At 43.3% G+C, this 72,089-nt stretch overlaps 2 protein-coding genes across 5 annotated transcripts; one reads left to right on the top strand and one right to left on the bottom strand.

Moving 5' to 3' along the window:
* Positions 1–36,152: 36,152 nt before the first annotated feature.
* Positions 36,153–41,547, bottom strand: LOC143792985 (uncharacterized). Of its 3 annotated transcripts, none has more exons than XR_013220016.1 (4): positions 40,099–41,547; positions 37,696–37,744; positions 36,390–36,596; positions 36,153–36,252 (listed from the first exon to the last, which is right to left on the bottom strand). XR_013220016.1 is itself a non-coding variant. In XM_077279521.1 (4 exons), exons 2-3 carry the CDS (start codon positions 40,822–40,824, stop codon positions 37,736–37,738), a joined length of 735 nt encoding a protein of 244 aa, XP_077135636.1. In that variant the 5' UTR covers positions 40,825–41,056; positions 41,194–41,547; the 3' UTR covers positions 36,153–36,596; positions 37,696–37,735. The 3 variants fall into 3 exon arrangements, 2 of the variants coding, with proteins under 2 accessions (XP_077135636.1, XP_077135637.1); XM_077279521.1 differs by having other exon boundaries at positions 36,153–36,596; positions 40,099–41,056; positions 41,194–41,547; XM_077279522.1 differs by lacking the exon at positions 36,390–36,596.
* Positions 41,548–41,562: 15 nt separating this feature from the next.
* Positions 41,563–46,965, top strand: LOC143792984 (uncharacterized). 2 transcript variants are annotated; one of them, XM_077279518.1, is made up of 4 exons: positions 41,563–41,924; positions 42,062–43,019; positions 45,374–45,422; positions 46,522–46,965. In XM_077279518.1, the coding sequence occupies exons 2-3, from the start codon at positions 42,294–42,296 to the stop codon at positions 45,380–45,382; spliced, it is 735 nt and encodes a 244-aa protein (XP_077135633.1). In that variant the 5' UTR covers positions 41,563–41,924; positions 42,062–42,293; the 3' UTR covers positions 45,383–45,422; positions 46,522–46,965. The 2 variants fall into 2 exon arrangements, with proteins under 2 accessions (XP_077135633.1, XP_077135635.1); XM_077279520.1 differs by having other exon boundaries at positions 41,563–43,019; positions 46,866–46,965.
* Positions 46,966–72,089: the final 25,124 nt, after the last annotated feature.

Genomic DNA, 72,089 nt, shown 5'->3' with positions numbered 1-72,089 from the left:
ACTATATTTTTTAATATGGACCAAAAAACTAACAGGCAGTTAGTTTCTAACCAGGTGGAATTCTGGCTCTCACAGATCTGTTAGTTTTTCTTTAAGAAGCCCTCCTACTCTGCACTCATTACCTGTATTAAATGCACCTGATTGAACTCATTACCTGTATAAAATACACCTGTCCACACTAAATCAATCACACTTTAACTTCTTCACCATGGCCAAAACCAAAACGCTGTCTAAGGACACCATGGACAAAATGATAGATCTGCACAAGGCTGGAATGGGCAGCAGGACAATAGGCAAGCAGCTTGGTGAGAAGGCAACACCTGTTGGCACAATTATTAGGAAATGGAAGAAACAAAAGATGACTGTCTATCTTCCTCAATCTGGAGCTCCATGCAAGACCTTGCCTCATGGGGTAAGGATGATTCTGAGAAACATCAGGAATCAGCCCATAACTTCATGGGTGGATCTGGTTAATGACCTAGAAAGAGCTAGGACCATATTCTCAAACATTACCATTAGTAACACACTATGCCATCATGGAATAAAGTCCTGCAGGGCACACAATGTCCCTCTGCTCACGCAAGCACATGTCCAGGCCCATTTGGAGTTCTCCAATGAACATCTGGATGATCTAGAGGAGGCATGGGAGAAGATAATGTGGTCATATAAAAGCAAAATAGAACTTTTTGATATCCCATATACTCACCGTGTTTGGAGGAAGAAGAAGGATGAGAACAACTCCAAGAAAACTGTCCTATGCATGCAGCATGGTGGGGGAAACATCATACATTGAAGGTGTTTTTCTGCAATGTGGAAAAGGCGACTGCACCGTATTGAAGGGAGGATGGATTGGGTCATATATCACAAGATTTTATCCAACAACCTCCTTCCCTCAGTTAGGGCATTGAAGATGGGGGGAGGCTGGGTCTTCCAGCATGACAATGACATGAAACACATTGCAAGGGCAACTAAGGAGTGGCTCCTTAAGAAGCATTTCAAGACCCTAGAGTGGCCTACCTAGTGTCCAAACCTGAACCCAATAGAATATCTTTGGAGGGAGCTTAAACTCAATGTTGCCCAGCGATAGCCCCAAATCATGAAAGATCTGTAGAAGATCTGTGTTGAGGAGTGGGTGTGTGCAAACATGGTTAAGAACTACAGGAAATGTCTGACCTCTATAACTGGAAACAAAGATTTTTGTACCAAATATTAAGTTTTTCTATTTCATGTGTGAGGATCTGAAGTTGTGGGCTGTAACAATCACCTAGGCAGGTCAACAATGCAACTATTTTTATTCCATAAATCCGTGGTTGTACAACAAATCCATGTAGATGGCCAACATACAATGTCCTCAGTCCACAAGTTCTCCATCTGAGATCTCCAAAACTCCATAGTCCATCCATCCATCCAAGCTTTGATCCTCTCTTATCGACATCCCTCCAACAACTGCCTAATTCAATCCATCTGCCTTTTTCTCCCTCCCCCTTAAACAATTTTCTTTATCTCACAGATCAAAGCATATTCCATCACCTGGGGCTGATGTGAGACCCCTTGTGGTGACGGCTCCACTGGGTCTACTATCTGCATTCACACATTGGGCCTAGGATGGTAGAACAATGGATTGATAGGATGATTGCTTTATATTTACCCTTAGCAGTCTCCTGTCTGGCCTTAGGGTACTGTCTCACATAACGATTTACCAACGATCACGACCAGCGATACGACCTGGCCGTGATCGTTGGTAAGTGGTTGTGTGGTCGCTGGGGAGCTGTCACACAGACCGCTCTCCAGCGACCAACGATGCCGAAGGCCCCGGGTAACCAGGGTAAACATCGGGTTACTAAGCGCAGGGCCGCGCTTAGTAACCCGATGTTTACCGTGGTTACCAGCGTAAAAGTAAAAAAAAACAAACAGTACATACTCACATTCTGGTGTCTGTCCCCCGGCGTTCTGCTTCTCTCCACTGTGTCTGCGCCAGCCGGCGCTCACAGTGCAGAGAAGCAGAACGCCGGGGGACAGACACCGGAATGTGAGTATGTACTGTTTGTATTTTTTTACTTTTACGCTGGTAACCACGGTAAACATCGGGTTACTAAGCGCGGCCCTGCGCTTAGTAACCCGATGTTTACCCTGGTTACAAGCGAACGCATCGCTGGATCGCTGTCACACACAACGATCCAGCGATGACAGCGGGAGATCCAGCGACGAAAGAAAGTTCCAAACGATCTGCTACGACGTACGATTCTCAGCAGGGTCCCTGATCGCTGCTGTGTGTCAGACACAGCGATATCGTATGGATATCGCTGGAATGTCACGGATCGTACCGTCGTAGCGACCAAAGTGCCACTGTGTGACGGTACCCTTAGCTATACATAAGACCTAGCCTGCTCCTTCCCATTCCTCTACTTACTGTCACTGAATGTAAACATTGATTCCTGAGGATGAGCTGAGGAGCAAGCAAATCACTGATAATGCAAAGCAAGAAAATATCTAATAAAATGCAACAAAATTGGTGCTCGGTGCTGGAAAAAGTCTCTGTTCTACATCCATTTGTCTCATAGTTTTTAGTAAGCGGCCATATCCTCACACTATGCAATGAAATGCAAATTATGTAAAAATTATACAATGTGATTTTCCAGATTTGTTTTTTAACCCCTTAACGACCGCCGAAACGCCTTTTAACGGCGGCCGCTAAGGGTACTTAAACCACAGCGCCGTTAATTAACGGCACTGTGGAAAAAGTGAATAGCGCCCCCCAGAGTCGGATTTTCTCTGGGGTCTCGGTTACCGAGGGTAGCCGAGACCCCAGAGAACATGATTCGAGGGTTTTTTACCGACCCCCGAGTTGCGATCGCCGGTAATTAACCGTTTACCGGCGGTCGCAAAAAAAACAACAACGCAATTTCCCATTTAATTTCTCTGTCCTCCAATGTGATCATACATCAGAGGACAGAGAAATGGGGTCCCCGATCGCCCCGATAGCCCCCCGATACTCACCTGGCTCCCCTGGTGCTCCTCGTGGCTCCCGATGGGCGCCGTCATCTTCCGGCAAAAAAAATGGCGGGCGCATGCGCAGTGCTCCCGCCGGCCGGCACCCGGGAGATCTTTGGGGTCTCGGCTGCCGGGGGTAGCCGAGACCCCAAAGAACATGATCGGGTCGGTTTTTACCAACCCCTGTTTTGCGATCGCCGATAATTAACTGTTTACTGGCGACCGCAAAAAAAAGCGATGTGTAATTCTCTGTCCTCTGATGTGATCGCACATCAGAGGACAGAGAAATAGGGGGATTTGGGGACCCTATCATACTTACCGGTGTCCCTGGGTCCTTCTGTGTCCTCTTCTGGCCACCGGCTTCTTCCCTCTGTAAGAAAATGTCGGGCGCATGCGCAGTACACCCGCCATGATCTGCCGGCCGGCACCTAGAGGAGTTGGGGCTAAATTTAGGGTTAGGGTTAGGGCTAGGGTTAGGGCTAGGGTTAGGGTTAGGGCTAGGGTTAGGGTTAGGGCTAGGGTTAGGGTTGAGGCTAAATTTAGGGTTAGGGTTGGGGCTAAATTTAGGGCTAGGGATGGGGCTAAATTTAGGGTTAGGGCTGGGGCTAAATTTAGGGTTAGGGCTAGGGTTAGGGTTGGGGCTAAAGTTAGAGCTAGAGTTAGAGTTGGGGCTAAATTTAGGGTTGGGGCTAAATTTAGGGCTAGGGTTGGGGCTAAAGTTAGGGCTAGAGTTAGAGTTGGGGCTAAATTTAGGGTTAGGGTTGGGGCTAAAGTTAAGGTTAGGGTTGGGGCTAAAGTTAGGGCTAGGGTTGGGGCTAAAGTTAGGACTAGGGTTGCAGCTAAAGTTAGGGTTAGAGTTGGGATTAGGGTTTGGATTAGGGTTGGCATTAGGGTTATGTTTGGGATTAGGGTTAGGTTTGGGATTAGGGTTAAGGTTAGGGTTGGGATTAGGGGTGCATTGGGATTAGGGTTAGGTTTGAGGTTAGGGTTGAGATTAGGATTAGGGATGTGTTGGATTTAGGGTTCTGATTAGGGTTATGGTTGTTTTGGGGTTAGGGTTGCGATTATCCTTGGAGTTGTGATTAGGATTATGGATCGGGTTGGCATTAGGGTTATGGGTGTGTTGGGGTTAGGGTTGGAGTTAGATTTTGGGGGTTTCCACTGTTTAGGTACATCAGGGGGTCTCTAAACGCCACAGCCAATTTTGCGCTCAAAAAGTCAAATGGTGCTCCCTCCCTTCCGAGCTCTGCCGTGCACCCAAACAGTGGTTTACCCCCACATATGGGGCATCAGTGTACTCGGGATAAATTGGACAACAACTTTTGGGGTCCAATTTCTCCTGTTACCCTTGTGAAAAAAAAAAAACTTGGGGGCTAAAAAATCTTTTTTGTGGGAAAAAAATATTTTTTATTTTCACAACTCTGCATTATAAACTTCTGTGAAGCACTTTGGCATTCAAAGTTCTCACCACACATCTAGATAAGTTCCTTGGGGGCTCTAGTTTCCAAAATGGGGTCACTTGTGGGGGGTTTCTACTGTTTAGGTATATCGGGGGCTCTGCAAATGCAACATATCGCCTGCAGACCATTCTATCAAAGTCTGCATTCCAAAACGGCGCTCCTTCCCTTCCGAACTCTGCCGTGCACCCAAACAGTGGTCCCCCCCCACACATGGAGTATCAGTGTACTCAGGACAAATTGGAGAACAACTTTTGGGGTCCAATTTCTCTTGTTAACCTTGTCAAAATAAAAATTTGGGGGCTTAAAAATCTTTTTTGTGGACATTTTTTTTTATTATTTTTATTTTCCCGACTGCATTATAAACTTCTGTGAAGCACTTGGGCATTCAAAGTTCTCACCACACATCTAGATAAGTTCCTTGGGGGGTCTAGTTTCCAAAATGGGGTCACTTGTGGGGGGTTTCTACTGTTAGGTACATCGGGGGCTCTGCAAACGCAACATAACGCCCGCAGAACATTCTATCAAAGTCTGCATTCCAAAACGGCGCTCCTTCCCTTCCGAGCTCTGCCATGCGCCCAAACAGTGGTTTACCCCAACATATGGGGTATCAGCCTACTCAGCATAAATTGCACAATAAATTTTGGGGTCCAATTTCTCCTGTTACCCTTGTGAAAGCAAAAATTTGGAGGTGAAAAATCATTTTTGTGGAAAAATATGATTTTTTTTATTTTCATGGCTCTACATTATAAACTTCTGTGAAGCAGTTGGAGGTTCATAGTGCTCATCACACATCTAGATAAGCTCTTTGGGGGGTCTAGTTTCCAAAATGGGGTCACTTGTGGGGGGTTTCTACTGTTTAGGTACATCAGGAGCTCTGCAAATGCAACATGACGCCCGCAGACCATCTCATCAAAGTCTGCATTCCAAGCGGCACTCCTTCCCTTCCGAGCCCCGATGGGTGCCCAAACAGTACCCCCACCCACATATGGGGTATCAGCGTACTCAGGACAAACTGGTCAACAGATTTTGTGGTCCAATGTCTCCTGTTACCCTTGAGAAAATAAAAAATTGCAGGCTAAAAAATAATTTTTGAGGAAAAAAAAGGATTTTTTATTTTCACGGCTCTACTTTATAAATTTCTGTGAAGCACTTGGGGGTTTAAAGTGCTCACCACACATATAGATAAGTTCCCTAAGTGGTCTCATTTCCAAATGGTGTCACTTGTGGGGGGTTCTACTGTTTATGCAGATCAGGGGCTCTCCAAATTCGACATGGCTTCCGATCTCAATTCCAGCCAATTCTACATTGAAAAAGTAAAACGGCACTCCTTCACTTCCAAGCTCTGCGGTGCGCCCAAACAGTGGTTTACCCCCACATATGGGGTATAGACGTACTCAGGAGAAATTGCACAACAACTTTTGTTGTCTAATTTCTCCTGTTACCCTTGTCAAAATAAAAATTTGGGGGCAAAAAGATCATTTTTGTAGAAAAAATGCGACTTTTTATTTTCACGGCTCTACGCTATAAACTTCCGTGAAGCACCTGGGGGTTTAAAGTGCTCACCACACATCTAGATAAGTTCCATAAGGGGTCTAGTTTCCAAAATGGTGTCACTTGTGGGGGGTGTCTACTGTTTAGGCACATCAGGGGCTCTCCCAATGCGACATGGCTTCCGATCTCAATTCCAGCCAATTCTACATCGAAAAAGTAAAACGGCACTCCTTCTCTTCCAAGCTCTGCAGTGCGCCCAAACAGTGGTTTACCCCCACATATGGGGTATCAATGTACTCAGGAGAAATTGCACAACAACTTTTGTGGTCTAATTTCTCCTGTTACTCTTGTCAAAATAAAAATTTGGGGGCAAAAAGATCATTTTCGTAGAAAAAATGCGACTTTTTATTTTCACGGCTCTACGCTATAAACTTCCGTGAAGCACCTGGGGGTTTAAAGTGCTCACCACACATCTAGATAAGTTCCTTAAGGGGTCTAGTTTCCAAAATGGTGTCACTTGTGGGCGGATTCCACTGTTTAGGCACATCAGGGGCTCTCCAAACGCGACATGGCGTCCGATCTCAATTCCAGCCAATTCTTAATAATCAACCTTATTAATTATTATTAGGTTATCCAATTGAATTGCACATAGAAACTTTGTTCCGCAGTGCAAGCATTTATTATACAGGTCCTTCTCAAAAAATTAGCATATAGTGTTAAATTTCATTATTTACCATAATGTAATGATTACAATTAAACTTTCATATATTATAGATTCATTATCCACCAACTGAAATTTGTCAGGTCTTTTATTGTTTTAATACTGATGATTTTGGCCTACAACTCCTGATAACCCAAAAAACCTGTCTCAATAAATTAGCATATTTCAACCGTCCAATCAAATAAAAGTGTTTTTTAATAACAAACAAAAAAACCATCAAATAATAATGTTCAGTTATGCACTCAATACTTGGTCGGGAATCCTTTGGCAGAAATGACTGCTTCAATGCGGCGTGGCATGGAGGCAATCAGCCTGTGACACTGCTGAGATGTTATGGAGGCCCAGGATGCTTCAATAGCGGCCTTAAGCTCATCCAGAGTGTTGGGTCTTGCGTCTCTCAACTTTCTCTTCACAATATCCCACAGATTCTCTATGGGGTTCAGGTCAGGAGAGTTGGCAGGCCAATTGAGCACAGTAATACCATGGTCAGTAAACCATTTACCAGTGGTTTTGGCACTGTGAGCAGGTGCCAGGTCGTGCTGAAAAATGAAATCTTCATCTCCATAAAGCATTTCAGCCGATGGAAGCATGAAGTGCTCCAAAATCTCCTGATAGCTAGCTGCATTGACCCTGCCCTTGATGAAACACAGTGGACCAACACCAGCAGCTGACATGGCACCCCACACCATCACTGACTGTGGGTACTTGACACTGGACTTCAGGCATTTTGGCATTTCCTTCTCCCCAGTCTTCCTCCAGACTCTGGCACCTTGATTTCCGAATGACATGCAAAATTTGCTTTCATCAGAAAAAAGTACTTGGGACCACTTAGCAACAGTCCAGTGCTGCTTCTCTGTAGCCCAGGTCAGGCGCTTCTGCCGCTGTTTATGGTTCAAAAGTGGCTTTACCTGGGGAATGCGGCACCTGTAGCCCATTTCCTGCACACGCCTGTGCACAGTGGCTCTGGATGTTTCCACACCAGACTCAGTCCACTGCTTCCTCAGGTTCCCCAAGGTCTGGAATCGGTCCTTCTCCACAATCTTCCTCAGGGTCCGGTCACCTCTTCTCGTTGTACAGCGTTTTCTGCCACATTGTTTCCTTCCAACAGACTTACCATTGAGGTGCCTTGATACAGCACTCTGGGAACAGCCTATTTGTTGAGAAATTTCTTTCTGGGTCTTACCCTCTTGCTTGAGGGTGTCAATGATGGCCTTCTTGACATCTGTCAGGTCGCTAGTCTTACCCATGATGGGGGTTTTGAGTAATGAATCAGGCAGGGAGTTTTTAAAAGCCTCAGGTATCTTTTGCATGTGTTTAGAGTTAATTAGTTGATTCAGAAGATTAGGGTAATAGGTCGTTTAGAGAACCTTTTCTTGATATGCTAATTTATTGAGACAGGTTTTTTGGGTTATCAGGAGTTGTAGGCCAAAATCATCAGTATTAAAACAATAAAAGACCTGACAAATTTCAGTTGGTGGATAATGAATCTATAATATATGAAAGTTTAATTGTAATCATTACATTATGGTAAATAATGAAATTTAACACTATATGCTAATTTTTTGAGAAGGACCTGTATTTATCAAGTTTACTTTTATGAGTAGTCTTTTTTTAAAAACTTTTTTTTTTTTGAATTTTTGCAAATTTTTACTGTGCAAAAAACAGCATCTTATAGCTGTAGCAAAGTGAATGGGATTTTTAGAAATCTCATGCCCACTGTGCTTTTTTTACGCAGTGTAAACTGATTTGCAGCTTGTGTTTCAAATCTGCAGAATGTAAATTTCTCTTGCAGGTGGGCTGTTTTCAAGTGCAGATTTTTCCCTTAGACTTGCATTAGATGCAAAAAATATGCACTTAAAAACACACGAAGAACGTACAGTATGTGATCCACACATAACTGCAGCAATAAATTTTTGTCAGAGAAAAATTCCAGGAAGTTTCAAAAACAAATAATGACATAAAAATAGAGATCAAAGCTGCAGCATAAAAAACACGATTGCAAGTTAATTAAAAGAAAACACTCAAAAACGCAGTGAAAAAAATTCTTAAAGTAACCTAAGTTAATTAAGTTAATAGGTGTAGAAATGCTGCAGAAAATCTGCAAACTCAAAATCTCACCAAACGCTCATCATGGAAACATTGCTTTACGATATGCTCATACTGCTTCTTTTTACACCATTTTTTTTCACAGAAAATACTGCAAAATGCACTATCAAAATGCTCAAAAGAATTTACCTATTCATTTTCAAGTAAGGACTACTTGCTATTCAGGCTTTGAACTGCTTGTAGACAGTTCAGACTCTCAAAAGAGTTTTAAAGTCAAGCATATACGTAAAAGAAGGGACATCTTTTGCTTGGAAGACTCTCAATAATTTACAGTATAAATCAATGGGAAGGCTAGAATAATACGTGGAAAACACCCAGGCATCTCATTTAGTACTTTGCCAGTGTTTTTGCTTAAAATAATGTAAGCATTTTTGTGATGGCACAGCATTTAATTTTAATTTTCCAGAAGTCTATTTCAATAAGCCAGGAGGCACAAACTGTTATCTATATAGTAAAATAGTTATTAAGGTTGAAGGAAGACTTTAAGTCCATCTAGTTCAACCCATAGCCTAACCTAACATGCCCTAACGTGTTGATCCAGAGGAAGGCAAAAAAAAAACCCATGTGGCAAAGAGTAAGCTCCACATTGGGGAAAAAAATTCTTTCCCGACTCCACATACGGCAATCAGACTAGTTCCATGGATCAACGCCCTATCAAGGAATCTAGTATATTTGGTACTGTAAAAGTCAGAAGGACGGTAAAACCTAGGATTTACCGGTCAATCTGGACATTCACCGAGGCCGTCGGTAAAAGCTCAAAATGAAAAGTAAAATTGGACTTTTACCGGTGAAGTCTTGGTAAATGTTAACATTTCTCAACAGAGTTGGTAAAAGTCAGATGTATTCCATATAAACGAATGATTTTGGACTTTTACCTGGGCGATTTGGTAAATCTTTACATTTACCAGCATGTGTTGGTAAAAGTAACTTTGAGTCACAGAATTCTGACTCTGACCAGCAGATGATGGTGGTAAAAGTTAACTAAACGCACTTTGAGTCACAGAATTCTGACTCTGACCAGCAGATGATTGTGGTAAAAGTTAACTAAATGCAATTTCCGACGCTGATGAAGGCCTTAATCGTTAGAAATATTTTTATTCTTTAAAATGCAAATGCAAACGAACAAAGACAAATAGGAAAATGAAAATAGAAAACATTTATGTTGCAAAATACTTCTCAAAAATGATAAATTAAAGCAAATACAAGAATAACGCAACTTCAAAACTACAGACACCTTTCCCACTGTGTCCTCCATTTCCTCGCCCACGGTGGCTTACACTTTTTATTACACCCTTCTCAGCTACATTTACCAAAAAGCCATGGTAAATGTGCACATTTACCAACTGCGCTTGGTTAAAGTCAGATGTTCCATCTTCACACCAGATATTTCTGACTTTTACCAAGACTTCACCGGTAAAAGTCCAATTTTACTTTTCATTTTGAGCTTTTACCGACGGCCTCGGTGAATGTCCAGATTGACCGGTAAATCCTGGGTTTTACCATCCTTCTGACTTTTACAGTAACATATATAACCTGTAACATTATACTTTTCAAGAAAGGCATCCAGTCCCCTCTTAAGTTTAAGCAATGAATCACTCATTACAGCATCATACGGCAGAGAGTTCCATAGTCTCACTGCTCTTACAGTAAAGAATCCATGTCTGTTATTATGCTTAAACCTTCTTTCCTCCAAACGTAGAGGAAGCCCCCTAGTCCCTGTCTCAGGTCTATGATTAAAAAGATCATCAGAAAGGTCTTTGTACTGTCCCCTCATATATTTATACATTAAAATAAAATCACCCTTTAGCCTTCGTTTTTCCAAACTAAATAGCCCCAAGTGTAATAACCTATCTTGGTATTGCAGACCCCCCAGTCCTCTAATAACCTTGGTCGCTCTTCTCTGCACCCACTCTAGTTCAGCTATATTTTTCTTATACACCGGAGACTAAGACTGTACACACAGTGTGGTCAAACTAGTGACTTGTATAGAGGTAAAATTATGTTCTCCTCATGAGCATCTATGCCTTTTTTAATGCATCCCATTATTTTATTTGCCTTTTTAGCAGCTGCCTGACTCTGGCCACTAAACGTGAGTTTGCCATCCACCCATACACCCAGGTCTTTTTCATTGATGGTTTTGCCCAGAGTTTTAGAATTAAGCACATAGTTATACATCTTATTACTTCTACCCAAGTGCATGACCTTACATTTATCACCATTAAAGCTCATTTGCCATTTATCAGCCCAAGCTTCTAGTTTGCATAAATCCTCCTGTAATATAAAATTTTCCTCCTCTGTATTGATTACCCTGCAGAGTTTAGTGTCATCTGCAAATATTGAAATTCTACTCTGTATGCCCCCTACAAGGTCATTAATAAATATGTTAAAAAGAAGAGGGCCCAATATTGACCCCTGTGGTACTCCACTGCTAACCGCGACCCAGTCCGAATGTGCTCCATAATAACCACCCTTTGTTTGCTATCCCTGAACCAGCTCTTAACCCACTTACACATATTTTCCCCTATCCCCATTATTCTCATTTTATGTATCAACCTTTTGTGTGGCACCGTATCAAAAGCTTTTGAAAAGTCCATATACACTACTTTCACTGGGTTCCCTTGGTCCAGTCCGGAACTTACCTCTTCATAGAAATTGATCAGATTAGTCTGACAGGAGCGGTCCCTAGTAAACCCATGTTGATATTGTGTCATGAGGTTATTCCTCTTCAGATACTCCAGCATAGCATCTCTTAGAATACCCTCCAGGATTTTACCCACAGTAGAGGTTAAGCTTACTGGCCTATAATTTCCGAGTTCAGCTTTTGTCCCCTTTTTGAATATTGGCACCACATTTGCTATACGCCAGTCCTGTGGTACAAATATAATAATATAACCCGGCACTCAACTTAGCGGTGGAAAGTAGCGGTAAATTTATTGATCCCAAAGTATAACAACAAAAGACGTTTCGGTCCCATATCAGGACCTTCATCAATCACTGTAAAATGTATAGTATATAAAAAATTAACATACATGGGATAACAACAGCAAAAAAACAAAACAAAAAACAAAACAAAAGAAAACCAAAGTATATACAAGAAATAGTCACAGACAAGTTCATGCAATGGTGGCTAGGTATACGAAAAATGCAGACAAATTATTAACCAGGAAGAGTACTACTCGAGGTACAATGCAACATATCTTAAATGAGATGAAAGGAACATACCGTTTATAAAGGGATGTGAGGTGTGAAAAAACGGCTGTGTGAGCCTACGGAAAAAGAGGAAAAATAGTGGCGATGATCCTAAAGAGCCTACAAGTGAGGCCAGATGATAGTGAATATTATGGCTAATCTTACCAGCAATGATAGCTATATGTTTTTTAGGTGAGGAGTCTACTGGAGAAAGGGACGTAGCCTATTAAAATGTATGGAGAAAAGGTCTTAATGTAAGACCATGTATCAGATTATAAAGGCAGGGAGTGCTAGCGTGGATGGTGTATGTGGCCGAAAAATTACCTGAGGACCATGTGTTGCCGCGGCGTCCACCGCTGGAGAGTAGGCACGAGATATTGTGCTATAGTTTATATAAGGCATGGCCGGCGTGTAGTTCCGGTGACCAGTAAAAGGCCCGGAACCTACTGCGCATGAGAGGAGATGACGCGTATAATGGGCGTGTCTGCTTGCGTTCCACCGCTAGGAGGAAACAACATGGAAGTGCGTTCCATGGTTGTTAAGTGTATTGCGCCCGTGACCTGGAGGGGGCGAGTGTGTGGGCGTGTAACATGACGCACGCTGTAAGCGTGTGTTTAATAGTGTGCGGCTGCTGGCAAGAAAAGCGTGTCACAGAACAGGAACGTATGGAGCGCCCATGATGTGGAGAGGGCGAGAATGTGGACATAAAATATAAAGGTGGTAGTATTATAGTGAGTCAAAGTGAAAATAAAGAGGATGGGTAGAGCAGACACTGAAGAGGTATGAGAGGATGGTAACGGGATGGAACAGAAAAAGTGCCAGATGGAATTAGAGAGATAGTACGGTTAGGAGGTACCATGGTGCCCATGTAAGATGAGGAAGTGACGTAGACTAATCCATGGAGGGTACTGTCAGGCAAAGTAGAGAGGTGATAGACATGTAGATCAATATTCGTGCTCAGCCGAGTGTCCGGAATTCAATACAGGCGACTCTGGAGGGATAGAGAAAAAATGTTAATATTTACAGCAAATAACTTGCAAATAAGTTTATACAAATGCCAGCAAATCATACTCTCTCTTGAGACCCTTCAGGGAAAGGGTCTCTAATGTGTGGATCCAAAAGGCCTCACGTTTTTTTTAAAGTATTGACCTATTACCACCTCGTCTGGGTGGTGGGACCGAGTCAATCACCTGGTACCTGAGTTGCGATACAGAGTGTCCTTGGGTGTGAAAATGATTAGGAATTGGTAACAACAAGTTTTTGCAGCGGATTGTAGATTTATGTTTCGAGATTCGATCTCGCACCGACTGCGTAGTTTCCCCGATGTAAAGTAGACCGCACGGGCATTTAATCATATAAACAACAAAAGATGATTCGCATGTATAGAAATCCCTAATATGGAATGTCTTGCCAGACCTAGGGTGTTGGAATGTGCTATCCTTTTGTATGTTGTTACACTGGGCGCAGTGTAGACAGGGGAATGTGCCAGTTTTGGGCTTGGATAAAAATCGTTGTCTTGGTCGGGTGCTAGGGCCTATATCAGCCCTAACCAAATTATCTCTGAGGTTAGGTGGTCTTTTAAAACAGGGTAAAAAGGGTACCCTAAACTCTGGCACGTTGGGGTGTGCAGTGGCTAACAAGTGCCAATGTTTCCTTATGGACCTATGCAGTATATATGAAGCCAGATAATATAAGTGGACAAACGGAATACGTTTGCCTGTATCATTCATAGGGGTAGGGGAAGGAGGGTTCATAGAGTGTTAAAGGACACTAGGAGGATAACCTCTTTTTTCAAATTTATTAGTCATGTCCTGAAGTCGTTTGGTTCTCAGAGGACCATCGGGGACAATGCGTTTGACCCGTCGGTACTGAGACTTAGGGATAGAATGTTTGACAGGTGGGGGTGGAAACTCTGGTAATGTAGTATGCTATTTCTGTCTGTGGGTTTGGTATAAAGATCGGTTAACAGTAGGCCATCAGAGTCCTTCAGGACCATTGTGTCCAAAAAATTGATGGCATGAAGGTCATAGTTCATGGTGAACTTGATCCCTGGCCAGGTCTCATTGAGGAATTCCAGGAACTCATGTAGGGACTCCAATGAGCCCCCCCAAAAGCAGAATATGTCATCAATGTAACGTTTCAAGAGGGAAACATTACGATGAATAGTGGGTGTTTATAGATGACAGAGGATTCAAAATCAGACATATAGGTGTTAGTATAGAGGGGCGCTACATTGGAGCCCATAGCGGTCCCCCGCGTCTGTAGGTAAACGGTATACTGAAACAAAAAGAAGTTGTTATGTAGAACAATGGATAGGAGGTCCACACAAAGATTAATTTGGTCAGAGTCAAAACCAGCGATGGTCAGTGATCGATGAACGGAGTTGATGCCATTAACATGAGGGATGGAGGTATACAGGTCCTTGACATCAAAGGTGACCAATAAGGTGTTGACTGGTACCTGTTTAATAGATGAAATACATTGTAAGAAGGCCCCTGTGTCAAGAAGAAATGAACGGGAAGTATGGGTGATGGGAGTTAAAATTTTTTCCAAGTAGATGGACAGGGGGGACAGGATGGAGTCGGTAGAGGCGACTATAGGCCTACCAGGGGGGTTGTGCAGATTCTTGTGTATCTTCGGTAAAGTATAGAATACCGGTATGATGGGGTTGTCTTTTTTAAGGTATTCGTGGGTTTTGGCATCAAGGATACCAGACAAGGAGTATTTTGTAAGAACGGATTCAATTTTCAGGCGGATCTATGAGGTGGGGTCTTTGGTTAGTTTATTATAAACTGAAGTATCATCCAATTGCCTGTTGATCTCTGCTATATATGATGTTTTGTCCATAACTACAAGGGCACCACCCTTGTCCACCGGTTTAATGATCAAGCTATCGTCCTTCTGTAGAGAGGACAATGCTTGATGTTCGGTAGGAGACAGATTGGGAGGAAAAAATAATCGATTTTTATCAATGTCGTCTCGTATGGTATGAAAAGAGTCCTGGATGAAATTGATAAAAGTTTCCACTGCATGAGAACCTAGAGGTGGTCGGAAGGAACTCTTATTACGAAGACCTAAGTTAGAGATTGACATACAATCGGAAGAAGTTGGGAGAACAATGTTAGAAGTGGGTAGGGAGGAGAAGTGCGCCTTGAGTCTGAGAAGGTGGAAGAAACGCTGGAGATCCATTTCAAGTTCAAAGGTTTTACATTGGTATGCAGGACAAAAAGATAGACCCCTTTGAAGAACATTCAGTTCGGCAATGCCCAGGGATCTAGAGGAAATATTGACCACTATGGACTCTGTACCTTGGATCTCGTGATTCTGATCTGATCTGGAGCCTTTCTTCTTTCCGTGGCCCCTTCTGGTTTTCTTTTTGGGTAGCGTCGACGTTGACCTAAAAAAGGGGCAGAAGTAGAGGGGATAGAGATTCTGTCTGGCTCCGAACCCGAAGTGGAGTAGTCCGTAGAGGATCTTGGGTTGCGAGAAGATTGATGTCTTGATATGAAGCTGTCCTGCCATCAGTAAACTTGGTTGGTTTCGTAGTCAATCGTGTCTCTGGCAAACTTGATACGCTTGCGGTTCTCAGTATCCCTTTTATGCAGATTGATACGATCTTGAATCTGGGTCTTTAGGGTTTGGAGTTCGTCGGGAGTTTCTGCAGATGCAAGTTGCGATTCGATGTTCTTGATCTGTGCTTTGTTGGTCTCGATGGCTTTGTGGAGATGCTCTAGGGTGAGTGTTATCAAATCGAAGGAACACTTATTAAGTATTTGTTCAAATTTAGTGCGAAAATCAAGACAGTCGTGAAAGAGAGTGGGACGTAGAGGGACCCTAAGTCCCCTCGGTATTCTCTTCACCCTAAGATATTCAGAGAGTGTAGCGCAGTGAAGTTCGATATTGACCTGGTGTCTCAGTGCCCGCTCCAGATCCCGTCCCTGAGTTTCACTGGGGGGGACTTTAAGAAAATCACTTGAATATGTAGATTGTGCCAAGATAGTAGAGCTTTCTTCCGTATTGTAAGAGAAGGTAACAGAAGACATCGCCAACCGGTGCATGCTCCACGTATGGGAAATGCATATGACACGTATAATGGGCGTGTCTGCTTGTGTTCCACTGCTAGGAGAAAACAACATGGAAGTGCGTTCCATGGTTGTTAAGTGTATTGTGCCCGTGACCTGGAGGGGGCGAGTGTGTGGGCGTGTAACATGACGCACGCTGTAAGCGTGTGTTTAATAGTGTGCGGCTGCTGGCAAGAAAAGCGTGTCACAGAACAGGAACGTATGGAGCGCCCATGATGTGGAGAGGGCGAGAATGTGGACATAAAATATAAAGGTGGTAGTATTATAGTGAGTCAAAGTGAAAATAAAGAGGACGGGTAGAGCAGACACTGAAGAGGTATGAGAGGATGGTAACGGGATGAATCAATAAATTTACCGCTACTTTCCACTGCTAAGTTGAGGGCCGGGTTATATTATATTTGTCACTAACGGTTTGGGAAACTACCCGGGCACCGCAGGGTCACAGTGCACATGTTTCTCTCATTACTTGCATTTTTAGTCCTGTGGTACAGACCCTGTTATTATGGAGTCTTTAAAGATTAAAAATAACGGTCTATCAACGACTGTACTTAATTCCTGTAGTACTCGGGGGTGTATACCATCCGGGCCCGGAGATTTGTCAATTTTAGTGATTTTTAGATGCCTCCGTATTTTCGGCTGGGTTAAGCAGGTGACATTTAATGGGGATTTTTTGTAATCACTGTTCATATTGTCTGCCATGGAATTTTCTTGTGTAAATACTGATGAAAAAAAGTCATTTAGCATGTTGGCTTTTTCTTCATCCTCATCCACCATTTCACCCAGACTATTTTTAAGGGGGCCAACACTATCATTTTTTAGTTTCTTACTATTTACGTAGTTAAAGAATATTTGGGGATTATTTTTACTCTCTCTGGCAATGGGTCTCTGTCTCAATCTTTGCTGCCTTGATTTGCTTTTTGCAGAATTTATTTAATTTTCTGGATTTATTTAATGCCTCATCACTACCTACTTCCTTTAATTCTCTAAATGCTTTCTTTTGTCACTTATCGCACCCCTTACAGCTCTATTTAGCCATATTGGTTTCCTTCTATTTCTAGTATGTTTATTCCCATACGGTATATACTGTGCACAGGTGCTATCCAGGATGCTCATAAACATCTCCCATTTTCTTTGTGTATTTTTATGTCTCAGGATATTGTCCCAGTTAATTGCACCAAGATCATCTCTCATCTGTTGGAAATTTGCCCTCCTGAAGATTAGTGTCCTGTAACCCCTCTACTGCACATCTTATTAAAGGGTACATGAAAACTTATTATTTTGTGATCACTATTCCCCAAGTGGCCCCCAACCCTTATATTTGATATGCGGTCTGGCCTGTTGGTCAATATTAGGTCTAGCAGTGCTCACCCTTTTTGTTGGGTCCTGAACCAGTTGTGAAAGGTAATTGTCTCTCATAGTTGTCAAAAACCGATTACCTTTGCTGGAACTGCAGGTTTCCGTTCCCCAATCTATTTGAGGGTAGTTGAAGTCCCCCATAATAATGACTTCTCCTTGAGTCGCAGCTTCATCTAATTGCTTTATGAGGATATTCTCCATTGCTTCCATTATTTTTCGAGACTTATAACAAACCCCTATCAGTAATTTATTATTTTTCCCCCTCCCCTTATCTCCACCCACAGGGACTCTACATTTTCATTAGATTCACCTATATTATCACGCAGGATGGGTTTTAAGGATGATTTTACATATAGACACACACCTCACCCTCGCTTATCCGTTCGATCATTTCTGAACTTTTGAATTTATGTGTTTGTTCTTTGGCTGGTCAAGAAAACACAGACTTTTGATTACACATTGTCCAGGCCATCTAGTTTGTTGACCTTCAAAACAGAGAATGACAATCTATACAAATTGATTTAACACTCAAACAATGCAAGATAATTTCATCAAACCACCGCCTCTCTGTGCATGCCACAGGTGGAGGTAGTTGGCCTTGGAAGCTCTGGTCACAGTTGCTCTGATCCTGGTGAGTCAGCAGGCTTGTGAGACTGTAATTTTGCACCATCTTAGATATTTTGTTGGGACTGTTCTGTGTGTTGTTTGCCTGTTTTGTGGTTCAATAAAGTATTGGCACACTGTTTTACCCTCACCCTGTGTAGTCTGAGTAGTATTATGCCCATGGTAAAAGGAGAGCGGGCATTTTGTGGGATGATCCCTGGTCTTGAGCCAAGGGACTAGAGCACCTACAGACTCCAATGTCTGCATAATTTTGTTTATTTTTTAATGGAGAGTATGAAGACACACAAAAAAATGATGAAAAATGCCATCAGAAAAAATAGCCTAAAAAATTCAGCAAACAGCAAAAAAAGAGGAATTTCTGATGTGTCTTCTGCTTGAAAAACAGAACATACTGTAAATATTAGTTTGTTAAGCCATCCTTTTATATTAACAATATGGTTTTCTCACTAGTACTTAAGGATCAATTTTTTGGCCACTTTGAGAATATTTATGATATGTGCAAAATGTATTTGTGAGGTGTGTCAAATGGTAAAGATGTGCAAATTTACCAAAATTTTAATTTGTATGTCTTCAAAATTGATCAGAAAATTTGCTATGTAAGGAATTTATCTGACACTAATCAGATGAATCCCTATTGCTAATAAAAAAAGCCTTTCATTATGATCTGAAGACTTCTAACTCCAAAGTATAATAAAATGATGGACTAGGAAGGGGTTTAAACAGTTAAAAAATTATACTCTGCCCTATTGCTGGTCTCGTTTTTACCTTCATCTGTACTTACAGCGCTAGCTGGGTTTAGATACACGTTCTGACATGCATGAAGATGTCAAGGCTTAGTTGTCATCAGAAACATGGATAAAGAGGGACGGGGAGACCGGTGGCGGAATGTAAATGGGATCTAGGAAGCCAGGGAAGCACTTGTGAAAAGCTGTGATAGAAGTGACAGGTGAACAGTAGTGTTGAGCGATACCTTCCGATATTTGAAAGTATCGGTATCGGATGGTATTGGCCGATATCCGAAAAATATCGGATATCGCCGATACCGATACCCGATACCAATACAAGTCAATGGGACACAAGTATCGGAAGGTATCCTGGATGGTTCCCAGGGTCTGAAGGAGAGGAAACTCTCCTTCAGGCCCTGGGATCCATATTCATGTGTAAAATAAAGAATAAAAATAAAAAATATGGATATATTCACCCTCTGACGCGCCCTGGTAGTAACCGCTGTAACCGGCAGCCTCAGTTCCTAAGAATGAGCGAGTGAAAGACCTGCGATGACGTCGCGGCTTGTGATTGGTCGCGTGACCGCTCATGTGACCGCTCATGCGACCAATCACAAGCCGCGACGTCATCGCAGGTCCTTCACTCGCTCATTCTTAGGAACGGAGGCTGCCGGTTGCATGTCTGAGGTCCAGGCTCCGTCGGAGGGGTGAGTATATCCATATTTTTTATTTTTATTCTTTATTTTTTACATGAATATGGATCCCAGGGCCTGAAGGAGAGTCTCCTGTCCTCCAGACCCTGGGAACCATACACTGGGAACTTCCGATTCCGATTTCCGATATCACAAAAATATCGGAACTCGGTATCGGAATTCCGATACCGCAAATATCGGCCGATACCCGATACTTGCGGTATCGGAATGCTCAACACTAGTGAACAGCTTCAGTGAGTATGAGTTTTTATTGTTTTTTTTTTTACTACTTCTTGGCCCATATGAACTCAGAAAAATGGTGAATGACTGAAACAAATAAATCTTCAAAAATTCTCATTTTCCAGAATACATTAATTTTGGGAAATTTTCAACAAATTAAATTAATTTACAATCGATTCACTAGTCCTAGTTATAGAGAATTATAAAAACTAAGCAATATGAATTTGCTTTGATAAGTATCAGTCTTATATATGTGATTTGTAACTTGATTTTAGGGCAGTTTATTCAAGTGTATAAGAGATTTCTAATTTATTTTCCTCATCTTCAACACAGCGATGCTACAGTAGGATTTATTCAATGCTGTGATTCTGATGACATACCGTGTAGTGAAGTTAATTTCTTCAATTTTAGTGCTCATGGAAATAGAGTGGATACATTTTAAAGTATATTGGATTTGTGTATCATTACATTTGGCATTGATTCTTCTGCTCATTTACTAATATAAGAAGAATTTGAAATGTCCATTGTCAACAATTTGTTAGTAGAGGAGATTGATTTTATGAGTAGTGACTCCTTATTGATTATAGATAATGTGTTTTGTTTCTTCTTATTGAATAAGAAATCATGGAGTAGATTATTTATTCTTACTAATGGCATTTATCTTTGGTGGAGATGATATGAATCAATGATTTGCTACTAATGATTGGATACTGTTTTACTTTACATTTTAGTTTCCAGAACTTGTTAGATTTAAGTTTTAATAAAATAAATTCAGTATAGATTTGTGGATGTATGTTGTGTTTTTTTATTTGCTGTAGATCTTAATTTTAATTATCATGTAAAGATTTGTTATCTTTTCAAGAGACGTTATATTATTTTGTATGTCTACGTGCTATTTGTAAGATCTCTTTCAAATGTTTGTTTCTCAAAGTCCTCCCAATATTTCCTGTCTGGAAAGAAATACCATTCCAGGATCATATATAGATATTCTCCTTGTTGATATTTTATATGTTTGGCAAACCAATGGGTCCTTTTATTTTATTTCTAATTAAATATTGATGTTTAAGATATTAGTACCTTGTATGGCTAAATAATTTAAAAACATTTGCATTACTTATGTACTGTTATAAGCTATATAATATTTTGACTGTGACTTAGGAAAGACAATAAGCTAAAGTCATGTTGGTAATTAATACTTCTGAACAAATAAAACATATTTCCATTTTTTATCTCAAAAAATGACATGTGAGAAGTTGCTTATGTGCTAATTGTTTTAAACAATTGTTCATGCCTGGCTGTTTCATAAGAACCCCATACTCAGACTTATGTAGAACGAACCCGACAATATTGATGGGTTCAACCAATACTCTAATGTGCATGGGGGTGCCGGACGATGCTACCATTTCTGACTGGTTTACTCTCATGGAGAAAAGATGTCACCAGATATGTCTGTGATTGGCTCATATACAGTGGGTACGGAAAGTATTCAGACCCTTTAAAATTTTTCACTCTTTGTTTCGTTGCAGCCATTTGGTAAATTCAAAAAGGTTCATTTTTTTCTCATTATTGTACACTCTGCACCCCATCTTTACTGAAAAAAAAACAGAAATGTAGAAATTTTTGCAATTTTATTAAAAAAGAAAAACTGAAATATCACATGGTCATAAGTATTCAGACCCTTTGCTCAGTATTGAGTAGAAGCACACTTTTGAACTAGTACAGCCATGAGTCTTCTTGGGAATGATGCAACAAGTTTTTCACACCTGGATTTGGGGATCCTCTGCCATTCTTCCTTTCAGATCCTCTCCAGTTCCGTCAGGCTGGATGGTGATCCTTGGTGGACAGCCAATTTCAGGTCTCTCCAGAGATGCTCAATTGGGTTTAGGTCAGGGCTCTGGCTAGGCCAGTCAAGAATGGTCACAGAATTGTTCTGAAGCCACTCCTTTGTTATTTTAGCTGTGCGCTTAGGGTCATTGTCTTGTTGGAAGGTAAACCTTTGGCCAAGTCTGAGGTCCAGAGCACTCTGGAAGATGTTTTCATCCCGGATATCTCTGTACTTGGCCGCCTTCATATTTCCTTTCATGGCAACCAGTCACCCTGTCCCTGCAGCTAAAAAACACCCCAATAGCATGATGCTGCCACCACCATGTTTCACTGTTGGGATTGTATTGGGCAGGTGATGAGCAGTGCCTGGTTTTCTCCACACACACCACTTAGAATTATCACCACAAAGATCTATCTTCGTCTCATCAGACCAGAGAATCTTATTTCCCATGGTCTGGGAGTCATTCATGTGTTTTTTTAGCAAACATTATGCAGGCATTCATATGTCTTGCACTGAAGAGAGGCTTCTGTCGGGCCACTCTGCCATAAAGGCCCGACTGGTGGAGGGCTACAGTGATAGTTGACTTTATGGAACTTTCTACCATCTCCCTACTGCATCTCTGGAGCTCAGTCACAGTGATTTTGGGGTTCTTCTTTACCTCTCTCACCAAGGCTCTTCTCCCACGATTACTCAGTTTGGCTGGACAGCCAGGTCTAGGAAGACTTCTGGTGGTCCCAAACTTCTTCCATTTAAGGATCATGGAGGCCACTCTGCTCTTAAGAACCTTGAGTACTGGAGAAATTCTTTTGAAGCTTTGGCTGTTCCTTTGACCTCATGATTCTCATTTGGTCTGACATGCTCTGTGAACTGTGAGGTCTTATATAGAAAGGTGTGTGCCTTTCCATATCAAGTCCTATCAGTTTAATTAAAAACAGCTGGACTCCAATGAATGAGTAGAACCATCTCAAGGAGGATCACAAGGTAATGGACAGCATGTGACTTAAATATGAGTGTCTGAGCAAAGGGTCTGAATACTTATGACCATGTGATATTTCCGTTTTTCTTTTTTAATAAATAAGCACAAATTTCTACATTTCAATTTTTTTCAGTCAAGATGGAGTGCATACTTTTTGAATTTACCAAATGGCTGCAATGAAACAAAGAATGAAAATTTTAAAGGGGTCTGTTAGGGCTAGCGGAACGCACCGAGTAAATATAGAGGTTTTATTATAATTGATGCGTTAGCAGCCCGGGGTCCACCGTGCAGGAGAACCTGCTGCTAGCAAATGGCAGAACTATATGGCAGTATGAGCTAACCCTGTTACTTCACAGAGTAGCCAAAACTCAAAGCACTGCACCCTGTTTGACTTCACAGTGGCACAGGCCAACTACTCAACTGAGAGCAGTCAGTGGTCATACATGCACCCAAACTCCTCGCCGGAGGTGCCAGCATTCTAGGGGCTTATTTCAGCCGGGTCCCTGAACACAAACTCACATGACCACACTGGCGCAAAGCACATAACATAGAACAATACTAGCACATGGCCGTGCGGCCATGCGAGCCTTAAATAGTTGCAGCACGTGCAGGACCTTCCTAGAAGGACCAATGAGAGGCTGCCACAGAGCGTGAGCACCTACAGGACCTTCCTGAAGGACCAATGGCCTTAGCTGCAGTATCTGATCATGTGACCCTCGATCTCCACTGAGAGATCTTTACTCTGGGCATGCTCAGTATGAGAAAAGCAGGACTTAGTCCCAGAAGCATCTGCTCGCCGCTGCCAAGCACTGACTTCAATGGCAGAAGCAGAAAAAGCAGCAGTAACTCTTTGTACAGAGTCAGACTGAGCGAGACGCTGGGACCAACGTCTCCGCTGAGCAGGCTCCACTGCGGCAGAAGAAGAATGGGAGACCGCAGCGGAGATGGCCCGAGATTCCCCCTGTGCAGAGGTGGGAACTCGACCCCTAACATTACCCCCCCTCCTTGGGCCTCACTACGTTTGAAGGCAGCAATGAGCTGCGGAGCCCGAATGAGCTCAGCAGGCTCCCAGGACCTATCCTCAGGACCGTAACCCTTCCAGTCCACCAAATAAAATTTTTTGCCACGAACCACTCTGCACCCTAAAATAGCGTTCACCTCGTAATCGTCCATAGACGAACCCGATGTCCCGGCAGACGACTCAGAAAACCGGGACATGTATATGGGCTTAAGGAGGGACACATGAAAGGTGTCGGTGATACCTAGACGTGGAGGAAGGGCTAGACGGTAGACTACAGGATTAACCTGTTCGAGGACCTTGAAGGGACCCAAGTAGCGAGGTGCAAGCTTAGTGGACTCAACACGCAGCCTGTTGTTACGAGCAAAGAGCCACACTAAGGTCGGGGCAGGGTGTTATGATCCCAATGGCAGAGGATCTCTGATATTCCGGCAAGATAGCAAAATATAAATACTGCTCTAGGGAGGTGGAAACTGGGCTAACCGCATACCTGATCCTAACACAAACAACTAAAAGTAGCCGGTGAACGTGCCTACGTTGGTTCTAGACGTCTCGAGCCAGCCGGAGAACTGACTACCCCTAGAGAGAAAAAATAAGACCTCGCTTGCCTCCAGAGAAATTGAACCCCAAAGATATAGAAAGCCCCCAACAAATAATAACGGTGAGGCAAGAGGAAAACACAAACGTAGAGATGAACTAGATTCAGCAAAGTGAGGCCCAATAGTCTAGATAGCAGAAAATAGATAGTGGACTATGCGGTTAGCAGAAAACCCTACAAAACATCCACGCTGAACATTCAAGAACCCCCACACCGACTGACAGTGTGGAGGGAGAATATCAGCCCCCTAGAGCTTCCAGCGAGTCAAAAAATCAAATGTAAAGCAAGCTGGACAAATACACTGAATAATGCAAACGATCCAAATTGTACAAAACAGACTTAGCTTTTCTTGCATGAGGCAGACTGAAAGGAATCCGGAGGAGACCAAATAGGTCTGGATACAACGATGCCAGGCAAGAGACTGAGTCCAGAGGAGACTCAAATAGGAAACACCCGCTGCTTAACGACACAGCTGGAGCTCAGGCCTGCAACAAGACATACCTAACACAATACCGTTAGTGACCACCAGAGGGAGCCCAGAAACACAGTTCACAACAGTACCCCCCCCTTGAGGAGGGGTCACCGAACCCTCACCAAGACCCCCAGGGCGATCAGGATGAGCAGCGTGAAAGGCATGAACCAAATCAGCCGCATGAACATCAGAGGCGACAACCCAGGAATTATCCTCCTGACCATAGCCTTTCCACTTAACTAAATACTGGAGTTTCCGTCTAGAGATACGAGAATCCAGAATCTTCTCCACCACGTACTCCAACTCGCCCTCAACCAAAACCGGGGCAGGAGGCTCAACAGCAGGAACCATAGGCACCACGTACCACCGCAACAAGGACCTATGGAACACATTATGAATAGCAAAAGACGCTGGAAGGTCCAAGCGAAAAGACACCGGGTTAAGGATTTCCAAAATCTTATAAGGACCGATAAAGCGAGGCTTGAACTTAGGAGAGGAGACTTTCAAAGGAACATGCCGAGAAGACAACCAAACCAAATCCCCAACACGAAGTCGGGGACCCACACCGCGGCGGCGGTTGGCAAACCGCTGGGCCTTGTCTTGTGACAATTTCAAATTGTCCACCACATGGTTCCAAATCCGCTGCAACCTATCCACCACAGAATCAACCCCAGGACAGTCAGAAGGTTCAACCTGACCCGAGGAGAAACGAGGATGAAAACCAGAGTTGCAGAAAAAGGGAGAAACCAAGGTGGCAGAACTAGCCCGATTATTAAGGGCAAACTCGGCCAGTGGCAAAAAGGTAACCCAGTCGTCCTGATCAGCAGAAACAAAACATCTCAAATAAGTCTCTAACGTCTGATTAGTTCGCTCGGTCTGGCCATTAGTCTGAGGATGAAAAGCCGACGAAAAAGACAAATCAATACCCATCTTAGCACAAAAGGATCGCCAGAATCTGGACACAAACTGAGATCCTCTGTCAGATACAATATTCTCAGGGATGCCATGCAAACGAACCACATTCTGAAAGAACAAAGGAACCAAATCAGAGGAGGAAGGCAACTTAGGCAAGGGCACCAAATGGACCATTTTAGAAAAACGATCGCACACCACCCAGATGACAGACATCTTCCGAGACACCGGAAGATCCGAAATGAAATCCATGGAAATGTGCGTCCAAGGCCTCTTTGGGATAGGCAAGGGCAAAAGCAACCCGCTGGCACGAGAACAGCAAGGCTTAGCCCGAGCACAAATCCCACAGGACTGCACAAAAGAACGCACATCCCGCGACAAGGAAGGCCACCAAAAGGACCTGGCCACCAAATCTCTGGTACCGAAAATCCCAGGATGTCCCGCCAACACCGAAGAATGAACCTCAGAAATAACTCTGTTGGTCCATCCATCAGGGACAAACAATCTCTCTGGTGGACAACGATCAGGCCTATCAGCCTGAAATTTTTGCAGCCCTCGTCGCAAATCTGGGGAAATGGCAGACAAAATTACTCCCTCTCTGAGATTACCAGCCGGCTCAGAGACTCCCAAAGAATCAGGCACAAAACTCCTAGAAAGTGCATCAGCCTTCACGTTCTTCGAACCAGGCAGGTACGAGACCACAAAGTCAAAACGGGAGAAAAACAACGACCAACGGGCCTGTCTAGGATTCAGGCGCTTGGCAGACTTGAGGTAAATCAGATTTTTATGATCAGTCAAGACCACCACACGATGTCTAGCTCCCTCGAGCCAATGTCGCCACTCCTCAAATGCCCACTTCATGGCCAACAACTCCCGATTACCAACATCATAGTTCCGCTCAGCAGGCGAAAATTTCCTTGAAAAGAAGGCACATGGCTTCATCACGGAGCCATCAAAACAGCCCCTGCACCAATCTCAGAAGCATCAACTTCAACCTGGAAGGGAAGAGAGACATCCGGCTGGCACAAAACTGGCGCTGAAGTAAACCGACGCTTCAGCTCCCGAAAGGCCTCCACGGCCGCAGGAAACCAATTCGCAACATCAGAACCCTTCTTGGTCATATCCGTCAAAGGTTTAACCATGCTGGAGAAATTAGCGATAAAACGACGGTAAAAATTAGCAAAGCCCAAGAACTTCTGCAGGCTCTTAACAGACGTGGGCTGAGTCCAGTCATGAATGGCACGGACCTTAACTGGGTCCATCTCCACAGTAGAAGGGGAAAAAATAAAACCCAAAAAAGAAACCTTCTGTACCCCAAAGATACATTTTGAGCCCTTCACAAATAGAGCATTCTCCCGCAAAACCTGAAACACCATCCTGACCTGGTTCACATGGGACTCCCAATCATCAGAAAAAAACAAAATATCATCCAGATAAATAATCATAAATTTATCCAGATATTTCCAGAAGATGTCATGCATGAAGGACTGAAACACAGAAGGAGCATTAGATAATCCGAAAGGCATCACCAGGTACTCAAAATGACCCTCGGGCGTATTAAATGCCGTTTTCCATTCATCTCCCTGCTTTATGCGCACAAGGTTATACGCACCACGAAGATCTATCTTGGTGAACCAACTGGATCCCTTAATCCGAGCAAACAAATCAGACAACAATGGCAAAGGATACTGAAATTTCCGGCAAGATAGCAAAATATAAATACTGCTCTAGGGAGGTGGAAACTGGGCTAACCGCATACCTGATCCTAACACAAACAACTAAAAGTAGCCGGTGAACGTGCCTACGTTGGTTCTAGACGTCTCGAGCCAGCCGGAGAACTGACTACCCCTAGAGAGAAAAAATAAGACCTCGCTTGCCTCCAGAGAAATTGAACCCCAAAGATATAGAAAGCCCCCAACAAATAATAACGGTGAGGCAAGAGGAAAACACAAACGTAGAGATGAACTAGATTCAGCAAAGTGAGGCCCAATAGTCTAGATAGCAGAAAATAGATAGTGGACTATGCGGTTAGCAGAAAACCCTACAAAACATCCACACTGAACATTCAAGAACCCCCACACCGACTGACGGTGTGGAGGGAGAATATCAGCCCCCTAGAGCTTCCAGCGAGTCAAAAAATCAAATGTAAAGCAAGCTGGACAAAAACACTGAATAATGCAAACGATCCAAATTGTACAAAACAGACTTCGCTTTTCTTGCATGAGGCAGACTGAAAGGAATTCGGAGGAGACCAAATAGGTCTGGATACAACGATGCCAGGCAAGAGACTGAGTCCAGAGGAGACTCAAATAGGAAACACCCGCTGCTTAATGACACAGCTGGAGCTCAGGCCTGCAACAAGACATACCTAACACAATACCGTTAGTGACCACCAGAGGAAGCCCAGAAACACAGTTCACAACAGCAGGGCGCCGATGTGCATCGGCGGAGGACCTCATTCTCTCCTCGGAGGCCCGGATGGCATCCTGAGTGCGGTCCCAAATGTCTCGTGCCTCCACTGCCCAGTCTGCCACCCTGGAATCAGCAGAGGACATGGGCATAGGCACAGGAACCCGCGGATGTTGGCCGTAATTAAGGAGGAAAGGAGTCTGACCGGTGGAGTCGGCTACAGCGTTGTTAAGGGCAAACTCAGCCCACGGTAACAAGGATGCCCAGTCATCCTGCCGGGCAGAAACAAAATGTCGTAAATAAGTGACCAGAGTCTGATTGGCCCTCTCAACCAACCCATTCGTCTCGGGATGATAAGCCGAGGAGACATTTAACTCAATACTGAGTAGACGACAAAGCTCCCTCCAGAATCGAGACGCAAATTGGGGACCCCGGTCACTGACAATCTTGTCCGGCATACCGTGTAAGCGAAAGATATGCTTGATGAACAAGGCTGCCAGAGCCCGTGCAGAAGGTAGCCGTGGAAGAGGAACCAAATTAACCATTTTGTAAAAATGGTCAGTGATCACCCAGATAATGGTGCAGTTACGAGACTTGGGTAAACCCACCACAAAGTCCATCCCGACCATCTCCCAGGGCCTGTCCACCACTGGCAGAGGGTAAAGCAACCCAGCTGGCCATTGTCGAGGGGACTTGTTCTTGGCGCAAGAGACACACGCCCGAACATAGTCTGCGACATCACGAGCCATATGCGGCCACCAGTATGTCCTGACCAAGCGCTACATGGATAGGGTATCGGCCCGGTGGTGCAGCTATCTGAATTGCTGACATGCTGAATATGTATACAAGCTAAGTAACCCTTTATTATTTGGATGTACTCCTGATGAACCTCTTTGAACTAGAAGGGGAGAAACGCGTTGAGTCTAAAGGGATATGATTTTTTGCATAAGAGTCTAAAGTGATTTTTTTGTAAGACACAATGTGGTTTAATATTTTGGTCTGCATTTGGGCCAGAGAAAATAAATATGTAATTGGCTAATGAATTAACATATGGTTGTTTTAGGAATTTATTGTAAATTGTAACACTGCAGTGTGATATCAAAGTTGGTATGGGATATGTTCGACATCACAGCATATACATCTCCCTACTAGCATAATGGCATTTTGAGACCCTATTGTATGGGAGCAAATGGACCAAAATCGCATATGTGTTTAATGCTATCTCTGATAAAGCATCCCTATCTGCCATTATTTGTTGTTTTCTAGCTAGAGGTATTATGGAGTAAAGGGACACAGATCACCAAGTGAGTTGAGTATTTTAGGTCTAGCTAGATATCTTTACTGACACATTTATGTCCCTCCAAGTTGTTTACATTCATACATTGTATATGTGGGTTTTTCCTCCCCTATCCTGTTAGGGTGCGACAGGGGTAGTAGGGAAAGCCGACGAGGAGCGGGGGCACCACGGCGTAGGACAATAGGGTGCCAACCTCCGCAGGCAGGTAGGGGGCACTTAGAGAGCATAGGGCTTGACACTGTTCCAGCCTTTCCTGTAGTACGCTTGCATCTATTGGTGATGGTTTTTGTCAAGTGCACATATGTTTTTAATATATAAAAAATAAAAGTGAAATTTTATGATAATCTGGCAATTACGTCTTGGGGATTTTTCTGTGAGAATATGTCCTGACCAGTAACTCAGATGTCCTTTTGGAACCAAAATGTCTACCCACCCCAGATGAGTGGGCCCAAGAGAGAACCTCCGGTCGCAAACTGGATGGTACAAAAGTCTTGCCTGGAGGCACAGACTCTAGCAAAACCGGGGACACAGTTCTCAGGCTCTCAGTGGGGACAATAAGCCGAGGCTCCTCTTCCTCCTCCACGGATGACACAACGGAGCGAGAGAGAGCACCGGCACGAATGTTCTTTTCCCCAGAAAGAAAATGGAGGGTGAAATGAAACCAGGAGAAGAACAAGGACCATCTGGCCTGGCGAGAATTTAACCGCTGGGCTGTCTGCAGGTACACCAAATTTTTATGATCTGTGAAGACTTGGAAGGGAAAACGAGCTCCCTCCAAGAGATGTCTCCACTTCGAGAAAGCCAACTGCATGGCTAGCAGCTCCCTGTCCCCGATGGAATAATTCCTCTCTGCTGGTGAGAAGGTCTTAGAAAAAAAGAAGCAAGGATGCTTCCGACCTTGAGCATCCTTTTGGAAGAGGACTGCTCCAGCACCAACAGATGAGGCATCCACCTCCATGATAAAAGGCTTATCTACATTGGGGCGATGTAGGATGGGAGCGCTAGCAAAGTGTGACTTTATAGAGCTATAGGCCTTGGAGACCTCCTCAGACCACAATTTGGGATTTGCTCCCTTCTTGGTGAGGGCAACCAAGGGAGCTACCAAAATTGAGAAGTGCACAATGAACTGGCGATAATTATTAATGAACCCCATAAAGCGCTGCACCGCTTTAAGAGAATGGGGTTCCTGCCAGTCCATCACAGCCTGTAGTTTGGCAGGATCCATAGCCAATACCTGGGTGGAGATGATATAGCCTAGGAAAGGTAAGGACTCCTGCTCGAACATACACTTCTCCAACTTGGCATAGAGGGAGTTTGCCCATAGGAGGTCGAAGACTTTGCAAACATCTCTCTGGTGGGAGTCAATATCTGGAGAGTAGATGAGAATATCATCCAGATAGACTACGACCGAGGTGGAGAGCATATCCCGGAAGATGTTGTTCACAATGTCTTTTAAAACGGCTGGGGCATTACAGAGCCCAAAGGGCATTACCAGATATTCATAGTGCCCATCCCTGGTGTTAAAAGCCGTCTTCCATTCGTCCCCCTCACGGATGCGAATCAGGTTGTAAGCACCCCGCAGATCTAATTTAGTAAATACTAGTGTTGAGCATTCCGATACTGCAAATATCGGGTATCGGTCGATATTCGCTGTATCGGAATTCCGATACCGAGTTCCGATATTTTTGTGATATCGGAAATCGGAATCGGAAGTTCCCAGTGTATGGTTCCCAGGGTCTGGAGGAGAGGGGACTCTCCTTCAGGCCCTGGGATCCATATTCATGTAAAAAATAAAGAATACAAATAAAAAATATGGATATACTCACCCCTCCGACGGACCCTGGACCTTAGCGGTGCAACCGGCAGCCTCCGTTCCTAAGAATGCAGTGAGTGTACAGGACCTGGGATGACGTCGCGGTCTTGTGATTGGTCGTGTGACCGCTCATGTGACCGCGACATCATCGAAGGTCCTTCACTCACTGCATTCTTAGGTACAGAGGCTGCCGGTTGCACCGCTAAGGTCCTGGGCCCATCCGAGGGTGAGTATATCCATATTTTTTATTTTTATTCTTTATTTTTTACATGAATATGGATCCCAGGGCCTGAAGGAGAGTTTCCTCTCCTTCAGACCCGGGGAACCATCCAGGATACCTTCCGATATTTGTGTCCCATTGACTTGTATTGGTATCGGGTATCGGTATTGGCGATATCCGATATTTTTTGGATATCGGCCGATCCAATCCGATACCAATACTTTTGAATATCGGAAGGTATCGCTCAACACTATTAAATACCCTTGCTCCCCGAAGCCTATTGAAGAGCTCAGATATCAAGGGCAAAGGATACTTATTCTTAATGGTGATGGCGTTAAGACCCCTGTAATCTATGCATGGACGCAGTTCCCCATTCTTCTTCTGCACGAAGAAGAACCCAGCCCCAGCAGGTGACACTGACTTACTGATGAACCCTCTTGCCAGATTCTCTTGAATGTACTAAGACATTGCCTCCGTCTCCAGGAGAGATAACGGATAGACTCAACCCCGGGGAGGCTCAGCACCAGGCAAGAGGTCAATAGGACAGTCATAGGGGCGATGGGGCGGAAGGGTCTCCGCTGCCTTTTTGGAGAACACATCCGCATAAGACCAATATTGCTTGGGGAGAAAGGATAGATCTGTGGGTACCTCTGTAGTAGCAACCTGAAAGCACTTCCTCTGACACCTACCCCCACAAGATTCACCCCATCCCAAAATTCTGCCTGAGGACCACTCAGTATGAGGAGAGTGGTACCGTAGCCAAGGTATCTCCAACAGGACCTCATCAATTCCCTCAGGAATGACGAGCAGAGATATAATCTCCTGATGGGATGGCGACATGGACAGAGTAAAAGGGATGGTCTGGTGTGTTATCTGTGTGGGCAGTGTCAACCCATTCACCACTCGTACAGTTACTGGTTGAGCTAGCATTACCAGGGGTATTGCGTGACGTTGGGCAAAGGCAGAAGACATAAAATTGCCCTCCGCCCCAGAATCCATGCAGAGCTCTACCGAGTGGGAGGATGAGCCTATAATAATTGTCCCCTTAGAGGACAATTTGGAGGCAAACGTCGCCGTGCCTAGTGTACCTCCACCTACTACCACTAGACACTGACGTTTCCTCGACCGCTGGGGACATCTGGTGGCAAGATGTCCTGACTGCTGGCAAACATGACAGACCTTGAGTGCACAAGCAGTCCGGGACTTAGATCCTGCTCGTGACACTTCCATGGCCTCATGTGACTCAAGAACCAGGACCAGAGATTCCAGAGGTTTGGCGAAGGTGGGAGCCAGCCGAAACCTCTGCCTACACTGGGCTCGCTCTAACTTCCGCTCATTAAAATGGAGGTCAATACGAGTAGAGACAGTTACTGACTCCTCCAGTGTGGCAGGAATCTCCCTAGTGGCCAGAGCGTCCTTCACATGATCAGCCAGCCCCCTCCAAAATATGGGGATAAGGGCTTTATCCGACCACTCCAGCTCAGAAGCTAAAGTACGGAAGTGGACAGCAAAATGGCTGACCAAGGAAACACCCTGAGTTAATGCCAGCAGTTGGAGCGCCGTGTCATGGGTGACTCGAGGTCCTAAAATGACCTGTTTCAGAGTGCTCAGGAACAGCGGAGCACTCTGCACCACATGATCACCACACTCCCACAGCGGTTTAGCCCATTCCAACGCCCTGTCCGACAAGAGAGACACAATAAATCCCACCTTAGCCCGCTCTGTGGGAAAACGTGCAGCCAGGAGCTCGAGGTAAATAGAGCACTGACTCACGAATCCCCTACAAGATTTGCTATCTCCAGAAATTTTTTCTGGCAGCGGGAGGCGAGATAATGTCGGAACAGGGGTGGCAGTGGAAAAGGTTGCTGCAGCCACGCTAGCAGCCTGTACAGCTACTGCGGTAACATCCACAGCTGAGGTTGAGCTCTCGAGAGGCGCCATCCTACCCTCCAGCTGCTGGATATACGGCAAGGATTGCTGATTGTCCGCAATTTACTAGCCAGACCCTGGCGCTAGTATTATGTTAGGGCTAGCGGAACGCACCAAGTAAATATAGAGGTTTTATTATAATTGATGCGTTTGCAGCCCGGGGTCCACCGTGCAGGAGAACCTGCTGCTAGCAAATGGCAGAACTATATGGTGGTATGAGCTAACCCTGTTACTTCACAGAGTAGCCGAAACTCAAAGCACTGCGCCCTGTTTGATTTCACAGTGGTACAGGCTAACTACTTAACTGAGAGCAGTCAGTGGTCATGCATGCACACAAACTCCTCGCCGGAGGTGCCAGCATTCTAGGGGCTTATTTCAGCCAGGTCCCTGAATACATTCACACAAAATCTCCTCGCCGGAGGTGCCAGCATTCTAGGGGCTTATTTCAGCCGGGTCCCTGAACACAAACTCACATGACCACACTGGCACATAACATAGAACAATACTAGCGCATGGACATGCAGCCATGCGAGCCTTAAATAGTTGCAGCACATACAGGACCTTCCTAGAAGGACCAATGAGAGGCTGCCACAGAGCGTGAGCACCTACAGGACCTTCCTGAAGGACCAATGGCCTTAGCTGCAGTATCTGATCATGTGACCCTCGATCTCCACTGAGAGATCTTTACTCTGGGCATGCTCAGAACGAGAAAAGCAGGACTTAGTCCCAGAATCATCTGCTCGCCGCTGCCCAGCACTGACTTCAATGGCAGAAGCAGGAAAAGCAGCAGTAACTCTTTGTACAGAGTCAGACTGAGCAAGACGCTGGGACCGATGTCTCCGCTGAGCAGGCTCCACTGTGGCAGAAGAAGAATGGGAGACCGCAGCGGAGACGGCCCAAGATTCCCCCTGTGCAGAGGTGGGAACTTGACCCCTAACAGGCACTGATTACTTTCCGTACCCACTGTAGTACGCGGAAGTGACTGGCTGAACAAGTTATTTTTGTTTAAGGAACAGTCGGCAAAGAAGGCTGTTGATAAATGATTGGCCAAAGTTTTGATTGGCTGACAGCCATCTAATGTGTATGGCCTGATTTTAGAATTTGTAAGCAGGTTACATCTATGATCACAAGAGATGTTCCAATCAGTTCAATGTGAAACAAATTTTTACAGAATTTATATGAACTAGTTGGCCTGTGCAAAATATTCGCGCATTCGTTGTCGGGGACACAGGCAATTTCAGGAAAATCAAGCTGATCAAATGTAAATGCATTTAATGAGATGATGAACACAGAGAGGTATGTGTCTCACTGACACACATATATATATATATATATATATATATATATATATATGTAGACTGTATATATGTTTTCACAAATATTTGAGCCCAGGGAACCATTATATGTCCGTTTTGCAAGCTGGCGAGAAAATCTCGCCATACGGATGTCACACAGATGCTTACATGCGAGAAAATCGCATCCTCGCACTTCCCTCGGATAACATACGGATGACTGTTCAAGGAATATTTCTACGATTCTCGTCCGTGTAAAACAGACCAATTTTTTATACGTTGTGTGTGACTCCAGCCTAACTGATCAGAAAGGGTCTGATGAGCAAGAGCAACAGCATTGTTTCCCCTCCACAGCAGCACTGCCATCTATCTTCAGTGTAGTGAAGTGCAACACAGCCCTATGTATGTGAATGGAGCAGCTCCCTGTACAGCAGTGCCACTTTGACAGTAAAAGTGAAGGAGAATTGACTCCATAACTGAGCGTATTTACACTATTGTATAATAATTGGGAGTATCCCTTTTTTAAAAAAAGTAATATCTGCAGATTATTTTACCTTTATTTCCCTACGGTTGGATTTTGTTTTTCAATTTTTGCAAGGTTGTTTCCACCAATCTCTCCCATCGGGAAACAATGTACAGTCTGAGTTATGTCAAAGCTGCAGTTTTTTACTTGGAGCCAGAGGTGACTCCAGGTCACCAATAAGCTGCAACCTTAGAAGGAAGATAGACTTTTCAATGACTGTCCAATAATAAGGAAAATCTGATGGTTCAGAACCTGTCTGGTCCCTTTTAGGCTGCATTCATTTATATCTTCAGTTTTAAAGCTGAAGTCTTAAACAGGTAAAAATTTACTTTTATTCTACTTCCACATATGTAGCAAATATTTTATATGTACCTGCCTGAAATCGGCTGGGCAAGGAGTTCAGCCATCTGGAAAGCCAAATGTTAGGCAAATGTTAGGATTTGTTTCAGCTTTGTGGTATTGTGCTTTGGAGTAGTGTGGTGCCACCTGCATGTGATTTTTCCTTATTGCAGCTTTATAAAAATTAATTTTTAAAATGTATTTTGTGATCACATCGTGGAAGTGTGGTTTGTTTGACTATTTTCTTGCTGAAGAGGCAAGTTTACCTTTCAAATGGTGTATCATTTGTGTGGGGGTGCAGTATGAACGGTGATACAAAGGAATCACCGAAAAAGAGTGTTTGAAATAATTTAGAAGGATTCGCTAAACCTAGCAACTTCAAACAATTTGCTATTTGATTCACACAACTTTGCCTAAGTTTGCCACCACTATTTTACGCATTACAGAAGATTGCATCAGACAGAGAAGGGTCACTTATCTTCAGGGTGGACCAGGAATGCTTCTCTAATTGGTTGTGCTGTAACATGTAAATCACATGTTATAGCACAACCAATTAGGAGGAATCAGGGTTGCTAACTTGACTTTTTACGTTTTCCGAACAGCTTATCAAAAAATCATGGAACGCCAATATTTTTTACGGACACATTGAAAAACCATAATAAATCATTATGTTTAGAACTGATCTTTTTTTACAGTGCATAATTCTGATATGACAACATTATCTACCCTCACTGTAAACTAAAAAATGATGATAGTGTAGTAAAGCACGGCACTCTGGGTATCTGGGAGGTGCTCAAGTTAGGTATCCAACCCGTGGTACATAGGCAATAATATACTTGGCACTCAGGAGAATTTTGTGGTGAAGTAAAACATGATTTATTCAGTGCATCCAGTTCAACATGAACGTTTTCGGTCCCAACATAGGACCTTCATCAGACAGGATTTTTGAACACTGCAATATACATATACAAAAATAACAAGAGATTTTTTAGAGACAAATTGCAGAAAGCATGATGCACATTGAGGTTACAAATGCATTCCCATTAGAAATATATGGCACAAAAAACTAAACATCACTGGTAGATTTACCAAAACACAACAACAATGGTGACGGACTTGGTGAATCCTGATTTGGTGAGCCGTGAGTAGTGAGTTTCATAGTGGGGATACAGCGGGCTGTGAATGTGTTGATGAACGGATAAACGACAAGATCATCATGCTTAGGCCTGGGTGGAGGCCCGCCAGAGTAGGGAATTAATTGGTGACAATGCCCCAGGATCATGCGGGGTGAGCTGCCTAAAACACAAGAACACAGATGCATAACGTATGTGACGAAACATCAGATAGTACGTGAAGGTATGTACAGATATCAAGCTGCCAAAATTGAGAATAAGTGCTGGAATACAGCATAAGGTCACCATGATGAGTGGTGACTTTGAAGTGTGACCATCTGAGCTGCCTAAGGGTTGTAGTGAGCGGTGTGGCTATCGAACCCCTGATGATGTGAGGAGGGTAGGCGAGAGATGTCCCCCCACACATATATATAGTGTGGTATAAGTACCTGGACTACACAACGTGTCTGAATGGGCCCACACGTGGTTCTAATATCAGACCGGGTCCAGGAGGTATAGTACGGCCTATAACAATAAGGAGAATCACACATGACCAGTGAGGGTAATTGCCAGGAAGTATAAATGAGGGTAAATACCAGGAGGTATTAATGATGACCCATGGCGTGTGCTAGATGCAAGGACACATTACCTTTAGCAGAAAAAATGAGGAAGCGCTGTGGACAGGCGAGATACTCGCTGATGTGGGGAGCGCTGCAGGGAAAAAGGTAGTATCAAATAAATGAGGAGTCCTGGATGTATAAACCAGAAGACAGGGGGACCGACGAGATAGCCTAGCGTCGCCATACCTGGTGCTGCTGCGATTCGGAAGTGCCGTGCTGCAGGGAGCCCTCCCGGAGAAGCTGGCTTACCAGCGGTACTTCCGGGTTAAATGCTCGTCGGCAGGGGGTCAGCTGACCCGCTGCGTCATCGGCGTCACGTGACAGGTGCCGGGCGCGCATGCGCCGGACCAGTGGCTGTCACAAGGGGCATACAGGGCGCAAATGCAGAGCCAATTTGTTCTATGTGTTGCGACTATAGGATGTTACAATATAGGAGAGCCGGAGTATTAATAAAGCTACCGTATGAGAGAGTTTTGCGTCCAAAAGGGGGATTGTTAGTCACAGGTTGATAACATAATGGGACCCCATGTAGACTTAAGGAGTTTTTAGGGGTTTTAAACCGTCTGAACCCCAGGGGGATCCAGAACGGGCGGTCACATAATTTTAATATAGAGACAATATTAATACTCTATATTACTATGGCATGACTTAGATATACTGTACCATGTGAAGAATGGATGGTGCTCGGTGCCTAGAAGTGCAGCTAACGGTTCTGTGAGGATATAAAACAAGGAAAATAAAATCAGTACAGCATGATAAACATAGCCGAATTTACAGTACAATCTTCACAGTAATTTTACAAAAAAGCTGAGACGTCGTAGTCCCTATTCAGTCCCTTGGGTTCTAAAGTCTGCAACGTGTAGATCCAGAATGCTTCTCTTTTCTGGAGCATTTTAATACGGTTCTGGCCCCTTCTAGGGACAGCAATTTGTTCCAGAACCTGGAAACGTAGTTGAGCAATGCTGTGATTTTTCTCGGAAAAATGATGTGGGAGGGGAAGGTGAGTCTTATTGCAACGGATCGTGGACTTGTGTTGAGCCACTCTATCCCTCACCATTTGGGTGGTCTCCCCCACATATGCCAAACCACATGGGCACTTTATGAGGTATACCACAAACGTGGATTCACAGGTGTAGAACCCTCTTATGGGAATCGCCTTCCCAGTTTGTGGGTGAAAGACACAGGGGCCCTTCTGTATGTTACTGCATTGAAGACAATTCAAGCAGGGGAACGTGCCCTGTCTTTGGGTTTGAAGAAAAGTTTGTCTGGGGACCACTGTGCTTGAACCGATGTCTGCCTTCACCAGTTTGTCTTTAAGATTCCTTGCCCGTTTGAAACATGAGAGAAAGGGCTTACTGAATTCCGGGATATTGGGGTAACTACTTTTTAGGATATTCCAATGTCTTCTAATGGTTGACTGCACTAAACCGGAAAACGGATGGAAGGTGGAGACAAAAGGAATCCTTTTCTGATCGTCTATTGGTCTAGTGTTGGAAAGGTTTCTTTTAGCCTCTGTTAGAACTCCCCGAGGGTACCCCCTCTTGATGAACTTCTGTTCCATTTCGGTGAGTCTGATTTTTTTGATTTCCCTGTCAGAGACAATTCTCTCTATCCTATGAAACTGTGATTTCGGAATGGAGTTCTTAACTGAGGGTGGGTGGCAGCTCGTGAAGTGAAGGAGGCCATTGCGATCAGTTGGTTTGGTGAACAAGTCAATTGCTAGGGTGCCGTCTCTTTCCTTATATACCAGGGTGTCCAGAAAGCTAATTCTGTGTGTGTCATGATGTCTAGAGAATTTAAGTTCGGGCCAGATGTTATTGATGTGTTGGTCAAAGGAAAGGAGTGACTCAATGGGGCCATCCCAGATACAGAATATGTCGTCGATGTATCTCCGCCACACCCTACAGTGGTCTTTAAAGAGGGTATGATCGTACACGTAATCGTTCTCAAAGGCTGCCATGTAGGCCACGGCATAGGGGGGCGCTACGTTCGTGCCCATTGCAGTGCCTTGTTGTTGGGCATAGAAAGTGTCCTGCCACATGAAGTAATTTTCTTTAAGTACTAAACCTAGAAGGTCAGCACAGAGATGACGTATTTTGATGTCTACTTTATTCTCACGCAAGAGTCTGTCCGTGGCTGCCAGGCCTTTCTCATGTACTATTGACGTGTACAGACTGTTAACGTCCCAGGTGATTAGTAGGGAGGACGGGGTTATGGGGCCTAAGGACCTAATGACCTGTATGAAGTCATTGGTGTCCAACACAAAGGAACGTGTGGTTTTGATTAGCGGTGTCAAAATCTTTTCAAGCACCATGGATAGAGGTGACAAGACAGAGTCGGTCAAGGACACAATGGGCCTGCCCGGTGGTTTGTTTAATCGTTTATGAATTTTAGGCAAAATGTAAAAAATAGGAGTGATGGGATCTTTTTTGATAAAGAATTCCCTCATTTTGCTGTCGATAGTACCAGTTTGAAAATGAAAGTCTATAATCGGTGCAATTTGTTGGATCAGTCGGTTCAGGGGATTATGGGGTATAACTTTATAAACCGTGGTGTCATTTAATTGTCTAGTGACCTCCTCAAGGTAGTCAGTCCTGTCCATGATAACTGTCGCCCCACCTTTGTCAGCTGGTTTGATTATGAGAGACTTATCTGACGCTAGTTGCTCCAACGAGAGTTTCTCTGAAAGTGAAAGATTAGTCTGGAACCGGAACTTCCCCCGGTCCATATCGCGAGTCAGGTTATGAATGTCTCTTTCAACGAGGGAAACGAAAGTTTCCACTGGTGGGTTGGATCGTGGAGGCATGTACTCACTGCGGGTTCGTAGCCCCAGATCGTGAAGTTCAAGTGAGGTCTTGTCCTGCCTTGAAAGATTCAATGCAGGAGGCAATTCCGAAAAGTGGACATGCAATCTGAGGTTCCGGAAAAACCTCTGTAGGTCCATATTGAGTTCGAACGAGTTGAACTTGTACATTGGGCAGAAGGATAAACCTTTCTGGAGTACAGCCAACTGATGTGTGTCCAGGATTTTTGAAGAGATGTTAACTACCAGCGGGAGGTCCTTACCTGCGAGCGTGTCGCCATCTGGTTTCTGGTTTCCCCGGCGGCATTGGCCCCCCCGCCTCGTTTTCCCCTTTGGCGGCCACGATTGTGCCCTAAAAAAGAAGAAGAGTGGAAAGTGGAAGAGTTTGAAGTGCCAGGTCTGCTGTCGATAGAACCAGATGAACTTAAAGAGCTGTGTCGTCTGGAAGAATGGCGAGTATCTCGCCACTGATAGACCCGGTTCTGTAGGTAGTCCTCGGTGTCCCGTAAAAATTTTGACCTTTTCCTCTTTTCTACTTCCATTCTGTGTGACTTCAAGAGATCTTGATTCTTCAGTTTGAGTTCCTGGAACTCTTCCTGGGGCATGGTACTGATCAGTTGGTTTTCTATGGCACTTATTTGATTGTTCACCGTTTCCAGGTTCTTTTGGAGGTAGGACAGAGTTAGAGTCATTAGATCTGCTGAACATTTGTTCAGGATATGTTCAAACTTGGTGCAGTAATCTTTATCTTCCCTGAAGAAGGTCGGTTGAAGCGAGACCCGTAGGCCCCGTGGGATCCTTTGGACTCGGAGGTACTCAGCTATAGTGACGATATGCAGTTCTAAGTTGACTGCTCTTCTGGACTCACGTTCCAGATCACGATTCTTTAACTCTTTCGTAGGGATTTGTAGGAAGTCGCTTGGAGCGGTTACTTTGGAGAGAATGTCCGCCGCTTCTGTTGCGTTAAAGGAGAAGGTTTCACTTGACATCGTCCTAGGTGCTCGTGAACGGATTCAATATGTAGTGTAGTAAAGCACGGCACTCTGGGTATCTGGGAGGTGCTCAAGTTAGGTATCCAACCCGTGGTACATAGGCAATAATATACTTGGCACTCAGGAGAATTTTGTGGTGAAGTAAAACATGATTTATTCAGTGCATCCAGTTCAACATGAACGTTTTCGGTCCCAACATAGGACCTTCATCAGACAGGATTTTTGAACACTGCAATATACATATACAAAAATAACAAGAGATTTTTTAGAGACAAATTGCAGAAAGCATGATGCACATTGAGGTTACAAATGCATTCCCATTAGAAATATATGGCACAAAAAACTAAACATCACTGGTAGATTTACCAAAACACAACAACAATGGTGACGGACTTGGTGAATCCTGATTTGGTGAGCCGTGAGTAGTGAGTTTCATAGTGGGGATACAGCGGGCTGTGAATGTGTTGATGAACGGATAAACGACAAGATCATCATGCTTAGGCCTGGGTGGAGGCCCGCCAGAGTAGGGAATTAATTGGTGACAATGCCCCAGGATCATGCGGGGTGAGCTGCCTAAAACACAAGAACACAGATGCATAACGTATGTGACGAAACATCAGATAGTACGTGAAGGTATGTACAGATATCAAGCTGCCAAAATTGAGAATAAGTGCTGGAATACAGCATAAGGTCACCATGATGAGTGGTGACTTTGAAGTGTGACCAGGCAGCTCAGATGGTCACACTTCAAAGTCACCACTCATCATGGTGACCTTATGCTGTATTCCAGCACTTATTCTCAATTTTGGCAGCTTGATATCTGTACATACCTTCACGTACTATCTGATGTTTCGTCACATACGTTATGCATCTGTGTTCTTGTGTTTTAGGCAGCTCACCCCGCATGATCCTGGGGCATTGTCACCAATTAATTCCCTACTCTGGCGGGCCTCCACCCAGGCCTAAGCATGATGATCTTGTCGTTTATCCGTTCATCAACACATTCACAGCCCGCTGTATCCCCACTATGAAACTCACTACTCACGGCTCACCAAATCAGGATTCACCAAGTCCGTCACCATTGTTGTTGTGTTTTGGTAAATCTACCAGTGATGTTTAGTTTTTTGTGCCATATATTTCTAATGGGAATGCATTTGTAACCTCAATGTGCATCATGCTTTCTGCAATTTGTCTCTAAAAAATCTCTTGTTATTTTTGTATATGTATATTGCAGTGTTCAAAAATCCTGTCTGATGAAGGTCCTATGTTGGGACCGAAAACGTTCATGTTGAACTGGATGCACTGAATAAATCATGTTTTACTTCACCACAAAATTCTCCTGAGTGCCAAGTATATTATTGCCTATGTACCACGGGTTGGATACCTAACTTGAGCACCTCCCAGATACCCAGAGTGCCGTGCTTTACTACACTACATATTGAATCCGTTCACGAGCACCTAGGACGATGTCAAGTGAAACCTTCTCCTTTAACGCAACAGAAGCGGCGGACATTCTCTCCAAAGTAACCGCTCCAAGCGACTTCCTACAAATCCCTACGAAAGAGTTAAAGAATCGTGATCTGGAACGTGAGTCCAGAAGAGCAGTCAACTTAGAACTGCATATCGTCACTATAGCTGAGTACCTCCGAGTCCAAAGGATCCCACGGGGCCTACGGGTCTCGCTTCAACCGACCTTCTTCAGGGAAGATAAAGATTACTGCACCAAGTTTGAACATATCCTGAACAAATGTTCAGCAGATCTAATGACTCTAACTCTGTCCTACCTCCAAAAGAACCTGGAAACGGTGAACAATCAAATAAGTGCCATAGAAAACCAACTGATCAGTACCATGCCCCAGGAAGAGTTCCAGGAACTCAAACTGAAGAATCAAGATCTCTTGAAGTCACACAGAATGGAAGTAGAAAAGAGGAAAAGGTCAAAATTTTTACGGGACACCGAGGACTACCTACAGAACCGGGTCTATCAGTGGCGAGATACTCGCCATTCTTCCAGACGACACAGCTCTTTAAGTTCATCTGGTTCTATCGACAGCAGACCTGGCACTTCAAACTCTTCCACTTTCCACTCTTCTTCTTTTTTAGGGCACAATCGTGGCCGCCAAAGGGGAAAACGAGGCGGGGGGGCCAATGCCGCCGGGGAAACCAGAAACCAGATGGCGACACGCTCGCAGGTAAGGACCTCCCGCTGGTAGTTAACATCTCTTCAAAAATCCTGGACACACATCAGTTGGCTGTACTCCAGAAAGGTTTATCCTTCTGCCCAATGTACAAGTTCAACTCGTTCGAACTCAATATGGACCTACAGAGGTTTTTCCGGAACCTCAGATTGCGTGTCCACTTTTCGGAATTGCCTCCTGCATTGAATCTTTCAAGGCAGGACAAGACCTCACTTGAACTTCACGATCTGGGGCTACGAACCCGCAGTGAGTACATGCCTCCACGATCCAACCCACCAGTGGAAACTTTCGTTTCCCTCGTTGAAAGAGACATTCATAACCTGACTCGCGATATGGACCGGGGGAAGTTCCGGTTCCAGACTAATCTTTCACTTTCAGAGAAACTCTCGTTGGAGCAACTAGCGTCAGATAAGTCTCTCATAATCAAACCAGCTGACAAGGGTGGGGCGACAGTTATCATGGACAGGACTGACTACCTTGAGGAGGTCACTAGACAATTAAATGACACCACGGTTTATAAAGTTATACCCCATAATCCCCTGAACCGACTGATCCAACAAATTGCACCGATTATAGACTTTCATTTTCAAACTGGTACTATCGACAGCAAAATGAGGGAATTCCTTATCAAAAAAGATCCCATCACTCCTATTTTTTACATTTTGCCTAAAATTCATAAACGATTAAACAAACCACCGGGCAGGCCCATTGTGTCCTTGACCGACTCTGTCTTGTCACCTCTATCCATGGTGCTTGAAAAGATTTTGACACCGCTAATCAAAACCACACGTTCCTTTGTGTTGGACACCAATGACTTCATACAGGTCATTAGGTCCTTAGGCCCCATAACCCCGTCCTCCCTACTAATCACCTGGGACGTTAACAGTCTGTACACGTCAATAGTACATGAGAAAGGCCTGGCAGCCACGGACAGACTCTTGCGTGAGAATAAAGTAGACATCAAAATACGTCATCTCTGTGCTGACCTTCTAGGTTTAGTACTTAAAGAAAATTACTTCATGTGGCAGGACACTTTCTATGCCCAACAACAAGGCACTGCAATGGGCGCGAACGTAGCGCCCCCCTATGCCGTGGCCTACATGGCAGCCTTTGAGAACGATTACGTGTACGATCATACCCTCTTTAAAGACCACTGTAGGGTGTGGCGGAGATACATCGACGACATATTCTGTATCTGGGATGGCCCCATTGAGTCACTCCTTTCCTTTGACCAACACATCAATAACATCTGGCCCGAACTTAAATTCTCTAGACATCATGACACACACAGAATTAGCTTTCTGGACACCCTGGTATATAAGGAAAGAGACGGCACCCTAGCAATTGACTTGTTCACCAAACCAACTGATCGCAATGGCCTCCTTCACTTCACGAGCTGCCACCCACCCTCAGTTAAGAACTCCATTCCGAAATCACAGTTTCATAGGATAGAGAGAATTGTCTCTGACAGGGAAATCAAAAAAATCAGACTCACCGAAATGGAACAGAAGTTCATCAAGAGGGGGTACCCTCGGGGAGTTCTAACAGAGGCTAAAAGAAACCTTTCCAACACTAGACCAATAGACGATCAGAAAAGGATTCCTTTTGTCTCCACCTTCCATCCGTTTTCCGGTTTAGTGCAGTCAACCATTAGAAGACATTGGAATATCCTAAAAAGTAGTTACCCCAATATCCCGGAATTCAGTAAGCCCTTTCTCTCATGTTTCAAACGGGCAAGGAATCTTAAAGACAAACTGGTGAAGGCAGACATCGGTTCAAGCACAGTGGTCCCCAGACAAACTTTTCTTCAAACCCAAAGACAGGGCACGTTCCCCTGCTTGAATTGTCTTCAATGCAGTAACATACAGAAGGGCCCCTGTGTCTTTCACCCACAAACTGGGAAGGCGATTCCCATAAGAGGGTTCTACACCTGTGAATCCACGTTTGTGGTATACCTCATAAAGTGCCCATGTGGTTTGGCATATGTGGGGGAGACCACCCAAATGGTGAGGGATAGAGTGGCTCAACACAAGTCCACGATCCGTTGCAATAAGACTCACCTTCCCCTCCCACATCATTTTTCCGAGAAAAATCACAGCATTGCTCAACTACGTTTCCAGGTTCTGGAACAAATTGCTGTCCCTAGAAGGGGCCAGAACCGTATTAAAATGCTCCAGAAAAGAGAAGCATTCTGGATCTACACGTTGCAGACTTTAGAACCCAAGGGACTGAATAGGGACTACGACGTCTCAGCTTTTTTGTAAAATTACTGTGAAGATTGTACTGTAAATTCGGCTATGTTTATCATGCTGTACTGATTTTATTTTCCTTGTTTTATATCCTCACAGAACCGTTAGCTGCACTTCTAGGCACCGAGCACCATCCATTCTTCACATGGTACAGTATATCTAAGTCATGCCATAGTAATATAGAGTATTAATATTGTCTCTATATTAAAATTATGTGACCGCCCGTTCTGGATCCCCCTGGGGTTCAGACGGTTTAAAACCCCTAAAAACTCCTTAAGTCTACATGGGGTCCCATTATGTTATCAACCTGTGACTAACAATCCCCCTTTTGGACGCAAAACTCTCTCATACGGTAGCTTTATTAATACTCCGGCTCTCCTATATTGTAACATCCTATAGTCGCAACACATAGAACAAATTGGCTCTGCATTTGCGCCCTGTATGCCCCTTGTGACAGCCACTGGTCCGGCGCATGCGCGCCCGGCACCTGTCACGTGACGCCGATGACGCAGCGGGTCAGCTGACCCCCTGCCGACGAGCATTTAACCCGGAAGTACCGCTGGTAAGCCAGCTTCTCCGGGAGGGCTCCCTGCAGCACGGCACTTCCGAATCGCAGCAGCACCAGGTATGGCGACGCTAGGCTATCTCGTCGGTCCCCCTGTCTTCTGGTTTATACATCCAGGACTCCTCATTTATTTGATACTACCTTTTTCCCTGCAGCGCTCCCCACATCAGCGAGTATCTCGCCTGTCCACAGCGCTTCCTCATTTTTTCTGCTAAAGGTAATGTGTCCTTGCATCTAGCACACGCCATGGGTCATCATTAATACCTCCTGGTATTTACCCTCATTTATACTTCCTGGCAATTACCCTCACTGGTCATGTGTGATTCTCCTTATTGTTATAGGCCGTACTATACCTCCTGGACCCGGTCTGATATTAGAACCACGTGTGGGCCCATTCAGACACGTTGTGTAGTCCAGGTACTTATACCACACTATATATATGTGTGGGGGGACATCTCTCGCCTACCCTCCTCACATCATCAGGGGTTCGATAGCCACACCGCTCACTACAACCCTTAGGCAGCTCAGATGGTCACACTTCAAAGTCACCACTCATCATGGTGACCTTATGCTGTATTCCAGCACTTATTCTCAATTTTGGCAGCTTGATATCTGTACATACCTTCACGTACTATCTGATGTTTCGTCACATACGTTATGCATCTGTGTTCTTGTGTTTTAGGCAGCTCACCCCGCATGATCCTGGGGCATTGTCACCAATTAATTCCCTACTCTGGCGGGCCTCCACCCAGGCCTAAGCATGATGATCTTGTCGTTTATCCGTTCATCAACACATTCACAGCCCGCTGTATCCCCACTATGAAACTCACTACTCACGGCTCACCAAATCAGGATTCACCAAGTCCGTCACCATTGTTGTTGTGTTTTGGTAAATCTACCAGTGATGTTTAGTTTTTTGTGCCATATATTTCTAATGGGAATGCATTTGTAACCTCAATGTGCATCATGCTTTCTGCAATTTGTCTCTAAAAAATCTCTTGTTATTTTTGTATATGTATATTGCAGTGTTCAAAAATCCTGTCTGATGAAGGTCCTATGTTGGGACCGAAAACGTTCATGTTGAACTGGATGCACTGAATAAATCATGTTTTACTTCACCACAAAATTCTCCTGAGTGCCAAGTATATTATTGCCTAAAAAATGATGATAATTACAATAAAAATGAATCTGTCTAAGTTTATTCAGCTTTAAAAAATTCATGGACAACTTAATTTTGTTTTTACGAATAGAACAAAAGGGTGCCCTATTTATTTATTTATACCCAAGCAAGGACTACAATAGTTTAAATAAATTCAAAGGCAAGGAACGCAACAGCCATTTTGTAGCGGATATGGATAGTACATGAGGCCATAACAACCTTTGTCTTAGCAATTGGGATAGTGAAAGACCACTAAAAAACATTAAAGGGAACTTGTCACCAGAACTAATGCTATTAACCTGCAGATATGTGGTTAATCTGCAGGTTAATAGCGTTATTAACCTGCCCGGCACCTGCATACACTGACTCAATGCAGAGCCAGTGTCAGTCAGGGCCGGGAGCAGGGTTACAGTGGCCACTCTGTATTTTCAGAGCGGTGATTGAACCAGCAGCGCCCCCGCCTCCATGACTGAAACCATATGCTGGCTGGTAGAATAAAGTTCAGGCACTGGATAGCATAATAATGCTATAAACCTGTAGATTAACCCCATATCTGCAGGATAATAGTGTTATTTCTGGTGACAGGTCCCCTTTAAACATTATAGTGTGTGACAGCACACCAGTGAAATACAGTTACCACCTGCCTACCTATAGCTATGAATGTTGCAATCGCTTTGACATTAATACAGTTGTGTTTGAGCTAAAAAAATTTTAATGAGTTGGATACAGTCATAAGAGAAATCCATAAGTATTATACAGGGTATTTGAATGTGATTAACTCCTATATGAAAATGTATTATACATCTGTTTTCAGGGCACAATTTAGTGCCTCTGAAATTCAGCTGTGCAGAGGTGGTGTAGAGTAAAAAATACAATTTTTAGTTGCTAATACTGTGCTCATAGTGCACCATCTGAGCAACATGACTGGAAAAAGCAAGGTAGTGGTGGAAGGGGAATTAGGCTCGATGTTCACAGTCTAAATCGGGTAGGTGGTGAAATTGATGCCACTTTATTGGTGTCTGCCACTAATTTTTTGAAATGTGTACATTCTTGGTTGGGTGTCCATTTGATGGGTTAGCTGTAGTGGAAGATGCGTTGGTCCCTATTATACTATTTCTGCTGTTTTGAAATTGGTGTCTACTATTGTTTGTTGGTGTCTACAACAAATTTTTGGAAACATGTGCATTCGTGGTTGGGTGTACATCTGCTGGATTGGCTGTAGTGGAAGAGATGTCGCTCCCCATTATACTATTTACTCTTGTGAAATTGATGACACTTTGGTGATGTCTGCCACTAATTGTTTGAAATGTGAGCATTCATGGTTGGGTGTCCAACTGTCCATCTGCTGAGTTGGCTGTAGTGAAAGACCTGTTGGTCCCTGTTATACTATTTCTACTGTGGCTAAATTGATGCCACTTTGTTGGTGTCTGCCACTAATATTTGGAAATGTGAACAATCCTGGTTGGATGTCCATCTGCTGGGTTGGCTGTAGTAGAAGATTTGTCGGTCCCTATTATACTATTTCTACTGTGGTGAAATTGATGTCACTTTGTCTGCCAATACATTTTTGGAAATGTGTAGACTCCTGGTTGAGTCTCCTTCATGTGTGTTGCCTGTAGCAGTTGGCTTCCGAGACCGGCAGTCCTCCACTCTTATAGAGTCAACTACCCGTGTTACCATTCTTACATTTTTCTGATAATCGTAATCTATGAAACTGATATTTGTGCCATCTGAGTGTGGCTGAGCATCAACTTCAAACATTATTTTATAACTTATATAGCGCCAATAATTCAACATTTGCTTTACAGACATTTACAGACATTACTGCTGCTGTCACTCTTGAAACTCACAATTGAAATTTAATATCTGTATGTCTTTGGAGTGTGGGTACAACAATAAGTACTGGGAAGAAACCCTTGCATACATGGTTAGAACATACAAATTGTTTGCAGATGCTGTCCTTGGTGGGGTGGGAATATAGGACTCCAGCGCTGCAAGGCTGCTAATGATTTTGTGTTAACAACTCAACGTTTCTGTGGTTGGAAGTATATTACTGTGATGCAAACTGTGTGCGTCACTGCTGTCTTGGTGAAAACCACTGTCAAGATTTTCTTCAAGCATATTTCTGATACTGCAGAATGGGAGCATTCCTTTCTCAGGGGAGGAGGCAACTGGCAAAATGTACATTTGTATCATGGATAGAACACATTGGCACCCAGAAGTCAGCACTATTTCAAATAATAACTATACAGGTAACAATCATGTTGCAGATAGTGCTGAAAGAAGGCACACATGGGTCAGTCTCTTTCATGAGGTCTAACTCCACAGTGTGCTGGTGGTGGGAAAACATAACAGATAACATGTTTTTTTAGATTCTTGCCAATCTGAAAAAAAGACCCAAGCTAGACAACTGCAGAACCGCAAACGTTGCTGTCCACTGCCAGAGTTGAGCCTCAGGATGCATTGGTTCTCGTGGTTGCATAACTCTGTGTCTATGTAACCTCCTCATTTTCCACCTCCTCCTCTGCTGAGCTACTAAGCTGCATGCCTCTGTGTTTACACCAAGTGTGATCTACTACCTCATCATCACTCTCTCTGTTCTCCCACTCCTTGCCCTGAGAGTCACCCTCCTCCTCTTCCTGCCTAGACAGCACAGTACAGTCTGCAGGCACCTCAAATATCTGAATCTCATCACAAATGGATCACCTTCACCCAACAGGGTTAATGTCTGTTGAAGAGGGTTTAGTTTATGTTCGTCCAGCCCTAGATCAAATTCAGAAAAAATTTGGCCATCGGTGCAGATGATTTCCTCCTCTTGACTCTGTGAATCTTTAGAGCAGACCTCTGATGCCCATGTGTTATGACCCCAATGGCGAGGGTCTCAGAGGAACGTGGAAATCTGCAGAATACAAAAATCCAGCTCATAGGGCAGTGGTAACTGGGTTGACCATATATCTACTCCTAACGCCAACACTAGAAGTAGCCGGGGATCATTCCTACGTTGATTCTAGATGACACGCGCCAGCCGGAGAATCTAGCTACCCCTAGTAGAGGAAAACAAAGACCTTTCTTGCCTCCAGAGAAGGGGACCCCAAAGCTGGATAGAAGCCCCCCACAAATAATGACGGTGAGGTAAGAGGAAATGACAAACACAGAAATGAACCAGGTTTAGCACAGAGAGGCCCGCTTACTGATAGCAGAATAAAGAAAGGTAACTTATATGGTCAACAAAAACCCTATTAAAATCCACACTGGAAATTCAAGAACCCCCGAACCGTCTAACGGTCCGGGGGGAGAACACCAGCCCCCCTAGAGCTTCCAGCAAAGGTCAGGATATAGATTTGGAACAAGCTGGACAAAAATACAAAACCAAAACAAAAAGCAAAAAGCAAAAGGCAGACTTAGCTGATATAACTGGAACCAGGATCAGTAGACAAGAGCACAGCAGACTAGCTCTGATAACTACGTTGCCAGGCATTGAACTGAAGGTCCAGGGAGCTTATATAGCAACACCCCTAACTAACGACCCAGGTGCGGATAAAAGGAATGACAGAAAAACCAGAGTCAAAAAACTAGTAACCACTAGAGGGAGCAAAAAGCAAATTCACAACACCCATGTAAAAGAATGTGTGAACAGCTCTGCAGAATGGCCCATTTGTGGTTCCTCACAGTCAGTTGGGCGCTTTTTGGAGAGTTGTGATGTGGGGGAAAAAGGTTAATTGGGTTGCCACCACTGAGGACTGCACTCTGTGTGATGTTAAGGTAGAGGAAGAGGAGCAGAGGCCACTTGATGCAGTGCTTGCCATCTACTGGAGCACATGTTCTTTCTGGCCCTCATCTTCAAAGCGTACCGTTGTACGGCAGCCAAAGAAAGGGAGTGGATTTGTCCATCCAGTAACACAAGTTGTAAAAATGCTCCACAAATTCTGACTGCAGCAAAACAAACTGACTTCTCATCCCTCATATCATACCTGTCTCACAACCCTAAACAACTATTCAGTAATTTTAATTTTTTCCTTCATCCACCAGTTCCCCCTCCCTCTCCTCTCATCTCAGCTGAATACTTTGCCTCACCACCTGTGAACTTGCCACAATAACGTCCCACCTCATTCCAAACTTTACCACAGTCTTCATTACAAGCATAACCCACCTCTTCAACCTATCACTAACAACCAGTGTCTTCCATCCTGATTGAAACATACCTCGATCACACGCATCCTTAAAAAGCCCACCCTTGACTCATCCTTTGTGTCTACCTATCATCCCATATCATTTCTTCTCTATGCCACCAACTACTGGAACAACATGTCCATTTTAAACTGTCCTCCCACCTCTCCTCTTGCTCCCTCTTTGACCGCTTGCAATCTGACTTCAGACCGCACCATTCCACTGAAACTGCCCTGACTAAAGTCACCAATGAGCTACTAACTGCCAAAAGAAAGTGAATCAAGTTTGTCCTCCTCTTTCTCCTGGACCTGACATGTCTTTGACACAGTGAACCATTCCCTCTTATTATAAACATTCTTATCTGTTGACATTACAGACTTGGCCCTTTGTTGGCTCTCCTAGTACCTAACAGACAGGACATTCAGTGTCTCCTACTCACACACCACCTCCTCATCTCACCCCCTATGTGTCGGTATCCACCAAGGTTCAGTTATAGGAAAGGGAACTACGATTAGAGGGCGCACTTGCATGCTCTCTCCCTCTTAAAGGGACTGCCTGCATCAACCTAAGGTATAAACAAACCATAGATGGACGACACATTCTATTTAAGGCTTCTCCTTCAATACGGAGGTGCCTGAGCTACGTTGTTAGTTTGCCTTGCATGTTTGCTAGTTGTCAAGTTTCCCAGGTCCATCTGTCTGCTTGTCTACCCTGTACCCATCTGATCTTACCTGTCTGTGCCTATCTGCTCGCAACTGTCTGTACTCTTCTGTCCATCAGCAAGTCCGGATCGCGCCTGCCAGCACCCATATGTCTAACACCCAATCCAGCCTGCAACTGCCAGCGCTTTTCTGTTCCTCAGCCGGTCCCATCTGCACCCGTGGTTCCAGAGTCCCTACTGTGCCTTCCTGCATTTTTCATTTCTCCTTTGGGCCTTAGCAGCTTACCCGCTGTAGGGGGTCAGCTGCCATATTCTGTAGGTCAGCCATGGAGTAGCACCTGGTGCCACCTCATTGTACCTCCTTGTGTCACATTTTTTGCTTGCTGCCACTTGTCCGAGTAGGGATCTGGTAGACCACCTAGTTATACCACTTCCAGGCTTTCAGAGGGATATGGAACAGTGATTTTACCACCTTGTCTGTTAGAGTCTTCATCTTCTGGGTTGGCTGTAGTGGAAGTGTTTTGAACAGCTGACATGTGCCCACAATAGGCGCGGGCAGAATTGCGATCTGCCCATGCCTATTAACTAGTTAAATGCCGCTGTCAAACGCAGACAGCGGCATTTAACTACCGCATCCGGCTGGGCGGCCGGAAATGACGGCATCGCCGACCCCGTCACATGATCGGAGGTCAGCGATGCTTCATTATTGTAACCATAGAGGTCCTTGAGACCTCTATGGTTACTGATCGCCGGCAGCTGTGAGCGCCACCCTGTGGTCGGCGCTCACAGCACACCTGATTTTCTGCTGCATAGCAGCGAACAGCAGATCACTGCTATGTAGCAGAGGCGATCATGCTGTTCCTGCTTCTAGCCTCCCATGGAGGCTATTGAAGCATGGCAAAAGTAAAAAAAAAAGTTAAAAAAAATTTGAAAAAAATAAAAAAAATATAAAAATTTAAATCATCCCCTTTCGCCCCAATCAAAATAAATCAATTAAAAAAAAAATCAAACCTACACATATTTGGTATCGCCGCGTTCAGAATCGCCCAATATATCAAAAAGAAAAAGCATTAACCTGATCGCTAAACAGCGTAGCGATAAAAAAATTCGAAATGCTAGAATTACGTTTTTTTGGTCACCGCGACATTGCATTAAAATGCAATAACGGGCGATCAAAAGAACGTATCTGCACCAAAATGCTATCATTAAAAACGCCAGCTCGGCACGCAAAAAATAAGCCCTCAACCGACCCCAGATCATGAAAAATGCAGATGCTACGAGTATCGGAAAATGGCGCAATTTTTTTTTTTCTTAGCAAAGTTTGGAATTTTTTTTCACCACTTAGGTAAAAAATAACCTAGTCATGTTAGGAGTCTATGAACTCGTAGTGACCTGGAGAACCATAGTGGCAGGTCAGTTTTAGCATTTAGTGAACCTAGCAAAAAAGCCAAACAAAAAACCAGTGTGGGACTGCACTTTTTTTTGCAATTACACTGCACTTGGAATTTTTTTCCCATTTTCTAGTACATGACATGCTAAAACCAATGATGTCGTTCAAAAGTACAACTTGTCCCGCAACAAATAAGCCCTCACATGGCCAAATTGATGGAAAAATAAAAAAGTTATGGCTCTGGGAAGGAGGGGAGTGAAAAACGAATGCGGAAAAATGAAAAATCCCAAGGTCATGAAGGGGTTAAATTTTTTGACAATGGCAGTCTAGAAAACTGATATTTATGCCACCTGAGTGTGGCTCAGCCTGAAAGCAGGTAGAGGTAGTGCATGTGGTTTCAGGGCTCCCAGCAAGGAGCCCTTCACCAATCCCTTACCCACCTCATCTTACTGTGACATTCAATTGAAAGCTGTAAATGCTGTCCAAGACCCCGATACCTCATGCCTGGCTGATTGCTGCAGTGCCATGCTAATATCTGTACTGTGGGTGAATTGAGGCCACTTTCCTGGTGTCTGTCCCTCATTTGATGTGTTTTGGAAGAATTTGGGGCTGTTCTAAGGTGTTGTGAATGCGTTTGTTTTTGCCTCTCATTGACGTGAATGGCGTTCAGCTATGTTCAGCGAATATTCAACAAATTAATTGGCGAATACTGCAAATTTGGCGAACTTAATCCGAACTGAACATTGAAATATTCGCTCATCTCTATTTGTGGTAAAAAAATACTCACTACTACCATAGATTCTTTGAAAGGTGCAGTTTACAAACTTGTGTCACTTGTGGGGGTTCTTTAAATGTAACAATGTATCCTCAAGCAATTCTAGCTAAAACAGTGCTCCTTCCACTCCAAGCTCTGCCTAGCGCCCAAGCAGTCGTTTTCCAACAAATGTGGGGTATCGGCGTTATCAGAATAAAATTGCCACTAAAAATTTCGGCATCAATTTTCTTGTTTTCCCCTTGTGAAAATGAAAAATAAATTTGGGCTAAAACGAGATTTTTTTGTGGGAAAAGTGTGATTTTTTATTTTCACGGCTCAACATCATATAATTCTGTGAAGCACCTGAGGGTTAAAGGTGCACTGCTGACAACACATCTAGATAAATTGCTTGAGAGGTCAAGTTTGCAAAATGGGGTAATTGGTGGGGTATTTCCATTGTTTAGGTGCCTCAGGTGCTCTCCAAACTCGAAATGGCAACTGCTATCGATTCCAGTTAATTTTGTATTTCAAAAGCAAATGGTGCGTCTTTTCTTCCAAGCCCAGCCGTGTGCCCAAGGAGTAGTTTTCTTCCACATATGCCACATATGTGACATTGGTGTACTCAGGAGAAATTATACAACAAATTTTTGGAGTCAATTTTTTCTTGTTACCCTTGAGAAAATAAAAAATGTTAGCTAAAATAACATTTTTGTGGGAAAAAAATGTGCTTTCTAATTTTTACAGCTCAACATTATAACAATTTGTGAAGCCCATGTAGGTTTCAAAGTGCTCACCGCACATATATATGAGTTTCCTTAGGGATCTAGTTTCTAAAGTGGGGTAACTTGTGGGGATTTCCCCTGTTTAGGCACATCAGGAGCCCTAAAAACATGACATGGCATCGCATTCCAAAACGATTCCCTTCTGAGCCCTGCCATGCACCCAAACAGTAGTTTTCCACTACATATGGGGTATTGGTGTATTCAGGAGAAATCGCACATCAAATTTTATGGAACATTTTCTCCTGTTAGCCTTGTGAATATGAAAAATTTGGGGCGAAAGTAACATTTTTATGGAGAAAAGTTAAATGTTCATTTTTTCCTTCCACATTCCAATAATTCATGTGAAGCCTCTGAAGGGTTAATAAACTTCTTGAATATGGTTTTTAGCACTTTGTAGTGTGCAGTTTTTTAGAATGGTGTCTGTTTTTAGTATTTTCTGTCATATAGGACTATCAAAGTCACTTCAAATGTGACATGGTGCTTAAAAAAATGGTTTTGTAAATTTTATGGAAAAATGAGAAATTGCTGATCAACTTTTAACCCTCATAACTAGATAAAACAAAAAAATTATGTTTACAAAATTGTACTGATGAAAAACCACAAAAAAGATGATACAATAGCCAATATTTAGAAAATATTAATATAAACTTTATTAGCACACATTAAAAACTCCATCGCACCAAATTGGAACAGAGAGTGAAAACCGGCACAACAATGCGCTCCGTGTGATACATGGGTGACTGACACACTCACCCGGCGCCACAGCCGGACAAACACCTGGTATCAATATGTATATGTTAGCCCTCTATATGTAACGCACCAGTAACTATAGCCATTGCTTACTCCATACATAATGCGAAATGCTAGTTACTTCTGCTATTTACTGGCGCAGTAGACAGGGCACACCTGCTTCTCTTTACCCAATAATTCCTAAAAGCGACCATATAATAAATAAATGTTACCTATGCCGCAGGGATACCAAGGTGAGGCTGTAGTCCGGGCGAGAGCGTCTGCCCCGACGCACGTTTCGGACCTATACCTTTTTCAAGGGGCCTAGTTTACACTGTTCACTGCCCGCCTTAAGTAGTATACCGATAATGTGTATGGTGACCACGCCACCGGAAGTTGCTCACCCGACCCGGAAATGATGCGCCACGTCGCCGAGGCAACCGCAGCAACAGCAAGCACCGGAGTCACATGAAGACACGGTAACGTGACCTAGCCTCCACGTATAGACTCCGATAACCCGCAGCCACCGCGGCGCCCAGGCGACGAGTGCGTACAGGGCAAGGATTGCAAAACCTATTACTTGCATACCACATACCCAATCTGCACCGTAACCACAAGAAACGAGCACCACATGAATTAAAAAACCAGGTAATGTAGAGACAACATAGTATATATGGTACACAATATAAGAACATACTTGCATATCTGTCACTCAGGGACAATATTGTTTATCAATATAAAGAAAAATACCATAGCCCAATATGCACATACACTCACCGGCCACTTTATTAGGTACACCTGTCCAACTTCTTGTTAACACTTAATTTCTAATCAGCCAATCACATGGCGGCAACTCAGTGCATTTAGGCATGTAGACATGGTCAAGACAATCTCCTGCAGTTCAAACCGAGCATCAGTATGGGGAAGAAAGGTGATTTGAGTGCCTTTGAACGTGGCATGGTTGTTGGTGCCAGAAGGGCTGGTCTGAGTATTTCAGAAACTGCTGATCTACTGGGATTTTCACGCACAACCATCTCTAGGGTTTACAGAGAATGGTCCGAAAAAGAAAAAAAATCCAGTGAGCGGCAGTTCTGTGGGCGGAAATGCCTTGTTGATGCCAGAGGTCAGAGGAGAATGGGCAGACTGGTTCGAGCTGATAGAAAGGCAACAGTGACTCAAATCGCCACCCGTTACAACCAAGGTAGGCCTAAGAGCATCTCTGAACACACAGTGCGTCGAACTTTGAGGCAGATGGGCTACAGCAGCAGAAGACCACACCGGGTACCACTCCTTTCAGCTAAGAACAGGAAACTGAGGCTACAATTTGTACAAGCTCATCGAAATTGGACAGTAGAAGATTGGAAAAACGTTGCTTGGTCTGATGAGTCTCAATTTCTGCTGCGACATTCGGATGGTAGGGTCAGAATTTGGCGTAAACAACATGAAAGCATGGATCCATCATGCCTTGTATGGAGCATCTTTGGGATGTGCAGCCGACAAATCTGCGGCAACTGTGTGATGCCATCATGTCAATATAGACCAAAATCTCTGAGGAATGCTTCCAGCACCTTGTTGAATCTATGCCACGAAGAATTGAGGCAGTTCTGAAGGCAAAAGGGGGTCCAACCCGTTACTAGCATGGTGTACCTAATAAAGTGGCCGGTGAGTGTATATATAGCATAGTATTCAACAATAGTAGATTTATGATGTTATTTCTTCTTGCATCCATATAGATAATTTCCCGCGATTAACATGTGCCAGTACATCCATCGCTCCATGTACCTATCAATAGGATCCACAATGTCTCCACAAATACCTGTGGCTAAAATAAAATATAAAAACAAATTAAAATATGCACACACAGAGCGCATTATGCACCGATTATAGCACAGAGAGTGGAGATTAGAGAAATGGGGTATAGCTCAAATTCTCATTGAGCCCAGATGGATGGACTGTGCCCAATGTCCATATCCACCTGGACTCTAATTGAGCCAACCTCTTGAACATTCCTCCACCCCGAATATTACCATCCAGCATATCGATGCCCCTAAACCGCAGCTGTCTACTATCACACCCGTGGGACCTGTAGAAGTGTTTGGGGATCGTTTTCAGTAGTGTCACGTCATCTGCCGTGGCTGCTGCTTCGATCCCCAACACATGCTCACGAATCCTTATCTTAAGCTGTCTAGTCGTCATCCCCACGTAGATCATATCACATGGGCAGACAGCGTAATAAATTACGTTTCTACTGGTACACGTAATGTTTGTTTTAATTTTAAATTCCCTAGAGCCATCTTGATTTTTAAATGAATCTATTCGATCCATATTCATGCAGGCCACACAATGGCCACATGGGGCACTACCGTGGCGTCTTTTTATCCGGTCAAGGAATGTGGTTGTTGGCCCACCCGTGTAATGACTACGAACTAATTGGTCCCGTAAATTTTTTGATCTCCTGGCTGTAATAACAGCTCTATCCGGAACAAATCTCGCAATCACCGGGTCGGCCTTCAAGATGTGCCAAGACTTGTCAAGAATTTTCCTCATTTTCGGAAAATGTGAGTGGAAATTGGTGACAAATCTTACATCTCCACATTCCTTAGGTTGGCGTGTCCCATATAATAAATCATTTCTGGAGGACCCTTTAGCACGGTTGTAGGCTTTTTTAATCATACGATTGCTGAAACCCCGCTCCCTCAGGCGTTGTTTTAAATCTTCCGCCTGTTTATAAAAATCACTCTCTGTGGAGCAGAGTCTCCGCAATCGCAAAAATTGTCCGGTGGGGACAGACTGGATCATGTGTCTCGGATGAGAGGAGGTGGCGTGCAACAGCATATTTGTGGAGGTGGGCTTGCGGAAGATGTCCGTCTGTATCTCACCCCTATTATCTTTTTTCAATGTGACATCTAGAAACTCTATCACAGAATTGTCACACTTATAGGTGATGAAGATATTTTGGTCATTGTCATTTAATGACTTCATTAATACATGAAGATCATCAATTGATCCCTGCCAGATCAGCAAAATGTCGTCAATGTACCGCGTCCAAGATAGGACGCGGCACATTGGCGACGGCTGATCAGGCAAGATGAGGTCTCTCTCCCACAGCCCCAGGAACAGATTGGCATATGCCGGGGCGAAGGAAGCCCCCATTGCTGTTCCCTGGAGCTGCAGGAAGAAAGACCCCTTAAACACAAAGAAATTGTGAGTCAATGTGAAGTTCAATAAATCAATGACCAATTCTCTAATATCACCTGGTAAGTTAGACATAGTTAAAAAGAATTTCACAGCACGGACACCGTCAGCATGCCTGATACTGGTGTAGAGGGACTCGACGTCCCCCATCACCAGCACCATATCGTCCTCCAAAAAGAGGCCATCAACCCGCCTCAACAGTTCTCCTGGGTCTTTCAAAAAAGATGGCAAACCTTCGACTAGCGGTTGAAGTTTAGAATCTATCCATCTATTTATATGTTCAAGATAGTTCCCTCGCCCTGAGATAATGGGGCGACCGGGAGGCGTACGTGCGTCCTTATGTAATTTAGGTAGCAAGTAGAAAGTGGGAACAACAGGATCAGATACAATTAAAGCATCAGCCAAATCTTTTGTTATTGTTCCCACCTCTCTTGCCCCAGCAACAATAGATTTCAACTGTGAGGAATAAGCGGACAAGGGGTTGAACGTGAGTTTTTTATAACATGTGGCATTGTCTAATTGGCGAAATGCCTCTTTTTCATACAAGATCTTAGGCCACACCACCATGTTCCCCCCCTTGTCCGCCGGTTTAAAAACCACATCAGTTAAATTTTTAAGGACACCTAGCCGCTCCCGTTCACCCCTGGTGAGATTATCATTATAGATATACTGTGGTATCTCACACAGTTCTTTACTAACAATCTGTACAAATAAATCAACATTTGGACATGTTGCCAACGGGGGAAACTTCTTGGACTTTGAACGTATGGATACAGGGATCTTACCTCCCTCTGTCGTGTTATGTTCAACCGCTAGTTCTTCAAGAGTTCGTAAAGCTATTTGTTCTTCTTCTGTAGGGAACAATTTTAATAGGTTGCCATCAAAAAAATGCTTTTTGAAAATTAATGAGTGAGCAAACAGATGTAGGTCCTTTATTGCCAAAAAGGTATCAAAGGGTGCGGCAGGTGAAAAAGAAAAACCCCTTTCCAAAAGTGCCAGATCTACATCTGTGAACTCATGTGTGCTCAAATTAATTACCTTATTTCCATAGCGAGTAGACACAGGAGAAAAGTTTGTTCTTCTATACGGATGGAACGTGTGTTCCCTTTGATTACGCCTCGTCTGTCCAGACCCAGACGCCATTGACACCTCTGAACCATCTGACATATCGCTTATAGAAGAAACGGAAGAGTGTGAGATAGTATGCTTCAACTGATGGCCTCCTTGGATCACTTTCCTCCACAAATATACATGATTGCTCTCATAGTCCCGACGGTCCCGATTTAATTTATTCAATTGAGTGGTTTGGATTTTTTTAACCACTGTTTCTAAGATCTTATCCGTCTGACCATGAAAGGCTTTCACTTTTTCAGTCATATTAGACATACAGAGTTCATCTTCTGTAGTCTTAATTGACATGTCCAATTGGGTGATTAACTTCCCATTATGTTTGCTCAATAGCTGCATGAGCGTTTTAGAACAGGTGTTGCACGCCTCCTCCCATCCGGACACAAAACCACAGTCCTCCACCGGAAACGTAGGGATAACACGTACTCTCAACCCTCTAGGTATCATATTTTTACTCAGGTATTTCTCCAGAAATGTACGGTTCCACCATAATTTAGTTCTTTTTATTATCATCTTCTGTAGGACCAATACTTGCTCATCCCATCTCCCCTCACCACTCTGCTGGATGTTGGACCCCTCTCCCCCAAACACTTGGTCGATGTGTGACAGCCAAGTCTTCTCCTTGGCTTGAAAGTCCATGTCAAATCCGAATCCTGTGCTAATAAAGTTTATATTAATATTTTCTAAATATTGGCTATTGTATCATCTTTTTTGTGGTTTTTCATTTATGGTTTATGATGATGGGTCTGATAGTCCTAGCAGACACATGATGTGGGTAAATATATGGCAGGTAATTTGGATCATGTGTCTCTGTCATCTTTGCTTTATATGGTTTAATGTTGCTGTGTTTTGCACAGGATTCGGATTTGACATGGACTTTCAAGCCAAGGAGAAGACTTGGCTGTCACACATTGACCAAGTGTTTGGGGGAGAGGGGTCCAACATCCAGCAGAGTGGTGAGGGGAGATGGGATGAGCAAGTATTGGTCCTACAGAAGATGATAATAAAAAGAACTAAATTATGGTGGAACCGTACATTTCTGGAGAAATACCTGAGTAAAAATATGATACCTAGAGGGTTGAGAGTACGTGTTATCCCAACGTTTCCGGTGGAGGACTGTGGTTTTGTGTCCGGATGGGAGGAGGCGTGCAACACCTGTTCTAAAACGCTCATGCAGCTATTGAGCGAACATAATGGGAAGTTAATCACCCAATTGGACATGTCAATTAAGACTATAGAAGATGAACTCTGTATGTCTAATATGACTGAAAAAGTGAAAGCCTTTCATGGTCAGACGGATAAGATCTTAGAAACAGTGGTTAAAAAAATCCAAACCACTCAATTGAATAAATTAAATCGGGACCGTCGGGACTATGAGAGCAATCATGTATATTTGTGGAGGAAAGTGATCCAAGGAGGCCATCAGTTGAAGCATACTATCTCACACTCTTCCGTTTCTTCTATAAGCGATATGTCAGATGGTTCAGAGGTGTCAATGGCGTCTGGGTCTGGACAGACGAGGCGTAATCAAAGGGAACGCACGTTCCATCCGTATAGAAGAACAAACTTTTCTCCTGTGTCTACTCGCTATGGAAATAAGGTAATTAATTTGAGCACACATGAGTTCACAGATGTAGATCTGGCACTTTTGGAAAGGGGTTTTTCTTTTTCACCTGCCGCACCCTTTGATACCTTTTTGGCAATAAAGGACCTACATCTGTTTGCTCGCTCATTAATTTTCAAAAAGCATTTTTTTGATGGCAACCTATTAAAATTGTTCCCTACAGAAGAAGAACAAATAGCTTTACGAACTCTTGAAGAACTAGCGGTTGAACATAACACGACAGAGGGAGGTAAGATCCCTGTATCCATACGTTCAAAGTCCAAGAAGTTTCCCCCGTTGGCAACATGTCCAAATGTTGATTTATTTGTACAGATTGTTAGTAAAGAACTGTGTGAGATACCACAGTATATCTATAATGATAATCTCACCAGGGGTGAACGGGAGCGGCTAGGTGTCCTTAAAAATTTAACTGATGTGGTTTTTAAACCGGCGGACAAGGGGGGGAACGTGGTGGTGTGGCCTAAGATCTTGTATGAAAAAGAGGCATTTCGCCAATTAGACAATGCCACATGTTATAAAAAACTCACGTTCAACCCCTTGTCCGCTTATTCCTCACAGTTGAAATCTATTGTTGCTGGGGCAAGAGAGGTGGGAACAATAACAAAAGATTTGGCTGATGCTTTAATTGTATCTGATCCTGTTGTTCCCACTTTCTACTTGCTACCTAAATTACATAAGGACGCACGTACGCCTCCCGGTCGCCCCATTATCTCAGGGCGAGGGAACTATCTTGAACATATAAATAGATGGATAGATTCTAAACTTCAACCGCTAGTCGAAGGTTTGCCATCTTTTTTGAAAGACCCAGGAGAACTGTTGAGGCGGGTTGATGGCCTCTTTTTGGAGGACGATATGGTGCTGGTGACGGGGGACGTCGAGTCCCTCTACACCAGTATCAGGCATGCTGACGGTGTCCGTGCTGTGAAATTCTTTTTAACTATGTCTAACTTACCAGGTGATATTAGAGAATTGGTCATTGATTTATTGAACTTCACATTGACTCACAATTTCTTTGTGTTTAAGGGGTCTTTCTTCCTGCAGCTCCAGGGAACAGCAATGGGGGCTTCCTTCGCCCCGGCGTACGCCAATCTGTTCCTGGGGCTGTGGGAGAGAGACCTCATCTTGCCTGATCAGCCGTCGCCAATGTGCCGCGTCCTATCTTGGACGCGGTACATTGACGACATTTTGCTGATCTGGCAGGGATCAATTGATGATCTTCATGTATTTATGAAGTCATTAAACGACAATGACCAAAATATCTTCATCACCTATAAGTGTGACAATTCTGTGATAGAGTTTCTAGATGTCACATTGAAAAAAGATAATAGGGGTGAGATACAGACGGACATCTTCCGCAAGCCCACCTCCACAAATATGCTGTTGCACGCCATCTCCTCTCATCCAAGACACATGATCCAGTCTGTCCCCACCGGACAATTTTTGCGATTGCAGAGACTCTGCTCCACAGAGAGTGATTTTTATAAACAGGCGGAAGATTTAAAACAACGCCTGAGGGAGCGGGGTTTCAGCAATCGTATGATTAAAAAAGCCTACAACCGTGCTAAAGGGTCCTCCAGAAATGATTTATTATATGGGACACGCCAACCTAAGGAATGTGGAGATGTAAGATTTGTCACCAATTTCCACTCACATTTTCCGAAAATGAGGAAAATTCTTGACAAGTCTTGGCACATCTTGAAGGCCGACCCGGTGATTGCGAGATTTGTTCCAGATAGAGCTGTTATTACAGCCAGGAGATCAAAAAATTTACGGGACCAATTAGTTCGTAGTCATTACACGGGTGGGCCAACAACCACATTCCTTGACCGGATAAAAAGACGCCACGGTAGTGCCCCATGTGGCCATTGTGTGGCCTGCGTGAATATGGATCGAATAGATTCATTTAAAAATCAAGATGGCTCTAGGGAATTTAAAATAAAAACAAACATTACGTGTACCAGTAGAAACGTAATTTATTACGCTGTCTGCCCATGTGATATGATCTACGTGGGGATGACGACTAGACAGCTTAAGATAAGGATTCGTGAGCATGTGTTGGGGATCGAAGCAGCAGCCACGGCAGATGACGTGACACTACTTAAAACGATCCCCAAACACTTCTACAGGTCCCACGGGTGTGATAGTAGACAGCTGCGGTTTAGGGGCATCGATATGCTGGATGGTAATATTCGAGGTGGAGGAATGTTCAAGAGGTTGGCTCAATTAGAGTCCAGGTGGATATGGACATTGGGCACAGTCCATCCATCTGGGCTCAATGAGAATTTGAGCTATACCCCATTTCTCTAATCTCCACTCTCTGTGCTATAATCGGTGCATAATGCGCTCTGTGTGTGCATATTTTAATTTGTTTTTATATTTTATTTTAGCCACAGGTATTTGTGGAGACATTGTGGATCCTATTGATAGGTACATGGAGCGATGGATGTACTGGCACATGTTAATCGCGGGAAATTATCTATATGGATGCAAGAAGAAATAACATCATAAATCTACTATTGTTGAATACAATGCTATATATGTGCATATTGGGCTATGGTATTTTTCTTTATATTGATAAACAATATTGTCCCTGAGTGACAGTTATGCAAGTATGGTCTTATATTGTGTACCATATATACTATGTTGTCTCTACATTACCTGGTTTTTTAATTCATGTGGTGCTCGTTTCTTGTGGTTACGGTGCAGATTGGGTATGTGGTATACAAGTAATAGGTTTTGCAATCCTTGCCCTGAACGCGCTCGTCGCCTGGGCGCCGCGGTGGCTGCGGGTTATCGGAGTCTATACGTGGAGGCTAGGTCACGTTACCGTGTCTTCATGTGACTCCGGTGCTTGCTGTTGCTGCGGTTGCCTCGGCGACGTGGCGCGTCATTTCCGGGTCGAGTGAGCAACTTCCGGTGGCGTGGTCACCATACACATTATCGGTATACTACTTAAGGCGGGCAGTGAACAGTGTAAACTAGGCCCCTTGAAAAAGGTATAGGTCCGAAACGTGCGTCGGGGCAGACGCTCTCGCCCGGACTACAGCCTCACCTTGGTATCCCTGCGGCATAGGTAACATTTATTTATTATATGGTCGCTATTAGGAATTATTGGGTAAAGAGAAGCAGGTGTGCCCTGTCTATTGTGCCAGTAAATAGCGGAAGTAACTAGCATTTCGCATTATGTATGGAGTAAGCAATGGCTATAGTTACTGGTGCGTTACATATAGAGGGCTAACATATACATATTGATACCAGGTGTTTGTCCGGCTGTGGTGCCGGGTGAGTGTGTCAGTCACCCATGTATCACACGGAGCGCATTGTTGTGCCGGTTTTCACTCTCTGTTCCAATTTGGTGCGATGGAGTTTTTAATGTGTGCTAATAAAGTTTATATTAATATTTTCTAAATATTGGCTATTGTATCATCTTTTTTGTGGTTTTTCATTTATGGTTTATGATGATGTGTCTGATAGTCCTAGCAGACACATGATGTGGGTAAATATATGGCAGGTAATTTGGATCATGTGTCTCTGTCATCTTTGATTTATATGGAAAAATTGTACTGATGTAAAGTAAACATGTGGTAAATGTTATTTATGAACTATGTGTTACATAAGTCTGATAAGGCATAAAAATGTAAAATTTGAAAATTGCAGAACTTTCAACATTTTCACCAAATTTCCAATACTTTCAGCAATAAACTCAAGTTATATTGAAGTTTTACCACTATCATGAAATACAATATTTCACAAAAAAACTATCTCAAAATCACTGAGATATATCGAAGCGTTCCAGAGTTATTACCTCATAAATTGACACTGGTCAAAATTAAAGCAAACTGGCTTGGTCACAGGCAAAAACAGGCTCTGGCACGAAAGGGTTAAAATAAAATAAAATTAACCACAGAGTACGCCTCATAAATCACAAGAGTGGAATTTCTGTTTTTTTTATTATTCCTCAGAAATATGATATACCCACCCAAAGATGGTGCCACTGAGAAATACAACTTGCCCTACAAAAAACAGCCGCCAATATTGCCATATTAATAGGAAAGTACAAATGTTATGGCTTTTGAGTGCTTAAGGTGTAAAACATTCAATTTTTAGGGTTTAATTAAAACATCCCATGAAATATTTTGTCAGGTGCCCTAAAAAATAACTAGGAATAAAAGTATGGACATTTTTACTACATAATTTTTATTACATTCAATGAAAAATGGAAATAAATATGAAAGTGAAATCATTATCCTCTATGGAAAAGTCTACACAAGAAAACAGAAAATGCTTTCCTTTATAAAGAGTGAAATGCCAACACAGAGAATGCACTGAACACACAAGTGGAATAACAATGAGGAATATTGCTTCAACTGCCTGTACACAAATCACTTATATGACATGATGGAGTCATACATGTAATTACATTAGCATTTACCAGCAGTAGGGCAGGGCTATGCTACTGTAATATTGGTACATGCTAAGGTCAAACCTAAAAAACCATCATTTTGATCCTAGATAGTCTCATCTATAAGAAAATAAGAAAAGGGTCACATTTAGGGTGGATAATTTATATCTTCATTAGATCTGTACATATATTGAGAATCTCATAAAAGAAATATATTGACTCAATTCATTACGCAGAGATATATGTCGTGGTTTGAAGAAGTGAATTCTATTCTCTTGTTACATTTGTCAAAAGGATCTTCAATATGTTAGCAACCATTACTCATGGCTGATTCTGAGGTCCTTATAAAACAAGCCAGATTGGTAATTTCTCTCTTGTATGCCAATAAAAGATTTGTCAATAAGATGTTCACTTATTCTACATATTCCCAAACTCAGCACTTTAAATTCATGACACTATACATCTAAGTGAAGAAACTGATCGATTCTGGTTATTAAGAGAATAACTAGCTGTGGCTGGTTTGGTAATATACATAATTTAGATGTAGAATTTCCACAAGACCTTGTGCACTAATTAAAATAAAAATAAGAAGTGGAGGATATGTGATGCATGACAGGTCCAATCCTATCCTGTTAATTAACCATCTTATAATGAAGTGTTACATAACAGAAATGGCAGAAGATGATTTTTTTTTTGTTATGGAAGATGTTTAATTTTTCAGTTTATTAATGGATCTTCCTCACCCAGCAATGACAGGTTCAATATTTTGTAACTCATCTAATGGTAATTTAAATCAGTATGTTACATTTCAATTGTCATAAGGCATCACCTGTGACTGATTATGTTGAAAGAAAAGCTATAAACCCTAACCTTTTAATTAACAATGTTCTATGTAATAATCATAGTATAATTGCATTATGCTCTCTTATACAATATATAAACATTTATCTAGTTAATGTTTATATATTCACATGTCTATGTGACAATGACTAATATATATATACTGTATACACATATATCCAACTAATTCATCTCTAGATTGGATGGTTAAAACTACAACAGATAAGTGACATTCTTATCTTTTCTATACATGGCAAAAAAGTAGTAAAAAAGCAATACAGTACAGAGTGCAATAAACCTTTACCCCCAAGGTGCTTTGCAGGTTAATGACCAGGCTAATTTTTACAATTCTGGCCACTGTCATTTTATGTGGTAATAACTCTGGAATGCTTCAACGGATCCTACCGATTCTGATATTATTTTTTCAAGACATATTGTAATTCATGATAGTGGTAAAATGTCTTCTATATACTGTAACTTGCGTTTATTTGTGGAAAAAATGGAGATTTGGCAAATATTTGAAAATTTTGCAATTTTCAAACTTTGAATTCTTACACCCTTAAATCAGAGAGATGTGTCACGAAAAATAGTTAATAAATAACATTTCCAATATAGAATAAATACCATAGTATATGATGCTGAGCTTGAGAGTAAACTATCCGAGGTGTCAAAATAAAGAGTGAACTGGTGGACCTCGTTGCTTAATTACCTACTTCAATCATGAAGCTGGGTATTGTTCTTGTGAATAAAAAGACATGATGCAAGGTGTACAAGAAAATGACATTGACAAAAACCATCCCTCAGTGTTCTGCAAATATAATAACATAGGTATATGCAGTCTTAGCGCTTACCCTAATTGTGGTATATGTCCGTCCGTGTCTCAAGATCCACGGAGCTCCGTCCGGCTGTGCGGTTTCCAATATGCAGAGAGTCGGATGTGGGTTGCTTCTTGTTAACGGTAGGAAGCCGGGAGCACCACAGCTGTACAGCACCAGAGGAGCTCTGGCCAAAGGCGTCCTTGGATACAGCTGAAAAAATGGCTGCCAGTACCTGCTTGAGTGTGCTCTGGTGTGACATCACAAAGCTACGGAGTGGCGTTTGGACCAAGAAGGGGTAACCACAGCCAGATGGAGCTCCGTGGATCTTGTGACACGGACGGACATATATCGCAATTAGGGTAAGCGCTAAGACCGCATATACCTACTGTATGTCATTATATTTGCAGAACTCTGAGGGATGGTTTTTGTCAATGTGATTCTCTAGTACACCTTGCATCATGTCTTTTTATTCACAAGAACAATGCCCAGCTTCATGACTGAAGTAGGTAATTAAGCAACCAGGTCCACCGATTCATTCTTTATTTTGACACCTCGGATAGTTTTCCCCCAAGTGCGGCATCATATACTGTGGTATTTAATCTTTATTTGTTTGCAGAATTGGCACATATTCTGTTTAGATTTCCAGCAGCTAGGGGCTGTCTCTTTCTACAAACTCCTTTCCCTTGTTAGTCTACTCACCTAGTGGTGAGCGCCAGTGTGATTTCGTTTCTGCTATTAATAACATTTCCAATATGTCTACTTTACATATGCACAATTTTTTAAACATTTTTTTTTGTTAAGTAGTTACAAGGGTTAAAATTTGACCAGCGATTTCTCATTTTTCCAACAAAATTTACAAAAACGTTTATAGGGACCATCTCATATTTGAAGTGACTTTGAGGGGTCTATATGACAGAGAGTACCCAAAAGTGACATAATTGTAAAAACTGCTCTGCTCAAGATGCTAAAAACCACACTCAAGAAGTTTATTAACCCTTCAGGTGCTTCACAGGAATTTTTGGAATGTGGAAAAAAAAAAGAACATTTAACTTTTTTTCACAAAAAACTGACTTTAGATCCAATTTTTTAATTTTCACAAGGGTAACAGTAAAAATGGACCACATAATTTGTTGTGAAGTTTCTCCTGAGCTTGCTGATACCCCATATGTGGAGGAAAACCACTGTTTTGGTGCAGGGTAGAGCTTGAAAACGAAGGAGCGCCATTTGACTTTTTGAATACAAAATTTGCTGGAACATTTAGCGTACACTATGTCGCATTTGAAGAGCCCCTGATGTGCCTAAACAGTGAGAATCCCCCACAAGTGACACCGTTTTTTAAACTAGACCCCTATGGGAAATGATCTAGATGTGCGGTGAGCACAGTAAACCCTCAGGTGCTTCATAGAAATTTAGCATGTTGACCTGTAAAAATAAAAAAATCACATTTTTCCCACAAATATATTTTTTGACCCCAAATTTGACATTTTCATAAGGGTAACAGGAGATATTGCACCATACAATTTGTAATGCAATTTCTCCTGAGTACACCAATACCCCATATGTGAAGGAATACTAATTTTGAGGCACAGTGCAAAGCTCAGAAAGGAAGAGGCACAATATTGGAGTTCATATTTTGCTGGGATAGTTTCAGGGTACAATGTAACACTGGCAGAGCCCCTGAGGTGCCAGAACAACAGAAACAGTGGCACCGTGCAAAGCGTGATGGAGTGTCATATTACAATGCAGATTTTGTTGCACTGGTTTGAGGGTGCCAGATCACATTGGCAGACCTTCTGGGGCTCCAGAACAGCAGAAACCCTCATATGCGACCTCATTTTACAAACTACACTCCTCAATGAATTAATCTAGGGGTGCAGTGATCACATTGACACCACAAGTACCTCACAGAATTTTAAACCAATGAACGGTGAAGAAAGAATAAATTACATTTTTACCACTAAAATGTTGTTCTAGCCCCAAGTTTTTAATTTTTCTAAGGGCTAATAGAAATTTTATTTTACAAAACTGAGGTCCATTTTTTCCTGAGTGCGCCAATACCCTACATTTAATTGGTAAATATTTGTCAGGCATAGAAGGGAAGGAGCGCCATGCTATAGTTCAGATTTTACTGTTATGGTTTGTGGGTGCAATGATCCACTAGGAGAGAACCTGAGGTGCCAATACAGCAGAACCCCAAATAAGTGGCCCCATTTTACAAACCACACCTCTCAACAAATTCATCTAGGGATCCAGTGATCATACTGACACAATGGGTGTATCACAGAATTTTATACCATTGGACAGTCAAGAAAAAAAGCTTCATTTTTACCACCAAAATTTTGTTTTAGCCTCAGATTTTACATTTTCACCCAAGAAGCAGGTAAAATGGAACCATAATTTATCCCACAATTTATACTGAACATGGCAATATCCCATAAGTAACTGTACAGTACTGCTTAGCCATATGGAGCTCAGATTTTCCTAGAATAGTTTGTGGACTCCAAATACAGAGCCCCTAATTGATAGAAGAGCAGGATCCCCCTCAAGTGGCCCCATTTTGGAAATTATACCCCTTTGGGAATGTATCTACAGGTGTAGAGATGATTTTGACTCCATGGGTGCTTTTGGGAAACAAGCAACAATGAATGTTAGAGTGAAAATTGCACACTGCAATTGTAGTGACCAGTACGCTGTAGTGACCAGTACTTTTTATTGACCAGTTTGTTATGCCCAGCTGATGCTTCTGGAGACATGCACCCATAAGTTAGGTGGGCTCTTATCGCTTGAGAAATGCCAAACATGTGGATGCTATATGTGATATATATTTCTGTTAACAGATGAGAGACCTGAGTGGGGACTTGCTTTTTTCATGCATTGGCTTGAAACTTTTATTGGGAACATTTTACATAATGTTTTGGATCAGATTTGTCAGACACTCTAAACTGAGCACTTTGGGGGTTTCCACCTAAATAGCCAAGTGACATTACAGATGAAACCCCTGAGGGAATCCAATCACTGTAATGAGGCAGCAGAGTTACTCTGGACTCTGTGTGGCCTCTGTTCAGCCGTGTTGTTCTTTTCAGGAATGCAGAAAACTGTGGCTGACTGCACTTTTCTGCAATCCATAAAAGATGGAAACCTCCGGATCACAAGGTCCACAGTGCCTTCATCTGCCTCATTATAGAGAATCTTTCGCCGTGTGTTCCTTCCGAATCATGTATTTCAAAGATTTACACGTAAACCTCGATTTAAGTCCTCACTTCAGAGCACAGTATAAATGTGCACTGAGCCTTATTGCAATCTTTGGGAGGCAGAATGAACAAAACAGGTGAATATTTTTTTTTTAACTTTATCTACCACCGTTCCCTGCATGGTATAAGTGATTAGACCACTTTATTCTCCGCATTGGTGTGATTACAGCAATTCCAGATTTATATCCAGTTTTGGTTTGGCTTCTGTCATACACTAAAAGCTCTTTTTATTGCAAAAATAGGTTTTTGCATCCCCAAACATTGAGAGCTGTAATTTTTCCATATTTTGGCACACAGAGTCATGCAAGGACTTGTTTTTTGTGGGTTGAAATTTTTATTGGTACTATTTTCAGACAATTGACTTTTTTGATTGCTTTCTATTCTAATTTTTGGGAGGCAGAATGAACAAAAACCAGCAATTTTTTTGGGGGGTGTTTATTTGTGTCCTGCTTGAGGTAAAATTGATAAGGCAGTTTTATTCTTGGGTCAGTATGATTGCAGCGATACCACAGTTATATCTTTTTTATCTTTTGGGGCTTTTACATAACTAAAACTATTGAATAGAAAAAATAATTATTTTTGCATTGCTTTATCTTGATGTTGTTCATTGTGGGACTGTCACGCTCGCGTCCAGACTGGTTGGTGTGGGCATGCGGGGATGTGGCCCCACTGTGCCACAGACCAGACTACCCTGGAAGGGATGTAACTAAGTAGCTTCCTTGGTATTCGCTCGAGCCTGTGATGGTGAGGTCAGACTTGTGCGGCAGGAAGCTACCAGGTACCACTCCAGGTTGGTGTTTGGCTGTGTCTGCTGATCCCACTGGGGAACAGAACATAGACAGGCAAGCGGGCATGGCTGGCACCCTGGCAGACAGGCGGGCATGGCTGGGACACAGGCAAGCGGACGGGTACAACAGAGACACTGGCAGACGGGCACGGCTGGCTCTCTGGCAGGCGTGTATGGGTGGCACTCTGGCAGGACAGGCTGACAAGACTGGTAAACTGGAAGGACCGGTATGCAGGCAAGTATGTAAAACAGGTAAGAACTTGTTCAGACAGGAGGGTATATGAGAAACAGGTAGAGAAAGACCACAAGGAGTGTAGCAAAGCAGAAATGCAGGAGGCAAAGCAAAGAGCAGAGACGCAGGAGGCAGAGCCAAGAGCAGGAGACGGAGCCAAGAACAGAAATGCAGGAGGCGGAGCCAATCACAGGAGATGAAGCCAAGAACAGAAACGCAGGAGGCGGAGCCAAGAGCAGAGACGCAGGAGGCGGAGCCAAGATCAGAGACGCAGGAGGTGGAGCAGGGAAGAACTGCAAGGAGTGGAGCCACAGAGCGAGAGCTGAGTGGA

Source organism: Ranitomeya variabilis, chromosome 1, assembly GCF_051348905.1.
Source record: "Ranitomeya variabilis isolate aRanVar5 chromosome 1, aRanVar5.hap1, whole genome shotgun sequence".
Taxonomy (NCBI): domain Eukaryota; kingdom Metazoa; phylum Chordata; class Amphibia; order Anura; family Dendrobatidae; genus Ranitomeya; species Ranitomeya variabilis.
The sequence above is the reverse complement of the archived record's forward strand: the minus strand, read 5'-3'. Positions and strand labels throughout refer to the sequence as shown.

Excerpts from the sequence above, each read along its gene's own strand:
- LOC143792985 (XM_077279522.1), bottom strand. The coding sequence starts at position 40,824 with ATGTCAAGTGAAACCTTCTCCTTTAACGCAACAGAAGCGGCGGACATT.
- LOC143792984 (XM_077279518.1), top strand. The coding sequence starts at position 42,294 with ATGTCAAGTGAAACCTTCTCCTTTAACGCAACAGAAGCGGCGGACATT.